We start from the raw sequence: 70330 nt of genomic DNA, 5'->3' as shown, positions 1-70330 counted from the left end.
CCACCATGGATGATTCACCATGACCAGGCAAAGGCAGATCCAGCTCTTCCTGGCCTGGCTGCTTGTGACGGGAATTCTGGGTTCAGGTTGGGACGTTTTGGGGATGGGCACTAGCTTTGGGTTGGGTTGGGGCAGCACGAGGTGCTTGGAAAGGGGAATGTGCAAAATCCCACTTTGCTACTGCTACAAGGTGGTAATCCTGGGATTAGGGAGGGATTGTGGGATCAGAGTGTTTTGGGTTGGAAGGGAATTTAAAGTTCAGCTTGTTCCAGTGGGACCTTCCACCATCCCAGGCTGCTCCAAAACCCATCCAGCCTGGCCTTGGGCACTGCCAGGGATCCAGGGGCAGCCACAGCTGCTCTGGGCACCCTGTGCCAGGGCCTGCCCACCCTCACAGGGAACAATTCCCAATTCCCAATATCCCATCCAGCCCTGCCCTCTGGCAGTGGGAGCCATTCCCTGTGTCCTGTCCCTCCATCCCTTTCCCCAGTCCCTCTCCAGCTCTCCTGGAGCCCCTTCAGGCCCTGGCAGGGGCTCTGAGCTCTCCCTGGAGCTTCTCCTCTCCAAGTGAGCACCCCCAGCTCTCCCAGCCTGGCTCCAGCCCTGAGCAGCTCTGGGGCCTCTCTGGACTCACCCCAGCAGCTCCACTTCTGATGTTGGACTCCCAAGCTCACACAGCACTCCAGGATGGATTTGCCATTGGCCCTGATGTACATTTCCTGCTCAAAATAAGGTTCAGTTGCAGAAACTCTCCCAAAACCTGTGTGAAAATCCCAGGTTTGTTGTCAGCACCTCAGCCTTGGCATCCAGATGGGGTCCCTGCAAGGAGCTGCTGTGTCCTGCTGCAAGGAATGATTTCTTTGAGCTCCAGAACAGGTTTGGGGGGTGAGGAGCAAAAACGAGCCCCAGACTCTAAATAAGCCACATCATTCCTGAGCAAACCCTTCCAGAGCTTAATGAACCTCACCAATTAACACCTTCCTCATTGCCACTCTCTGTCTGTTCCTCGTTGTGCTCTCTGCTTGTTCACTGATCAGGTTTTGCCTCCCAAACCATCATGGCCAAATTTCTTTTCTCCATGGACAAAGGGAGCCTGTGAGTTGGATAAATCCTTCCCAACACACAGGGAGAGAAGTGGAGCTCCCAGAGCCTCATTCCAATAATTTTCCTCATTCTCTCCTGAACTGCTGCCAATTTTGCAGCTCTTCCACTTGGGCTGTAAATATTGGTGCTGTTGGAGCCCAAAAGCTCTCCCAGCTCTGGGATGCTCCTGCTGCTCCCGGTTCACATCCCCTGATTTTCACCCCAAAATCACAATTGTATTGGCAGAGCTGTGAGACCAGGCACCATTTTTTTTGTTATTATTCCTGTTTTACTGGGGAGATAAGGATGTGTACACATTAAACCCCTGGAAGTGAGCAAGGCTGGGCTGGAGGGGGTTGGAGAACCTGGGATAATGGGATAAATAATTACATCATCATCATCATCATCACTATTATTATTATTATTATTATTATTATTATTATTATTATTATTTACATTTACATTTAAATATTAAAATTATGTCTATGTGATAAATCACATACTTTAATGTACACATTAAACCCCTGGAAGTGACAAAGGCCAGGCTGGAGGGGGTTGGAGAACCTGGGATAATGGGATAGATAATTGTATCATTAATATTAAATCAATAAATTAATAATAAAAATTATTATTATTATTTTTTTAATTTACATTTAAATAATTAAAATGTATTTATGTGATAAATTACATGATTTAATGACACATTAAACCCCTGGAAGTGACCTGGGCTGGGCTGGAGGGGGTTAGAGAACCTGGGATAATGGGATAAATAACAATAATGATAATGATAATGATAATGATAATAATAATAACTTAATTTTAATTTAAATATTTAAATTATACTTATGTAATAAATTACACAATTTTATGTACACGTTAAACCCCTGGAAGTTCCTGCCCATGGCAGGGGGACGAATGGGATGAGTTTTAAGGTCCCCTCCAACCCAGCCTCTCAAGGATTCCATGACAGATCTTCCCAAACCCAGCAAACCCCAGGGCAGCCCCAAACAGGGGCTCCCACCTCTCATCCAGCCCTCGGAAAGGCACCCCTGGGTTCCGGGGGTCCCAGGGGCCCTGGGGGAGCCTCTGGCACCCCACAGAACCCACAGCAGGCTGGGCGGGCACTGAGGGATCCACACCCTTTGGCACATCCCAGACCAACACTTGGCACAGCCCTTGAAGAGGTCAGCAGGGCAGAGATTTCCAACTGCAGCTGGGAAAGGAGCTGGATTCACTCTGAAGGGAATAAATCCATTGCTGCACACCAGCAAAGGGGTTTTCCCCTGTGTGGTGACACAAAAGGATGGTGACAAAATCTCTCCATTTGATCCCTTTTCCTGTGTTGATCCCACCCAGCCAGAAGTTTCTTGGATCCTCGAATCCTCCTGCAGCTCTGTGAGTGCCACTCTATCACGTTTATTCATTTATTTGGCATTTCTTCCCCTTTCTCCTCCTTCCCTTGCTGGCAGGAAGCCTCTGCCTTCTATTTTTATCATCACGAATTGGCTCTGCCATGAAAGTGGGACCTCACAGGAACAACCCCTGGATCCAGAAAAGGGGAAAGAGAAAAATAAACACCCATCTCACCCTGTGCCAGCACTGGGACAGGGCTGGGTTTCATGGGGAGGGAGAAGCCAAACCAGGGCTGTGCCAGCTGCGTGCTGAGAGTGAGATTTCCCCCATTTGCTATTTTTTGGGGGGATTTTGTGATGAAAATCCAGCATGGTGATGCAGATCCCTGTGATTTATGGGGAGTTCTCCTCCAAGAAGGAATTTCCACTTGGCCAGAGTGGGCAGTGCTGAAGGGAAGAGCTTGGAGGGGCTTGGAAAGAGGAGCTGTGAGGGAGCTGGGAGCAGGTGCTGCAAACACCTTCAGTCAGGCCCCAAAGGGTCACCTTATCCCAGGTTTGGGGCACAGGATGGGGACATGGGGCCTCCTTTACTGTCCCCAAGGTGCTGCCACTGTCACCAACCCCATTGCCAGAGTCCTGACCCAGAGGAGCAGGAGGGATCCAGCTGGATGGGGCTCTGCAGAGCTTTTGCACATCATTAAAGTCCAAAATGTCCCAGGTTCACTTTAGATCTTCTGTGCTGATGTTGTTCATGTTCCTAGGGAAGCTTTGGGAGGTGTTTGGGAGCACAGAACCCCCTGCAAGGGCTGCTCACAGCTCAAACCCTGAGCTCTCTGGGCAGGGCATCCCACCAGGCTTCCCACAGGATCCTGATGGTCCCAGCTCCCAGGTTTGGGGTGTGGTGTCTCCAGGGAAACCCCAAATAACATCCCCCAGTGTCCCCCATCCCAGTTTCCTGGGAAATGTCTGGGATAGAGGTGGGGAAAGGCGGCAGCAATGGGGCAATGGGTTTGTTCTGCTGTGCTGGGTTGGTCCTGGCTGAGGATTCAGGGGACTGGAAAATGAAACATCACAGTGGTGGTGGGGCTGGAAGGAGCAGCTATTCCATCCCGTCCCATCCCATCCCGTCCCATCCCATCCCACCCCATCCCATCCATCCCATCCCATCCCATCCCATCCCACCCCATCCCAAACAATGTTCACCCCAGTGTTTCAGGCAGGCTGGGAAGGTTTGGGATCTGGGATTGCACTTGGGGAAACTGAGGCAAAGATGGTGAAAGAGGCCAAACTTGCCAAGAGCTCCCCAGGTCACAGATCCTGAATCCCAGACCTGCACTGGGGGATCCCTGCCAGCTCCTCGTGCCCCTCAGACAGGGAGCAAAGCCTTTTCCTGCTGCCAGATCCCCTGTTTGGTTTCCTGGGTTCATTCAGCCAAGGATTCCTCCCCTGGAGCAGAGCCCCCAGCAAGAGGACAGAGATGGGAATTTTGCAGGAACAACCAGGACAGGGAAAGGGAAAAACATAAAAACCCCAAAGAAAAATCTCCATGTGGGGAAATTTAGTTTTATTTTTTTCTTGTAGAGGATGATTCCCTGCTCCAAAACAAACCCTCCTCTGGCAGGGCTGGGGCTGAGCAGGCTCTGCTCTCCCCTCCAGCCTTCCCAGCCTGTCCCACCAGCTCCCTCCCAGCCCTGGGGGCTCATGGAGGTCTGCGCTGGGCACCTCGGTGGTCTGCCCCAAGCCAAGCCAATGGCTCTGCCTTCTCCTCGAGCTTTCCAGCTGGGAAATGTCATAGTGGGGGCTGAAATCCACGGCACCGCTCCTGCCGGGCCTTTCCCACCGTGCCGGGGCTGGAGCGGCAGGAGGGGGCGGAGGATGCCGGGGAGGAGCCCAGGAGGAGGGAGGGGATGGAGGAGGGATGGAGGAGAGGGGATGTGGGGAGGCAGTCAAGGAATGAGCATGGAGGAGGAGGGAAAGGCTCTGCTGGGTTCATCAAGGGCGAGACAAGCTCAGGGAATGGGAAACTGGGAAATGTACCCCTTGGAAAGATAGCCCTGCCTGAAGGAAAAGATGAACTCAGTTCAGCAGGACCAGGCTGGGAGTGTCCTCCTGCCTTCCCAAAATGATGCTGAAGGCACGAGGCGGATGCAGCATCTGGGGAGCATCCTCACCTCAGGGATGCAGAATTCTGGGGAGTATTCTCACCCAGGGGTGCAACATCTCAGGAAGCAACCCTACCCCAGGGATGCAGAATTTTGGGGAGTACCCTCACTCCAGGGATGAAGTTTTTAGGGAGCATCCTTCTCTGATGGGTGCAGGATTTTGGGGAGTATCCCAACCCCAGAGATGCAGGATTTTGGGAGTGTCCTTGCCCAGGGATACATCAGCTGTGGGAATATCCTAACCCCAGGGACAAAGACCTTTGGGGAGCATTCTCACCCCAAGGATGCAGAATTTTAGGAAGCATCCATCGTTCTTTGATGGATGGGGAACTCTGGGGAACAGCCCTGTGCAGGGATCCTTGGTGAGCACTTTGGGGACCATCCTTTGTGCAGGGATGCAGCATCCTGGGGATCATCCCTACCCCAGGGGTGCAGAATTCTGGGGAGCATCCCATGAACTCGGGAACCATTCTCTTTCCAGGGATGCCACACTTTGGGGAGCACCCAGGGGTGCAGAATTCTGGGGACCATTCCACCAACTCTTGGATTCCCAGGGATGCCATACTTTGGGGAGCATCCCTTCCCCAGGGGTGCAAAATTCTGGGGAGCAGCCCAGGGACTCTTGGGAACAATCCTCTTTCCAAGGATGCCACACTTTGGGAATCATCCCTCCTCCAGGGATGCAGAATTCTGGGGAGCATCCCATGAACTCGGGAACCATTCTCTTTCCAGGGTTGCCACATCCTGGGGAGCATCCCATTGATTCTTGGGTTTCCAGGGATGCCACAGTTTGGGGAGCATCCCTTCCCCAGGGGTGCAAAATTCTGGGGAGCAGCCCAGGGACTCTTGGGAACAATCCTCTTTCCAGGGATGCCACATTTTGGGAATCATCCCTACTCCAAGGATGCAGAATTTTAGGAAGCAGTTTAGTAAAAATTTTACTAAAATTTTTGATGGATCCATCGTTCTTTGATGGATGGGGAACTCTGGGGAACAGCCCTGTGCAGGGATCCTTGGTGAGCACTTTGGGGACCATCCTTTGTGCAGGGATGCAGCATCCTGGGGAGCATCCCTACCCCAGGGGTGCAGAATTCTGGGGAGCAGCCCAGGGACTCGGGAACCATCCTCTTTCCAGGGATGCCACACTTTGGGGATCATCCCTACCCCAAAAATGCCACACTTTGGGAATCATCCCTACTCCAGGGATGCAGAATTCTAGGGAGCATCCCCGGGACTCTTGGGAACCATCCTCTTTCCAGGGATGCCACATTTTGGGGAGCATCCCTACCCCAGGGGTGCAGCATCCTGGGGAGCATCCCATGAACCCGGGAACCATTTTCTATCCAGGAATGCCACATTTTGGGGAGTATCCCTTCCCCCGGGATGCAGAATTCGGGGCAGCAGTCCTGGCCCGGGCTGCCCACGGTGCCCTCCGGCTCAGGCTGTTTGTCTGTGTCCCTCAGTCCCCAACTGCTGCCCTCGGGAGCAGCCTGGCACAAAGGCTCATTGTGCGAGCGCCTTTCAAGCCGGGCCAGGGGGCGGCCGCGCTGCCGGCAGCGGGGAAAGGCGCTGGAAGAGCCCGAAGTTGCTGTTGGACGAGGTTCAGAGGCCGGGGCTCGGCGGGAGGGAGCCGGGGGAGGAAAGCAAACAGCGGAAAGTGCTGACTGCGACAGGCAACCCTGGCATCCCACGGCAGCACGGCCAGCCCGGCAGGGGATGGGCACCAAAGGTGTCTCAGTGCCTCCCAGCAGCCCCAAATCTCAGTTCTGGACAGAGAATGGGCACCAAAGGTGTCCCAGTGCCTCCAAGCAGCCCCAAATCTCCATTTGAGAGGGGGAATGGGTACCTAAAGTGTCCCAGTGCCTCTCAGCAGCCCCAAATCTCAGTTCTAGAGGGGGAATAGGAACTAAAGGTGTCCCAGTGCCTCCCAGTGCCTCCTAGCAGCCCTAAATCTCCATTCAGCAGGGGGAATGGGCACTAGAGGTGTTCCAGTGCCTCCCAGCAGCCCAAATCTCTGTTTGGGAGGGGGAATGGGCTCCAAAGCTGTCCCAGTGCCTCCTGGCAGCCCAAATCTCATTGCCTGCTGTGATGTGCTCTCTGTGCCCAGATCCAGCAGCAGGATGTGTCCAAGGGTGTGCTCACCCCACAGGGAATCACAGGATGGTTTGGCTTGGGAGGGATCATGAACATCATCCAGAAACCCTCACCCAGGAGGAGCCAAGCTCATCCCCTGCTGCTCAGCACCCCATCCTTCTCCTTCCCCCTTCCCTCTGCATCCCTCTGCTTGGTCTCCCTAAATTCATCCTTCTCCTCTTCCACCACTTCCTTGCACCTCCCCAGGATCTCAGGGATTTCCAGAGCCCTTCCCTCACTTCAGCCTTCAGCAATTCCTGTTCCTGTTTCCATATCAGTGTCCTTCAAGCACCAGTTTCAATGTCTCATTTCAAGACACCAACCTGAAGATGTCCCTTTTCCTCACTGGTCTCCCCCTGGAGCAGCAGCTCAGGATTCCAGCCCAGAAATCCCCTCCATCCCACAGGGATCCCTCAGGAGACGCTGCCTCCTGCTCCCCTGCACTGCTGCATGTGTGCATCCCTGGATTATCACATGCTGGAGTCTGGGAAAACCCTTCTGCCTGCTCTGACTCTGTTCAATCCCACATCTGAGCAGCCTCACAGCAGCCAACAGACCTGAAAAATCCTCCTCCAGGTGCAGTTCCCCACATGTCTTTCCCAGTCTGTGTTGATGGCCTTGCCCTGCCCCAGCAAGGCCTGGTCAGGTTTTTTGAATCTCCTCTCCCTACCCAGACAGATGGATCCATCTCTCCCAGGCGTCTCCAAAGCCTTGGTATACATCACTGGCAATGCCCTGCACCACAAAACCTTGTCAGGTTGGCTGGGTCACCTCCCTCTTCCCAGAGAGATGAACCCATCATCCATCCATCATCCATCCCTCATCCATCCATCCATCCATCCATCATCCATCCATCCATCCATCCATCTATCCATCCATCCATCCATCCCTCATCCATCCATCCATCCATCCATCCATCCATCCCTCATCCATCCATCCATCCATCCACCCATCCATCCATCATCCATCCATCCATCCATCCATCCATCCATCCATCCATCCATCATCCATCCATCCATCCATCCCCACATCCATCCATCCATCCATCCATCCATCCATCCATCCATCCCTCCATCCATCCATCCATCCCTCATCCATCCATCCATCATCCATCCATCCATCCATCCATCCATCATCCATCCATCCATCCATCCATCCATCCATCCATCCATCATCCATCCATCCATCCATCCATCCATCCATCCATCCATCCATCATCCATGGATGTCTTTGCTGGGAAAGACATCACTCCCAGCAAACCCCTTCCTCCAGCTCAATTCTATCATGAAGCTCAATCATTGCATGATTCCACAAAATGATTGGACTCAAAGGTCTTGGAGCAGCCTGAATTGCAACCTGAATAATTCTATTCTACTCTATTCTATTCTATTCTATTCTATTCTATTCTATATTCTATATTCTATATTCTGTAATTATATTCTATTTATAATTATATCTTGAAGGTCTCTTCCAACCTTGTGATTCTGTGATATGCTGTAACATTATAGGATATAATATTATAAGATATCACAGAATCACATATCATCATTATATTCTATGATTCCAAATTCCCATGTTTTTTTATTATATAATTTATATAATATTTATCTATAATATTATTTTCTCTGATTTCAAATTCCCATCTTTTTGTTATATAATTTCTATAATATTTATCTATAATATTATTTTCTATGATTTCAAATTCCCGTGTTTTTATTATATAATATTTATCTATAATATTATATTCTATTATTCCAAATTCCCATTTTTATTATATAATTTATACAATGTTTATCTATAATATTATATTCTATGATTCCAAATACCCATTTTTTATTATATAACTTATATAATGTTTATCTATAATATTATATTCCCACTATCCCACATTCCCATGATTTTTATTATATTTTTGTTATATAATTTATATCATATTTATCTATAATATTATATTCCCATGATTTCAAATTCCCAGTATTAGAAGCCTGGTTGCAGGATGCTGCAAAGGAGAGGGATTTTGGGGGAGCAGAGCTGTGGCTGTGATGGTTTTTCCATGGGAAAATTACGGCTCCCTCCCCAAACTCCCCATCCCCATCCCAAATCTCACTGCAGCCGCTGGAGACCTTGGGAAAAGGAGAAGTGGGGACAGGGCAGGGACATCAGGGGGGGACATTTTGTCCGTGTGCCCCCCCGGGCTTCCTCTGGGGGAGCAGGGCACGGTTAATGGGGTTAATAATTAACGCGGGGCCGTTAATTGGCGCTTTTAATGCGTGTTTTTAGCAGGAGCGCTCCACAGGCTGCAATCCCTGCGGAATGCGGGATTCGGGCTGCGGGGAGAGGAACCTGCGGCATCCCCGGGTTCTGCGAGGAGGGAAAAACCCCGAGAGCTGCGGCACCTTCACCCCTCTGGGGCTTGGCTGCTCCCCCAGCAGAGCCTCCGGAAAGGAAAGGAGCGGAAAGGAGACGAAAGGAGCCGCTGGGTGTTGATTTTCCCGGCACAGCCGAGCAGGAGCCCCGGCGCTCCGGCTGCGATGCAGAAGCCGAGCCGGGACCAGCGAGTCCCGCCCGGAGCTCCGCACTGCGGGGATGGATGGATGATGGATGGATGGATGGATGGATGGATGGATGGATGGATGGATGATGGATGGATGGATGGATGGATGGATGGATGGATGGATGGATGGATGGATGGATGATGGATGGATGGATGGATGGATGGATGGATGGAGCGGGCTGGGCGCTGGCCCGGGGCTGTCTCTGCTTCGTTTCCATCCCCTCCGAGCTCAGGGATCGGCTCGGGAGTGCCCCGGCTGCCGTGAGGACCACCAGGATTCCCCATCCTTGCGTACCGCAGGGTGTCGTTCCCTGTTGTTATAAACGGAGAGAGTTCCTTATCCTGCATCCGCATCCCCCGTGCCATGTCCGCTGTTCCTCTGGTTGTGGTGACTGTTCCAGTGTCACATTCCTGAGCGATGCTCTGACCTGAGCCCTGCTGACTCAGCCAATCCAGCGTCACTGCTGTCCCTTGGGAACTTCCCTTCACGCAGAATTTTATGGATCAGCATCAGCTCCTGGCCCACAGATGTCCCCAGGTGCTGGATTCATTAATCACCACTTCCAGAGGCTCAGGCTCCAATCCAGCTGGGCACAGCACCGTTTTCCTCCTGCCTTGATGAGGACAAGGAAACACCAGAGCCAGCACAAAATTCCCTGGAAAATCATCCCAACTCCTGTGCAGACTTGGGAGTTGGAGTCTTTATGACTCCTTCCTGATGCCTTAGGGAGCTGGAACAGAGGCTGGATGGAGTTCAGAGGAATAAAGTGGATTTTTATTGAGGTGCCTTCAGAGACCATCCAGGCACCACCAGAGCCACAGTTCTGGCTCTGCCCAGATGGCTCCAAGATGGGAGCAAGAGAGTTCTTGGTCACAAGATCTCCCATTTTTATATATTTTAGTCCATTTGCATACAGGAATTTACTGCCCAATTAACAGCTTCAGATGATGAAGTTTCCTCTTCCTTGCTTGCTTGCCCACCTTCCTCTTCTCATGTTGTTTGTGTTTTGGGTCTGAAGTTTGAAGGGATTGTCCTCGAGTCTCCAGCTGGAATGGGATTGTTTTGTCTCCACCACCTTGTGAGAAGATCCCAGTAACACTGAATATAAAGCTAAAAGCTGCACACCAAAACAGAACAGGAAAACTCCAAACCCAAGATACCATTCCAACCCAGGATATTCCATAATGGATCCAAAGGTGCTTTTTTTACCAGGATCTGAAGCACAGTGGTGAAGGACATGGAGAGGACCAAGGTGGATTTCTCCTCCCCATGAGCCCCAGCCTGAGGTCTCCAGAAGGAAAGAGAATTCCCAGCACAAATTCCTGCTGGTGGCATGGGACCTTGTCTTGGTTTGGAAAGACAAGAGTCTGCTAAGGCAGGCAGGAGCCTCCCCTGAAATGCAGAATGCAAACCCTCCACACCCCTCTGAATTGCTATAAATTTGAAATTAAGGGGCTCTCAGGCAAAAAATATGGGAGCAGGAAATAACAGTTCTTTACTAGGGAAGAAAATAAAAGGATAAAATAAACAATGCAGTACACTAGAACAACACTGACAGAGTCAGAACCCAACCTGACACCCTGTGGGTCAGGGTGTTGGCAGCAGTGCCATTGGAATTGTGGCTCAGCCCTCCTGCAGTGTCAGGGCTGGTTCTGCTGGAGCAGGGATCCTGGAGAAAGGTGCAGTCTCTGCCTCTGAAGGTCCAGTGGAAGAGGCAGCTGCTGTTCCTCTGGGGAATCCCATGGAGAAGCCGTGCTGGTGTCTCAAAACCTCTGGATTGTATCTGGGTAGGAATGCTTGGCTCCTCCCTCTGGGCTCACATCTCCCAATGGGATGCTGTAGTTCTTATCAACCATGCAGTGACATTCAATGGCTGTTATCAGCAATGTCCCCTCCCCAGGGAGGTGTGATTGTGGTCACTCAAAGAGAGAGATAAGGCAACTGCCCACTTGACAAAGGTAATTTGCCATACAGATGGTAATTGAAAACATCTTGCATTGCAGTCTGGAACAGACCTGCAGAGGTGGCCATACCCATCACCCAAGATCCTGCTGAGGAAAATTCCCCTCTCAAAGCTCATTTGGACTGGTGAACCACAGATACCCCACAGTCCCAGTGAGGGCTTAGGATCAAAGAGGGTTTGGGAAGCCTGGGATGTGGATCCATGATCCCAAAGTGAGAGGGAGCGTGGGGAGCATCACCCCACCACGATGTCAGCCAGGCCCTTCTTTCCCATAAAACCCCAACTTCAATAATGGGGAAAACAGAGAAATTGCTGGATTTTCTACATTTTTTGTTTTCCCACTTTCTGCCCCAAATCTAAAGAGGAAAGGCAAGGAATAATCACACAGACACCTAGGGTTAGGAATTATTCTTCTTTTAATTTCACATGGTTTAAAATACGATATGAAATAAGGCTACAGTATATAAAAACCTCTCCAGCAAAATGATGTGCCAGCATCAGCAATTAAAACAAAACCAATCCCCTCCTTCTCTAGGAATTCAATGGAGGAGGGATTTTATTTTTTTTTTTTTTTGAATCCTTTAAAAAAACCAAACAGGACCAGACACAACACACAGACACACACACACATCGCTACATCTCTAAGCTACCTCAGCTCAGGTTTTTTAAAAAAGCACCTGCTTTTTCCTTGTTTTTTTTATTTTTTTTTTAATCTCGCTTTTAAACTTTTTTTTCCCACTTTTAAAAAATATAAATTATATGAAAATACACGTTGGAAAATAGTCAAACAGCACAATATAACAATCTCTTTTTTTTTTTTTAACTTCTTCCAAGTTTATCAGCTTAAAAAAATGTGTAAAACCAAAAGAAAACAAAAAAGACTTCCTTATTTTTGGATTTTTTTGTTGGTTTTTTTTTTTTTCACTGAGGCAGTTAATTCCTGGAGATATTCCATTATAACATATATGTATACATAGATTTATCCTTTATTTAAACCTCTTTGGAATGTAGACAACAGCTCCTGGGTGTTACACAGACCCTACCAGGGAGCAGAGCACACCAAGGCATCCCAGCTTTCACAAGGAACCAGCAATTGAATCCTAAAACCTTGGAGAAAACCCCTCCAAAAACTCAAAACTCAGAAAGTGGAGATGTTTCCTGCAGCACCTGGATTTACTGCTGCTTTCTGGGACCATTTTTTGGAGGAGGTGTTGCTTTGGGAAGACAGGAGAAAGTGAAATTTTACATTACTCTTTATTTGTTGCCCTGTTCTGTTAATTCTCCCCCTGAAGGATCCCATCTGGATGGGCATGGTGGGAGTGTGGGAATGGCATGGATCTCCACTTGGACACACCTCAGAGTCCAAGGGTTACCACATGGAGATGGAGAGGGACTGGCAGCAGGAAAGTGCTTGTGGGTTTTGTCATTATTGGGGTGGGATTATCATTATTGGGTGGTTTTATCATTATTGGGGTTTTTGCCATTATTTTTGAGTTCTCAAATATCAGCTGTCAAGGCCCCCAAAGTTGTTTGCAAGGCTCAGGCTCTGCCAGAGGGGCCAAGGCAATACCAACCCACATGGAAACAGCAGAGAATGAGCAGGACACAGAAAATATCCCAAAATCTCACCCAAAGCACCTGAGACATTCCAAACCAAGACAAAATGACCCCGTTTCCAACAGTGTCTGCAAGGGGGAAATCCACTCCTGTGTGGAGGAAAAGCACAGGGGGAGTCCCAGCCCTGGCAGATCTCCATCATCCCTCTCAGATCCATCCTTCTGGGCCAGCAGATGGGAATTAACCAAATTTTCACGGACTTGAAGGAGTTCAGAGGGTTTGGGTTGAGCTTGTCCTGCTCAGCACAGCCCTCACCAAAGGCCAGCAGTGAAAACCAGAAGGAAAAAGGAACCAAAGCAAAAGAAACAAAAGAGAAATCTGCACATTTCCAGTGTATAAACAGCACCCATCTCTGGGATGGCCTCTAGAACAGGAATAAAGCAAAGGAAAATAGGAAATGATGGAGCTGATGTGTCTGGGACTGTTCACAGGCTGTGAGCTGGGAGGGCAAAGGACTGGAGAAATGATGGGGAAACTCCAGCCAGAGGCTTCTTCCAAAAATCCAGAGGTGCTTCCCCTGGCTCACCCTTCCCTACCTTTGACCACCTCCCCAAAATCACTGGGAGCACCCAGGCCCAGCTTGGAAACCTCTGAATAAGCACAGTGGGGGAGGGATTTAGCCTGGCAGGGGTGTGGGGCTGTAGCCAAACCTGCAATTCCTCCTCTTGGAGGGAAATTTTATCCCATTCCTTTTCTTTTTCAGCTGGAGCATCCAAGCAAAGCAGGAGGGATGTCCTGGGGCATGGCCCATGCCAGGGGCAGGAGCTGGGATGTCTGGGAGTCCCTTTCTAAGGCTGCAAGGGGCGTTGAAGTGACCCATGATGGGTCAGCTCAGGGCACTTTGCAGCAGCCCTGAACATCCCAAGCCCCTCTGGTTGCTGCTGGGATGCTCTTTGCCAGCTCCTCCCTGTGCCCTCACAGCTCTCCTGCTCCCTGTCCAGCTGCCCAGCTGTGGCTCAGGCTGGACCTGTCCCACAGCCTCACCTCTGGGGTCTCATCCGTGATATTCCACTGTTCCTTTCCTCCCTCCAGCTTGGCCAGGCTGCCTCCATCCTCCTCCTCCTCCTCCCTGCCTGCCCAAGGAGATGAGCCCGAGTTCCATTCTCAGTGGGCAGAGTCCCTTTCCTCCTTCGGGGCTCCCTTCACCTTCCTCCATCCCCTCTTCCCTCCTTTCCCTCCATCCCATCAGTCCTTCAGACAACCCACAGCACCTGAGTGTGACACCCTCCCTTCCTGGGCCCCCTCTGCTTCCACCCCCTGGCAGGAGCTCCCTCCTGGCCTCCCCATTTCCCTCCAACTCCACCTTTTGTGAGGACACAGCAATTCTGGGGCTGATTTTCCCTAAAATGCTCAGTTTTAGGATACAGAGGTGCTGGGTCCCCCCTGCTCCAGAGGCCAAGGAGAGCCCAGCACCTCTGGGCATCACTTTGGGGTTGGGCTCCCCTCCAGCTCTGCCCCTGTGAGGGGGAGGTTGTGCTTGTGCCTGAATATTCTGGGTATTTTACACAGATTCCTGTCCTGCCACCCTATCCTTTAGGATCAGGCAGGAATCCCTCCTCAGCCCCTATGGAAAGGCTCTGACCCCGACTCCCAGAGCTGTCCCAGTGCCTCTGGAATGAGCTCTGTGCCCCAAGACACTCAGAGAAGGGATTTTGGTAAAGTCCAAAATGCTGCCTTTAAATGCAAACACCAGGGGGATGAAAGATTCCCTTGGGAGGCCAAATCTGGGAGGGATCTGGCTTTGGGATTGTACTGGGATATGGAAACAGCCTCTGACCCTCCAGGTCCCACCATTGCCCCCAGGGTGGTGGGACCTTGTCCTCAGCCTGCCCAGAGCATCCCAGGGAGCACAGGGAGCAGCAGGAGTGACCCCTCCAGAGAGAACCAGCTGCAGGAAGGGTCTGGGAGCCAGAGGGAGCAGCTGCCCTGGCCTGGTCCCACAGCCACCCCTGGTGACACCAGTGCCACTGAGCCAGTGCTCCGTGCCACCCTCACCCTGACAGCCCAGGAGCCACAACGAGCCCATTTGCAGGGACAATTTCCTTTCTGCTGTGCCCACACATGGCCATAAAGACAGAGCTGCTTGAAACAGGAAGGAAAAAGCATTTCCCCTTGGGTTTTGAACTTTTTCCTGATTTTTCCCCTCAATTAACTTGCATATTTTCCATTTACCACATTGAAAACATGGGAATTTCTCTCCTTTCCCCCTCCCAAAAAAAAAAATGTCTGTAAGCACCAAAGTGTTCATTTAGCAAAAGAAGTGATTTGGAAAATGCCAAAAGACATTTTCCATGGAAATTCTGAGAGGATTTGTGCAGCCAGACATTAAAAAAAGCAAGGATTTCAACCAGCATTATCAGCACAGCGTGTGGGGCTGGAAACAGGAGTGGCACCCCCAGCCAGCATCAACAGGAGCCACTCTGGAGTTCATTTTCCTTCCCATCCCAGTCCCAGCATTTCAATTTCTCCAGTGGGGTCTACATAAACTAATTCCTCTTTTTCTCTTTTTCATCCCTGGGATAAAACTCTCTGCTGGCAGAACAGAAACAAACACACACAATATTGCAATACTGAGACCATCTTAGAGCTTAAGACTATTTAGAAAAAAAAAAAAATACTGGCACAAAATTTAATAAAATAAAACTTTAAAAAAAAATAAAAAAGTCTTGATCCCTCCTAGGAAAAATTCTCTCTTGTAGAAAAGAGGACAATGGACAGAAAGGTGATGGAACAAGAACAACAGTTCTTGGTCTTTTCCTATATTGCCCGTCCCCAAAGCAAGAATATTCACCCATTTTGGTTTTCCAAAAGAAAAAAAGTTTAAAATTCCTCAAATCCTCAGGAATATTGTCATTCCTGACCTGTCAGTTTGTGTATGAGCAACCAAAGGGATCCATTCCATTGCAATTTTTTTCTAAACAGCCAAGGGTGGGGAGGATTGTTGGTTTTTTTAAGTGAGCTACATTTTCCTGGCTTTCTCAAAACTCAGAATTTTCCCCCAGAAAAGCCTGTCTTGAAACTTTCAGGAAATCAACAAAAAGCCCATCCTTCCCTAAAGTTTTCCTCTTCCTCCCCCCTCTCCCCCGACATCCTCAAAGCCTCGAATCTGAGCGGCCCTCGGAAAAAAACGAGCAGAAGAACAGCGAAAATCAATAAAAAACAGAACCGCCAAACAAGTCCCACGGGCCGTCCCTGTGGGGACAGCGCCGTCCCCGTGTCCCTGTCACTCATCAGCGTCGGGTTTGACGTCGAGCATGGCGTGCAGCTCCTCGGGGGTGTAGCCCAGCAGGCTCTGCAGGTCGCACACGAAGCGGTACACGTAGCGCTTCCCCGCCGTCTTGTGGATGATGTTCTTGTCGTAGTAATAGCGCAGCCCGCGGCTCAGCTTCTCGTAGTTCATCTTGGGCTTGTTTTTCCTCTTGCCCCATCGCCGGGCCACCTGCAGGCAGCAGGGATGGGGAGGAAAGGTCAGCCTGGCTGTGGGGATGTTCCCTTCCCAGCAGGAAGGGGGAGGATTTTCACAGAATTCACAGGATTCCTCATCGTTAAGAATTGATGCTTGGGAAAACCAACCTCTGTGCAGTGGCAGAACATGGCAGAGCACCCCACGAGGATTTATCTGGGTAATTTCGTGTGCTACCTCAGATAGATCCTCGTATCCACCTCAGATATCCCAAGTCCTTCACCCCTTTCCCTAGGTTCCTCCTTTGCCTTCTTATAGGGGATAGAACATAAGTAAATAAAGGTAGTATAGAAAGTAATCTTACCCCCTAAAGAGTTGCAGCTGGGTTAATTATTAAGGATTAGGAGCAGGCCTGATGTTAACAGGCCACAGCTGTAGCCAATAAGAAGAGTGTTATAAAAGAATGGATTGGTTGGTTGAGGGGAACTGGAGTCAGTTGGGAACTGTGAGGACAAGGAAGAGTCAGTGCCTAGAGGAGTTGCCTCCAAGAAACATCAAGGAGGTACAAAACTCTGGCAATATGGAACCCTTGCAATGTAAAGACAATATAAACTCTTGCACTGTAATGACAACACCTTCTGCCAGTTCTAAACCAGATGACACCAACACCCAATGGCCCAGTGCCAGTCACTTCTGCACTTAGGCAGGCTCCAGTCACTCATGGAATTATTTAGGTTGGAAAAGGCCTCTAAGATCATGGAGTCCAACTTTTGCCCAGCACTGATCCACCTACCCAAGTGCCACATCCACAGAGCTTTTAAATCCCTCCAGGGTGGGGACCCCATGGGCAGCTATGCAAGGGCTGGACAGCCCTTTCCATGAAGAAATGTTCCCTAATATCCAACCTGAACCCCCCCCCAGTGCAACTTGAGGCCACTTCCTCTTGTTCTGTCACTGGTACTTGGCAGGAGAAACCAACCCCCAGCTTCCAGTCATGGCAAAGGACGAAGGTCCCACCTGCTCCCCAAAGCAGGGGACAGTCACCCTCACCTGTACCCAGCCTATCTGAAGAGCTTTGCCACTGCTCCTCTTCCTAAGGTGTTCCATTTACTTCCCACCAACTTTGGGCACAAACCCCTGCTTCCAAAGGGTGACTGCATCCTAATTTTCAACAAACTTTCAGTTGGACTCTGATTCCTTGGTTCTCCATGACATACCCAAGACCAGAACAAAGTGGCTGCCCAAAGGGAGGAGGAGAGGCTTATCCGCCCCAATATTTCTGAGGAATTGGGTTGTGCACTTAATTCCAGGGCACTTTACCTCATCTGGGTCTGAAAGTTTGAATTCCCAGCCATCGCCCGTCCAGCTGATGAAGGATTGACAGGACTTGTCAGTGAGCAGCTCCAGCAGGAATTGCCACAGCTGGATGGGTCCACTGCCTAGAAAGACAAAGGAAACATGGGATATTAATGTCAGGAAAAGCACAGTTTGTTCTATCACAGAGGGGAAAAATTCCCATACAAAAGGTGCTCACTGAGTAAAATAAAGCCTTCTCCTGTCAAAAAGAGCCACCAGCAGCCACAGGGCAGGAGCTGAGCTGAGAGTTAAACCCTGCAGGTAACAGAGCTTCCTATTTGCAGGAAGAGCTGAATATTCATGCCCTGGAATGCTTCACATGGAGTTACATAAATAGGATTATTTTTCTGGCACACAAACAGGAGGAGTCACTGCCCTGGCACGGCAGCAGCGCCAATCCCTGTGCCAAGGAGCTGCCGGGCACGGCTGAACTCTGGCAGACTCCGCTTCCCGGCCGTGACTCTGTGCTCTCTGCTGCTGATCCAGATAAAGGGACCCAGGTACAGAATTCCTTGGCCTCTTTCCAGGGCGTGTTGCTGCAGGAATGGGCTCTGCAGGCTCGTGGGGAGGGCGGGGGCACACAGAGCTCCCCAGCCCAGGATGTCCTCATTGGCACAGAGAACCCACACGGAACCTCCCTGCGGCTGCTGCTCCCCTGGCCCTGCTGGAGAGGCACGAGGTGATGCAGAGCATCCCATGCATGGGCATTCCACCTCTCCTTCCACACCTGGTCTCCACCTCCCCTCCAATCTCCCCCTTGGGCCATCACCAATTTGTCCCAGCGCCCCCAGTGAGAGCTTGTGGTGAGGTTTCACTGGAGTCAGGGAGAAGTTTTGAAATATTTACCACTCCCTTGGGCTTGTGTCCCAATCCAGGGTAGAGGAGAAGCCCTGGAGCTAAAGTCTCTGTGATGAGCAACCTCCATATGTGGCCACACCCCAAGAATTGCACTTTGCTGTGGGTAAGGTGTTTTGGGGAGACCCTGCCATGTTTTAAACCCAGCTTGGAATAGATAATTAATTATGACAATAATTATAACAAGACAGCCAGAGGAGAGAGGAAATTATTTATCCCACAGGGAGTTGCACAGGCTGGATTAGCTGGGGTAATCCCAGTGCTGACAGCACTGAGCAAAGCTTCAAGCAGGGAAAAAATGAGTTATGGGCTCAGAAAAAGGGATGGAGCCCAGCCTGTTTCCAGGAATGACAATGGATGCTGTCTGAGCTGTGGCTGTGGGATAACCCATGGAGGGAAGGGAGGGCTCCCCTTCCCCACAAAGTTTGAAATTACTCCAAAGCTGCTGGGGAGGAGGAAATGAGGGAGCTGGCTCCAGGACATGGGAATGGCCGTGCCCCATCCAGCCCTTCCCAAATTGTTTCCCTCCTGTTATCCCTGTGGAACCTCTCCAGGGCATTGTCAGCGCCAGCCCTGGGGTTATCACAGCCCGAGGCAGGGCAGGGCAGGGCAGGGCAGGGCAGGGCAGGGAGCTCATCCTGCTGGAAAGGAGAAGGGACTCGGTGGGGAAAGGCTCCAGCCTGCTGCTCCCTGGAGCTTGCCAAGGTGTTGACTCCACAGCCACGCTCCCCAGCAGGGATGGAGCTGGATTAACCATGCCAAAATGAGGGAGGAAATGCAGATGACACCTTTGCCTCTCATTGAAAGGGAGGAGTGAAAAGCCTAGCCTGAAGTGCCACCACATCTCCAGGCCTAGTCCTATTTATAGCAGTGAGCTCCAAATGCAGAGAAAACACTGGGAAAAGGCTTTAGTGACTGCCTGAGGTCCTCCACAGGTGAACTCCCAAGGGGATGAGTTCTCTTGGCCCATCTGGCCTCACACCAACTCCCCACACACAGCCAGGAAGCGTCCAACACCCAAACTGAGTTAACAGAGACACAGCCCAAGTGTCCAAGGCCAGGTCCATCCCCTCCCATTGATTTCTCTCCTGCCCAGCTGAACAATAAGGATTTTTAGTTGATTCCTTCCCCAGAATAAGAGGGATGGAAATTTATCACCTGGGTGCCAGGTTCTTGGGTGAGGAACTGCCCTCAAAACACCCCTGGCCCATCCTGGCCCTGCAGGATCTTTGGAGGCTCCAGCCAATGGCCAGTGCCATTCCTGTTTGGCTGCCAGCTGGCAGAAGAGGTGCTGGGAAACCCAGGAATTCCTGCCCTCTCTGCAGCAAGCAAGGTAGGGCTCCTGCCACCGCCCCCAGTGCCACCCTGCTGGGTATTTTGGGATTTCCAAGGAAGTGCTGTCATCCCTGGAACAGGGATTCCCAAGGTCTATTCTGAGCTGCCTGCAGGACACGCGTAAAGCCCCAGATTCCTCTCCTGGACAGGCAATTATGTGAGGAATGTGTTTGTGCCGGGCTCCAGGCATGTCCCAGGCCTGCAAACACCCCCTCCCTGCCCGAGGGGGAGGCAGTGGAGCCTGGCAGATGTGGCACTGCTCGAGATGGCAGCGAGGTGGCAGGAGCCAAACCCAGCACATGCCCAGGCCTGTGCCCCAGTCAGCCCTGGCAGGGAGGAGACAGAGCAGGGAGCAGAGCTGGAGGTCAGGGCATCGCCTGCTGCAGCTGTAATTAGTGCTGGGAGGGGGGCTCCACAAATGAGCCACTCTGCAGCCAGCAGGAGCAGGGAATATCTTCCCATAGGGTCTCAAGGTGGCTCATGCAGCAATGGCACTCCCCTCAATGTCACAGGGCAAGCTCCAGGCTTGTCCCTGCACCCAAACCTCCTCATCCACAGGAGCTGGGAGCAGTGCCCATTTTCCATCCCTTGTGCTCCAACCCTTCCCCTCACCCCAGCCAGGGCTGGAAATCCCCATCAGGATGCCAGGTTGGGATCACTCCATGGGATCCCATGGGCTGGGATCACTCCACACAACCAGGCTGTCCCAAGGCCAGTGGGTGCCTGTCACCCCAGGATCTGCTGCCTTGGTTATCCCAAAACAACGCCCTGCTCCCACAGTCTGGATTGGGGTGCAGCTCCAAGCATGAGTGGATGGGCACAAGGCAGCTTTTATGGCACTGCTCCCTCCACACACGTCCAGGGGCTTCCCAGAGCAGACCCAGCTCTGGCTGGGGGCTGGGGGCAGCCCCTGCTCCACAAAAGACAAGGGGAGGACTCAGAGGGGTGGGGGTGTCCTCCCACCCCACCACGACCTCCTGCACCCTCGAGGCTGCTAAAAATAGCACCCACAATGGGGGCCCTGTCTGGCCTTGGTGGCACTGAACAGCAGCACTGTCACACCACAGGAATTCTGCGGCATCAGGGGGAAAATATTCCCTGGGCTGGGTGTCAGTGGGACTGTGGGAACTGGGAAACGCTGCCCGAGTGGGGCTTCCTCAGCACCAGGCCCTGGGGGTGTCCCAGAGCCAAGGCTTTGGTGCCACACCATCCCTGAGCCACCCTCCATGGCAAGACAGGTCCCCACCTCCTTCCCAGCCACGGGGACACCAGACTGTCCCAGGTGGGGCCGTTCCAGTGGCACACTGATGGTGGCACCGCCCGGCTGGGGCAGACAGGGAGGGCACAACCCCAGCCCTGCCATCTCTCTCGGCACGGTTTTACACACCCACCCCTCCCAACGGCCTCTGTTTTGTTTCCCTTGGTTCAAACAAGACAAGAAGACAAAAAAAACCCACCTACCAACCCCCAGCGAGGCACCTTTGCCTGGCGCTCTGCGGTTTGTGGTTCCAGCCCCACAAAACAAGCAGCCCTGGCAACGGCTCCAAAACAGCCCCTGCCCCATCACCTGCCAGCCTGCCCACCCCCTGGATGGCACCATGGTCCCCAAATACCCCAGAAAGCTGGTCCCTATCACTCCCTTGTCAGAGCAGCTCCCACAGCTCCTGCCCAGGCTGGTGCAGGCAGCAGTCACTGCACTGGAGGAGCTTGGATGGAGCATCTCCAAAGAACAGCTGTGAAAAAGCAGGAGAGGACCCAGGAAGCCCTTCCTCCTTCCTTAGGGAGCAGCATGGCCATGACTGCAGGCAGGAGAGCAGCCAGGGCTGTCCAGGCCAGAGCTGCTCCCCTGGGCAGCCCCTCTGCTCTCAGAATGGGGCGTTGAGAGGACTGATCTCATAGAATGTCACGAGTGGGAAGAGACCACACAGATCAACCCCAGCTCCTGGCCCTGCATGGGACAGCCCCAAGAGTCCCACCCTGTCCCTGAACTCAAGGCTGACTCCAGGGGCACCTGGCAGAGCTCCAGGGGCTTTGTGAGCTCCACATGCCCCTGACAGTGTCCTGGGCACTGGGTGTCTGCAGGAGACCCAGGCAGAGCTGCTGCCCCCAGCACCCCTGAGCTGTGCCACGCTTGGGCAGCAGCGCGTGGGGCTGGGTCTGCTCTCATTTGCATGGCTGGCAGCTGGGGCAGGAGCCACTGAACCGCCCTGGTGCCACCCTGCAGTCCCCACCCTGGGGAGGCCACAAGGGCACAGAGCCCATCGGGCCCTGCCTGAGGCAGGAGGGGACAGGAGTGCTGGGTGGTCACCCTGAAGGCACCTGTGAGGGCAGGACATGAAGGACATGAACCAAGAGGAGCAGGACATGAAGGACAAGAGCCAGGAGGAGCAGGACATGAAGGACAGGAGGCAGGAGGAGCAGGACATGAAGGACAGGAGGCAGGAGGGGCAGGACATGAAGGACAGGAGCCAGGAGAAGCAGGACATGAAGGACAGGAGCCAGGAGGAGCAGGACATGAAGGACAGGAGGCAGGAGGAGCAGGACATGAAGGACAGGAGCCAGGAGGAGCAGGGTGACCCCATCCCCTGCACCCCAGCAGGGCCAGAGGAGCTGTTGTGCTGCTGGGCACAGGAGGGGGTGCCTGCATTCCCGAGCCCCTGTGCCCTGCTGTGCCCACATGGACTCTGTGCCCCAGCAGGGCGGGCAGGGAAGGAGCTGGAGCCCAGGAGTGCTGCAGCACAGGCTGCGGAAGGGGAGGCAGGGACAGGCAGGGCACTGGAGTGAGGCAGGAGAGGGGACAGGGAGGCAGCTGCTGGCAGAGCATTGGGTGCTGTGGTCACAGCACAGGGGGGATCTCGCCTGTGGAGGCTGCAGAGCAGCAGCACAGCACAGGGGAGGGGCAGCAGCACCTGAGCTGGCCTGGAAGGGACCCACTTTCCTGGCACCACCTCGGCTTTCTTGCAAAACAGCAGCTGTGCTCTCAGTGCTGGCACAGATAACATCGCTCACCAACAAGCCGGGGAGGCTCAGGCCCTGCTCACAGCAGCTCACACTCTGCAGGGCTGGGGCACAGCTGGGCACAGCCCTGTGGGTGCTGCCAGCCAGGCTCAGCAAGGCCTGGCCTGGGCAGGTCCAGCTGTCCAGCTCAGCAGAGAGCTGGGCTGGGACAACATCTGCGAGGGAGGCAGCTCCTGCAGGGCTCCTCAATTCCCACTGCCCAGCAGGACCACAGGGATGCTCTGAGAGGGACACTCAGGGCATGGGTGACAGCAGCTGGAGGGGCATTAACTCTTGGAGTGCTGGGACTGGCTTTAAAGGATCAGCCCCTCCCTGACCAGCCCAGAGCAGAGGACAGGAGCAGCAGCCATACAACCCCAGCCTGCATCTGTGGGTTCAGGGCTTGCTGTGCACTCAGCTCAGCTCGCCCATCCCTCTCCCCTCCCCTCTGGAACACGAGGGATGGCCCTGCTGGGTGCTCAGTGATGTGGAGCAGCAGTTCTGGGCCGCGGCCGCACTGACACCGTGCATGGAAAGCCCCGGGTGTCAGTCCTGCCCACCACAGAGCAAACAAACCCCTCAGCTTGGCTGCCAAACCACACAGCTGCTCGAGGGAACCCAAACCCAGCTCAGTGCTGAATGGCCACAGTGAAGCAGCAAGGTCTGAGCCTCCTGTGGCCCTGCAGGGAGCAGCAGCACGGGCTGCAAACACCAGCCCAGGGCACAAAGACGCAGCTGAGCTTATCCACCTGGTGCAGGGCTCCTGCAGGATGCTGGTGGCCATGGGAATCACCAGAGGCTGCAGGATCCAGCTGTGGCACAGCCCCAGGCATGTGGAGGCAGAGCTGAGCTCACTTTTGCCCAGCTGGGCTCAGACACTGATCTCTGCCCACTCACACCAAACTTGGCTCTGCTGCTGAACCACAGAACTCAGACTGAGCTCAGCTGAGCCAGAGTGAGGTTTAGCAGTGAACACATCCCAGGCCACCCCTTGCCTGGATTTCATTGTTGCACTCTGTGTCATGGCAAAGAAAATAAAATCTGGCTTAATGTAGAATCTCAGGATCAGAGAACCTCCTGAGCTGGGAGAGACCACCAGCACCATCCAGTCCACCCCTGTCCCTGCCCAGACCCCAAACAATCCCACCCTGTCCATCCCTGGCAGCGCTGCCCAAACCCTCCTGGAGCTCTGGCAGCCTCGGGGCCGTGCCCATCCCTGGGCAGCCTGGGCAGTGCCAGCACCCTCTGGGGGCAGAACCTTTCCCTGATCTCAGCCTGCCCTGCCCTGGTCCAGCCCCAGCTGTGCCCTCAGGTAAAATCCAAGCTGTCCAAGCTCCAAACCCAGGTGTCCAGGGCTGGCCCTCCCTGCAGCAATGGAAACTGAAGTTCACCAACTCCTGAGCAATTACATTTCTCCTCCGAAAAAAAGATAAGAAAATTGCATCAACCTCTCCATGAGCAACCATGGCAACTTGTTAAAATAGGTCAAGATGTGGGGGCAGATAAGGCAGCTCTGAAAGGCCGCTCAGAGCTGGGTGAAGAACACATCAAACGCAACAGAGCTTCCGTCAAAATGCACCTTCTCACCCCACAGGCGCCTCTGGGGCAGATAGCATCAGAGATCTGCTGGGGCCACCTCCCTGGGCACACAGAAACAGCCTGCCAACACAGCCTGAACAAGTGTTGGGTCCTTAAAGCCAGGACAGAGAGCTCTGGGGATGAGGGATGTGATGTGCTCCTCATCCTGCAGGGCCAGCACGAGCAGGGGGCTGGGGCTGTAGCTGGGGCAGGGGCTGGGTGTGTCCCCAGGGGGAAATGGAACCCCAGGGTCTCAGTGTTGGGGCTCCTGGGCTGGCAGAGCCCTGCTCTGCTCTTTGGGAGGTTCCACCTCCTCAGCAGACTCTGAGTTCCTCTGCTCTGGCTGCCAGACAGCACTTCCTCCCCTGAGTAAAGTAAGAGTAAAGCATAGCAATGCACAAAGAGACCTGAGCCCTGCCTCAGTCACCACCCTGAGCTCTGCCCAAGTCCCCACTCAGCTCCTCCTAAATCCCCACTCTGAGCCCTGCCTGAGTCCCCACTCTGAGCCCTGCTCAAATCCCCACCCTGAGCTCTGCCTCAGTCCCAACTATGAGCTCTCCCTGAGTCCCCACTCTGGGCTCAGCTGGCCCAGGCCAGACCTCCAGCCCCTCTCAGGGCAGCCTGAGCAGGGTTTTCCTCACTGACAGACCCAGAGAGTGGGGAGTGCCCATTTCTCCTTCAGTTTGAAACCCAGCATGTTGTACCCGCTCTCCCCAGGCTCTGCTCTCACAGTGACCCAGCTGTGGCTCCCTTTGCTTGGAAAACCCAGAGCTGAAGGTCTGGGAGCTTTAAAATGGCTCAGAGGGCATCTCTGGAGTCACTGCCTGCCAGGATCACCCATCCAGGGCCCTTTCCCAATGGCAAAAGCTGGCTCTGCTGGCCTGAGCCCTGCCTGAATATTGCTCAGCAGCCTTTGGAGCAGGCAAACAGCTCCAGCTCGAGCATTTCCCAGTGATTCCAGATTTTCCTCCCCACATTTAAAGCCTGTCAAGTGAAGCAATGCAAAAATAAATAAAGAAATCAGGCCTTCCCACTTATTGATTCTACCAAAGTGCCTGGGCCAAGGGATTCTCTTCCCAGCTCCAAGAGGGGTTGGAAATGAGGTGAGGGAAAATGCTACACAGAGGAAAGTGTTTGGAATTGTGCTCTGGCATTGCATGAACCCAAGTCTCCCCTTCCTGAAGGCACAGCTCCAAGGACAGCCTTTGGGGTGCTAAAATTCCTTGGAAAAACACAGGGCCCAGCCACTGACTTCAGCTCCTCGCCTCTCTCCAGGGGTGGCTCTTCTGCACTCTGTTCCATGAGCAACAGCAAACGTGGAGGGAAATATCCAGCTTGGAAAAGAATGTTCCTGATTTTGCCAGCACCTCAGTGCCTCAGTTTCCCCAGCTGTTCAAACTCATCCCCAAAGCACCTCCAGGTGCCACAGGGAAAGGCATTGCCAGGAGAAAATAGGAGTAAAAATAGGAATGAAAAGAGCAATTTGTGCTCAGTGGTCTCTTTTCTCAGGATCATGGATTTCCATGGCACAGCAGAGAATGAGCCCCAGGGCACAGTTCCTGCTCTCCCTCCCCATCCCATTCAGGAATGCAGAACACTCATATTTGGTAGAGTCTCATTCAGCAGGCAGGGCTGAGCTCTCTTTCTAACTAAAGCTATAGCAACAAACCACTTCCTTTTTTACACTCCTAAAATGATCTGCCCACCTTTCCTCCCCTGCAGCTCTCCCACCCCCAGGCTCGGTGTCAACCCCGCGCGTGGGAGGCACGCGGGGACAGCCGCACCCAGGAGCTGCTCTGAACCTGGCCACGATCTTTATCACCACCAACTCTTTCCACCAGCTGCTCCCAGCTGGGCCAGGACACATCTGAAGGTGCAGAGCCAGGGGAACTGGCAGGAGGCTGCCCCAGAGCTTTCCTCAGAGCACAGGGAAAAGCCATGGGACACAAGGGCTGGAAAGGATGAGCTCAGCTTTAGCTGGAAGTCCCATCCCACCAAGTTCCTCTCCTTGGAGATGCCAGATTGCTGAAGGGCTGTCATAAAGAGCCAGAGTTTCCATGGCCTATCACCTTCTCATCTCTCCCAGCCCAGGGAATGGAAAATGTTTGGGATGGCTCTGGCAGTGCCCCATCCCTGCCTCACACCAAGGTACAGCAGAGCCTCTGTGCCAGAGGGAGAGGAACCATCCCCACACACAGAGCAGTGCTGGAGCTGCAGCTGAGCCTGCTCCTGCCCCAGGGGGAAAGCACACCCAAGAGCCCACCAGTCACCAGCACAGGGCTGCAGGCTCTGTTCAGGGACCAAACCAGCCCCAGCTCCTCCACAGCCAGCCAGGGGCAAAGGGAGAACAGGGCATTGAGTGCCCTGTGCCCAGCCAGGTGCCACATCCCCCATGAGCTGTGGGATGGATGGGAAAGAGATGCAGACACCCCAAAACCCTCCCTGCACCAGCCACCCCGAGCTGGGGCAGCCCAGAGTGCCCCAAGACCGTGCCCCTGGGCACAGGGAGGTGCTGCCCCAGGGGCTGGGGGCACACGGGGGTCCCTGCCCTACCTGTGTAGCCAGCCAGGGCAGCAGCAGGGATGACAGGCTTGTCCTTGTTCATGTCGGCCCGGTCCCGCACATAGTCCTTGAAGGTGCCCTTGGGCTTGTGGCTGGGCAGGGTGGCAGGGTAGTCCTCAGAGTCGAAGCTGTCGTAGGAGGGGACGCGCTGCAGGCTCTGGAAGGAGGACTGGCTGCTCCAGGACTGCGTCAGGCGGTCACAGCTGTCGTAGCTCTCTATGCTCTCGAAGGAGTCCTGGCCCCCCAGCTTACCTGGGGGAGGCACAGCAGGTGAGACAGGCCTGGCCAGTATAGGGTACCTCACCTGGCAGCACAGAGTGCTTCACCTTGCCAGTATAGGGTACCTCACCTGGCAGCACAGAGTGCTTCACCTGGCCAGTATAGGGTACCTCACCTGGCAGCACAGAGTGCTTCACCTTGCCAGTATAGGGTACCTCACCTGGCCAGCACAGAGTGCTTCACCTGGCCAGTATAGGGTGCTTCACCTGGCCAGTATAGGGTACCTCACCTGGCCAGCACAGAGTGCTTCACCTGGCCAGTATAGGGCCAGTATAGGGTACCTCACCTGGCCAGCACAGAGTGCTTCATCTGTGCACTATGCAGGCACAGAGCAACTGATGCTGTTCCTTTCCATCCCATCTCCAAAGTGAGCACAGCCCAGAGCTGCAATATTTTCACCTTTGCCATCCAGAGCAGGGCTGAGCCCTGGAAAACTTCAGGCAGAGAGAGACAGGGGAAAACCCAAATCTGGCCTCTCTACCCAAGACTGGGTCCTGGGGCTGGCTGGAAATGGTCCCTCACTTCCAAAATTTCCCTCACTCCAATTTCAGAGATAAAATTCACTTTAGATACTCAAGGCTGAGCTCAGGAGCCTAAACATGGGCACTCCAGGGCCTCTTCATTCAGAGGGTGCTGAGGCCCTGGCACAGGGTGCTCAGAGCAGCTGTGGCTGCCCCTGGATCCCTGGCAGTGCCCAAGGCCAGGGACAGGGCTGGGAGCAGTCTGGGACAGTGGAAGGTGTCCCTGCCATGGCAGGGGTAGAACCAACTTTAAGGTCCCTCCCAAGTCAAACCTTTCCATGATTCTCTGATTTCTGTGATTCTCTTGCTGCTGAGGGATATTGGAGGTCTCCAATAAATCCCCACTACATCTGCCAGCCCAATTCAAACACTGCTCAGGCACACCCAGCTTCTGGAATTTGGATGTTTCTCCCCAGATTACACAGCAGCCTTTTGCTGCCATCTGTTCCAGCCAGCCCCAAATCCCCAGCCAGCAGCAGGTTTGCTGCAGGAGCAGAGCCAATGGCTGAGAGCTCCAACAGCTTTTTCCAGTTCTAGTAAGGTGAGCACAGCTGGTTTGTGTCAAAGTCGCTCTCTGGGGTATTTTTAGTCAAAGCCAGAACATGAGAGGCCAGATCCTCAGCAGTGCTGATTTACACCCCCCAGAGCCAGCCCTGTACTGAAACAGAGCTGAAAAAGGCCCCAAAGAACAAACTAAAATTGCAGCCTCTGATCTCCCCACTCTACTGATTGCTCAACATCTTCCCTGACAAGCTAACAGGATCATTCAAGTTCACTAATTTCCCAAACCCAGCTAAAAACAGCTGCTGGGATTGTGCAAGAGCTCCTGGAGAAATTTCCATTGGCAGAGCTACCCACAGCCTGGGCCCAGAGAGCAAATCCCAGCGGACAGGGAACGTGGAAGGGCGCTGGCACATGCCCCCAAATATTTGTTGTGTTGTAGTTTGAAGAGCACTTGCTGTGAAAAGACTCAACTACTGCAGGGCCTGCCCTGATTGCTGGCCTGGAGTCACTGGGAGCTGGGATCCATTGGCTTCACTCTGCTGGGACAGCCCTGTTCCAAACTCTTTTCTATTTGCTTTTTGTTTTTTGAGGATTTTCACGCTTCAATCCTTCTCTGAATCCTGCTAAGGAGAACACAACGCTGCTCTGTGTGTGTACATTAATTGCCATAACCAATTCCCTGAGCAGTCCTGCAGCACAGGCTCATTTAGAAAAGGAACTAAAACCTGACAGAGATGTGATTTGTGTCAATCCATTGAAAATTCACCTAAATTCCACCTAGCTGGAACAATCACGCCCTGCACTTACTCAGGACCAGCTTAAATGAGTTTGGCAGCTCCACTTCTCAACCAGCTGCCCTCACTGACAGAGCAGAGAGAAACAACCCCCATGGGACCCCAAAACTTCCTCCTAAAGGCCCCACAGAAGGCCTGGAAAAGGCCCCACAGTGTCTGGAAAACCTTCACCCTGAGGTGATGCTGAAGGGCTTGACTTTGTGTCAGACTAACCTTGTAAGACAGTGCAGGGTAAAGAGGGACATAAATATAAATTAACTGGGCTCTGCTTTATATTAAGGCTTTCCCCCAGCCCTGGGAGTATTTGTGTCCCCCAAAGGCCCTTCCATGGCTGAAATGCAGCACTGGTGTGAGCACAGCCTCTTGCAACCACTGTTCAAGTCTTTGCTAACAGCAGCAGCCAGGGCTCTCTGTTCCCTCCCCCAAAACCATTTTTAGGTTTGAGAACAGCTCGAGGTTCAGTTGCAAAAGCCTTCCTGAACCATTGCACTGTGAGAATGATGAAATCACCTGTGTGAAAGAAAAGGTCAAGAAAAGGCAAAGACATTGCTGAAATTCAGGCAGAAAAACAACTCCGAAAAGAGAAGTTTCCCCAAAATTAAAACCCTGCTGCCCTTCTGGCTCGAGTCACCTCTCTCAGAAGGAGAGGCACAAATAACAAGTTCCCTGTAATTGGCTCTTCCAGCCTGGAAAAGAGTGAGGAACTTCAAATGAGCTGCACGTGCCTGGAAAGCAGCTCTGGCCTTGCTGGGAGGGCAGCTCATCCTCAGCTGTCTGGATAAAGGGGTTTAACTGCTGCACATCAAACCTGGCTCACAGCACCACGTCCCTCTAATGAGTTCTGGGGCTGAGGACACCTGGATTCCATTTTAGGGGATGGCAGGCAGGTCACAGCTCTTCCCTGTGCCCCAGGTTCCCTACCTGGAATCTGGAGATAATGATCCCACTTGTGAGGGGCTTTGAGCTCCATGGATTCAGCTTTTTGCTTTGAAGGAGGCAGAGCCCCATCCCCAGCCTGGCATCACTGATGTGATCACAAAGCAATCAGACACGTGGGCCCCACATGTTCCCAGCCTCACAGCATTAACTGGGAGGGAGTTTGGGCTCAGATCCTCCAAAGCGTTCAGGTGTTCAAATCCCACCACCTCAAACAGCAATCACGTCCCTGTAACTCTTTGGGGGGCAGCATTTGGGGGTCCTTGGCTCTGCTGCTGCCCCAGCCCCTGACACCTGCACCTCCTAACCAAGCTCAGGAATTGGCTGCAGCAGAGTATTTCAAACAAGCAGCCATCAAATCCTGGACATAATGCTCAAAGAGTTTGGATCATAGAGTGCAAAACCTTCAGAGCCTTCAACAGCAATCCCCACTTGTGAAGAATTTGTGGGGCTTTGCCTGGGCTCCTAAAAATGGGATTTCTACCAGCACCCAGCAGTTTGTCCTCCCTGATAACATGAAAGCTCAGTTCTATTTCTCTCAGGTTGGACATCCAAAGCAGAGCACCAGAAACGTGCCCTTTCTGCAGAGGATGTAAAACAGGCAGCAGAGGAGAGGAAAGAAAGACCTTCCTCGAGGTTTCCCTGGGGAGGGAGAAGGGCAGGGAGGGCTCAGAGCCACCAGGGAAGCCAGCAGTGCTGGAGAGGGCTGTGTCAGCACTGCTCAGCTCCCTCGGTGCTCCCAGGGCCATTCCCTGGGGAGGGAGGTGAGAACAGCAGGAACCCAAGCCAGCCCCTGTCACACAATCCCCTTTTCTAGAACTTTCATTGTTCTATTGCTCCAAAGTATCTAGTCTTATTTACAATCTATCCTTTAAAACTCTTTTTCTAGCTCCATTTTATAGGAGTGTGCCCTTTGTTGACAGAGTGACAAAACCATCCTTTGTCCCCTCCAAAAGGAAAGAAGCCCAGAAGTTTCTCTCCTGGATTAGGTGAGGCCATGGGGACTTCACCTCAAACTCAAGGATGGCCAATTGGACAGGAGCCAAAAAGTTCTTCCTGGGCAATTAACTAGAAAAAGGAGTGAACAAAGAAACTAATGGCTTTTGGGAGGTGTTTTACCAGGAGCAAGAACATCTAGCACCTGACTTGGTTTTCCTCTGTTTGTTATTTTGCCTTTTATTAAACCTTTTTGTTTCCAACACCACAACAGAAGCCATCCTGCTGATTTTTATGCCTCCAAAGGTAGCTGAGCTATCTTGGGTGTGATATAGACCTCTAAGAACTTATTAGACCTGGCTCAAAGAAGTTACTACATCACAGTTTCTCTCTCAACAATATCGGTCCTGTTCCACAGCATTTTTAACTCAGCATTTCTCATCTCCCGGTTTCCCTACAAACACATCCTGTGTAAACCTTCTGTAAAGCCCTGAAAACCCTCTCCAAGTTGATTTCCCAGTTTGATCCCAGCCTTACCTCGGCTGGCACGGCCCATGCACATGTTGTCTGGGGTCACCACCTCCTGCTTGATGGAGAAGAAGTCGTTGTGCAGCGGGTCCTGGGCGGGCTCGCGCAGCAGCACCGAGGGGTACTCGCTCTCGTACTTGAGGGACAGCAGCTCCTCCGAGCTGATGGGGTGCAGGGTCTGGTAGGACTCGGTGATGAAGCTGGGCTCCGAGAACTCGGAGGGGGGCACGCACTGCGCGTGCTCGATGCCATAACCTGGGGACACAGCAGGGTCAGAGCCCGCCCAAAGCAGCCCTGAGGGCACAGAGCATCCCACAGCCCTCCCTTGGGCACTGCTTTGGGCCCCAGAGCAGCCCACAGCCCCTCCCTGCTTGGGATGAGGGCTCAGAGCATCCCAAACCCCCTCAGTGCTTTGGGTGAGGGCTCCAGACATCCCACACCCCCTCCCTTGGGCACTGCTTTGGGCTCCAGACAACCCACAGCATCTCGATTGGTCACTGCTTGGGGTGAGGGCCCCAGACAACCCACACCCCTCCCCTGGGCACTGCTTTGTGCCCCAGAGCATCCCACACCCCCTCTCATAATGCTTTGGGTAAGGGCTCCAGAAGCTACAGACATGGGGTCTGAAAATGTGGCAATTTGGCAAAATTAGACACTCCAGACCATCCTTAATGTGCTTTGCACCAAACTCCTGCCAGGACAGCTGCCAGAAGGAAAAAGCTGGAAAATTCTGGGGAGTGGATTTTAATCCCTTGTGCAGACACTCCTCCCCATGCCAGAGCCTGGAATCCCAATCCACAGAATCCCCAGACTGTCCTCAATGTGCTTTGCACCAAACTCCTGCCAACGCAGGTGCCACAAGGAAAAAGCTGGAAAATCCTGGGGAGTGGAGTCTCAGCAAAGGAGTAACAGGGTAAAAATGTTTCATTGCTGATTGGGAAAGGTGAGTCCTTGCACAGGAAGGACTCATGCCAGAGCCTGGAATCCCAATCCACAGAATCATTGAATCCCAGAATCCCAGAAGGTTTTGGATTAGAAGGGAGCTTAAAGCTTATCCCATTCCACCCCTGCCATGGCAGGGACACCTCCCACTGTCCCAGGTTGCTCCAAGCCTTGTCCAGCCTGGCCTGGGACAATTCCAGGGATGGAGAGTCCACAACATCTCTGGGCACCCTGTACCAGGGCCTCCCCACCCTCACAGTGAAGGATTTCTCCCTCACACCTCATCCAAATCTCTCCTCCTCAGGTCAGTTGGGCTTTTTGCTGGCTCATGAAATATCTCCCAGATTTCCAATGCCCTTGAAGAACATCTCCAAAGCAATGGCAATGGGAAGTGCAGGAGTGCAGGTGGAGACTCATCCCTTTCCTTGCTAGGCTCCTCCCTGGCAATCCAGAGTTCAGCCTTTCCCCCATTCTCTCCCTTTTTTAACAGACTTTTTACAATTCCCAATACTCAGGTGTGCTGAGGCTGCTTTTAAAATCTGCTGAGTTACAGCTTCAAACAAACAGTGCTTGAAGAAATCAGATGCTGGCACACAAGGCAGCCACCAAAAAGTCCAGGAGGCTTCCAAACCACCCCTAAACCCTTGGAAACACAAGATCCCCTTTGCAGGGTGCAGTCCTGTTGTGGTGAGGACAAACCTCTGCTCAAAGGTGCCTCCAGGCATGGTGCTGGTGATAATTGACACTGCTAATTGAGACTTACTAATGAAGTAGTCTGAGGTGTAGCGGGACTCGGGGTACGTGGTGTTCACTCCGTTGGCTGGGTACGGTTTCGCCTCCTCTGCAAAGAGGAAAGGAAGGAAATGTCACCAGTGGAAGGCACACGGAGCTGTGCAACACTTGCTGTGACACACAGAGCCCTGAACTTCCCAAAATCTCCCCCCCAGGTCAAACTGGGACGTTCTGAGCAACAGAAATGGATCCAGAGCTGAAATCCCACAGGAACCTGGGGCACGTGGGGCCCTTTGGGAATTCCTGCTGAGCTTAAACAAAACCAGCCCAACCCAAACAGCAACAACGCCCTCAGCCAGGGCCCCAGGAGGCTCTGAGCTCCCAGCTGCAGCATTTCCTTGCTTGCCTCAGGCTTTGTCACCTCTCCTTCTCCTGGGGGTTGCTGAGCACACTTCCATGTGTGAGCTCCTGGAAAAACTCCCCACACAAGGACAGTTGTTTTCCTGGAAGAGCCTTATTTTTAGACCAGCAGTAGGTGTGTATGAGGGAGTGAGTGACCCATCCCAAAGCCAGCTCCTCCAACCCCAAATCCATGTGCATTCCCAGCCTGTGCAGCACCTGATGCTGGCAGAACATTCCATGTCCCAAACGGCTTTGTCCCACTCCTGACACAGACTCCTCCATGTATATATGGTCAAAATGCCAAATTTCAGCTTTCCATAGGCATAACTCACTGGGACAGAGCATGGAGCATGTCAAAGCATGGATTCCCTGCTTCCTGTGGCTTTTTCCAAGCACTTCGCTCCTCCTGGGCTGTGCTGGATTTGCTTTCCCATGTAAAAGCCACCCTGCCACTACTCTGGGCAGTTTTTCCATGAACACCTGACTCATTCCAGCGTGGCATGCTGAGCAGGGACATTGGGATGGGAATTTTCTTTCCTTTAACCAAAGCAAGGGCAGCTCTGGGCTGGATTTGTTCTGCCCCGGCTCTGGAGAGGCGAGCACAGATAACGCACGTTCCCTGTGAGGAGCCTAAATTTGGCCCTCTCCCCTGGGGACTGCAGGCTGGAAAATATTCCCTAACAAAAGGAGGGGTTGTGCAAACACAGAGGGCTAATGAGAAATGCTCTGTTCCTCTCTCCACAGTGTCTGCCAAGGGGCAGGGGGTGACCACAGAGCAGGGGAGAACCTTCGGCTGAGCTCAGAGTCAAGTGCAGGGCACTGCTGACTGCTGGTAACTGAGGAGGTTATTTTAGGAAGAATTATGGAAAAGTGAGCCTGAAAATACCCAAATCCATGCAGGGAAAAGGCACCCATGTGCTGTTTTTAAAGCCTGAGCAGGCTGTGGTAGGTGAGTCAGGCAGTGCTCACAGGGGACAGCGGGGTCACAGCCTGTCCCAGCACAACCCCGGGCCAGCAGAACAGGTAAAGCCAGGCATTTCGGGGTTAACAACCACTCCCAGCACCAACACCCCCAGTGATGATGGTGGGGAGGATGGAGAGACAAGCTGGAGCCCTGGCTGAGCCTGGAGACTCCTGGATCTCTTCCCATGCCACATCCAGGTGCAGAGGGAGAGCCCCAGCTCCTCCTGTGTGGGCAGAGACATGGACAGGGACAGGGACAGGGACAGGGACAGGGACAGGGACAGGGACAGGGACAGGGACAGGGACAGGGACAGGGACAGCTCTGTTCTGTCTGTACAGCTCTAGCCCAGCTCTGGTCAGGGCTGGAATGAGCCCCAGCACCTACAGGGAACAGAAACCAGTCCTGGGGGGAGTCTGGTTATTTTTGGGAGCTCTTTGTCACCCACAAATACCTCACTGGAAATGTGCTCAGAGCCCACCAGAGGAGCAAGGGCCCTGCTTGTGCCAGAGTGACAAAGTCACCAGTGAAACCCAACAGGCAATGGAGATTTCTGGGTTCCTGGGGCAATACCAACAGTGTGAAGACACAGAAATTCAGCTTTATTCACTTTCAGCCTTTCAGAAGAAGAGTTGCAGCAGGCACAAAGATTTTTTAGCTTCTTTAAAAAAACTCCTCTCTGTCCCAGGCCTTTGTACCACCAGTATCTGAATAGCCACGTGTGTCAGTGCTGTCTGAAACTATGGTTCCCCTGCCAATTCAATGTCTGAATACCCATGTGTGTCAGTGCTGTCTGAAGTTATGATTCCCCTCTGCCATAAATGTACAGCATCAAGTCCATCTCTGTGTGAGGAATCTGCAGGAAGGAGGTGCAAACCCAGCCCTGGTGCCTCAATCAGCACCTCCAGCACATCCCACCCTCTCCAGTGGGCACAGTCCAAAAAATCACAGAATTACAGAATCCTAGGAGGGTTGGGTTGGAAAGGACCTTGAAGACCTCCCAAACATGGGCAGGGACAGCAGAGAAGAAGGGCTGTGGGAAGGTGCAAGCAATGGCTCAATGCAAGGAGAAATTGGGCTGACACAAGGTTTGGCTTTGTTTGGTTAAACTGCTCAGTGTTGATCCAAGCACTCCATGAAAAATATGCAAAACAAAAGGGACAGAGCAGATTTAGAGCCCAAGAGCAGGAAAACAGCCAGGCCTGCCCAGAGCCCAGGAAGGGCCATGTTTACCTTCTGCAAACCACAGGTAGCAGTAAAATTAGTAATGGGCAATTAACATCCATTTGTCAATGGTTTCCTGGAAGGAATAACTGTGCTCCCCCTCCCCTTCCTGCCACCAGGGTCAGTGGGACAGCACAGGGGACGTTCCAGGAAAGCAGAGCTCTGCAGAGAAGAGAGCTGGAAAAAGAGCCCAGGTGTGCTGCAGCTCCTGCTTGTGGCTCAGGTTGAGGTGCTCAGCTCCTCACCTGCTCCTCAGAAACCATCCCAGTGCTCCTGGGCATCCAGACATGGAAAATCAACACCCTAAATCAAAGTGTGTGTCCCCAGTCACTGAAAGTTAATGCCCTTGGATGCTGTCATGCAGGGAATGGCACAAATGGCTTCTCCTCCCAGAAATGCTGGTTTTAGGGACATGGAACACCCTTTTTTGGGACAGGGAACAAAGCAAAGCAGCTTCCAATCGCCACTGGGAAATTGGGCAGGATTTTGGCTGTATTCCTGTACCCAGTTCCAGTGGAGGAAATAGTAAAATTCACAACAGGAGCTGAACAGGCTGAGGAAAAATGCTTTGGAAAATCCCACCATGGATTCCAGGCAGGCACAGTGTCCCTGCCCACTGAGGATCCCTGCCAAGCAGCTGGCACAAACACTCTGCCTCTTTGAGGCACTGCCAGGATTCGCCTTGCCCGCTGCCGTTGGGATGCCCATTTGGAATCCTGCTGAAAAGCTGGGCTTTGGAAGATGTTTTTCCTGGGATTAAAGCTCAAGGTGAACATCTCCTGGTCTGTGGAAAGCCCCAGAACCAGGCTGGCAGGGATGCTGTGAATTGTTCACCCCAGGACTGACCTTTCTGCAGGATCTCCAGATGTTCCCAAAGGATGTCTCCCACAAAGTCAGGCGCCAGCTCCAGGAAGCACTCCTTGCCCAGGGCACAGAGGGCAGCTCCATTCATGCAGAACTTCTGGAAATCCACCTCCTTCAGGCTGAACTCGTTCACTGCCCACATCACCCAGTCCCGCACGTGCGTCTCCGTCCACTGCTGCGGGTCTGCAGAGGGATCCAGCCGTGAGCACCCTCAGGCAGTGCTCCCAGGACAGCAGGACACAGACAGTGCTGTGGCTGCCCTGCACTGCCACAGCCTCACCCCTGGCAGCCCACTGGCACCAGGGTGTGAGGAACACCATGCCCAGTCTGGATCAGCCTTAATGTGGACACGTTTCATCCAAGGAACAAGCTTTGGATTTGTTTGGGACTTCTAAAAGTCCCATCACTTCTTTGACCCCCTCCTCCCACCCATTTCTCCAATTTTCTTGGTTTCTCCCACCAGCCTCTGTCAAAGAGTTCATCTGCTTCTCTATTTAGTGGAGAAGACTTGTCCACATTTTTCCAAGAAGCTTCAGGTGGTATTTGAAAGGCAACACCACCTGAGGAAAACCAGCAGGGGAGATGGCAGACAGGGAATTCTGGGCAGCCTGGAAGGAGGACACAACCCCTGTGGGTACTGTGGTTGTTCATGGGAAGCCAAGTCTTACCTTTGGGAATTCCCAGCCGTTGCTGCTCCTTGGCAAAGCCGCTGAACGTGGCTTTCAGTGCCTGGGACATCATTTCTTTGCTACTGGGCGTTAATAAAGGCACATCTGCACATTCCATGTCTGAAAGAGGCAGGAGAAAAACACAGCCATGAGGACATGGGGCTGGGAAAGACGTCAAGGAATGCCAGCCAGGTGTACATGGTGTACCTACACTTCTGGAATGTGCTATTGGATGATGACATCAAGGCCTTTCCAGATATCAGCCTGCTGGGCTTCAGCATTCCAGGTGTGTCTGGAGCTTGGGAAATGGTTCAGCAGCTCCAGGCACCAAGGAAGGCAGAGTCCCACACCAGGGTGAGCAAGAAAGAGGGAGAAAAGCATCCCTGAATTACCAGTCTGTCATCCCAGTGCAAAGAAAAGCAAAGAGAAAATTAAAGAATCTTATAAAATTCTTTATTCTAGGAAATTCTTCCCTGTGGGGGTGGGAAGGCCCTGGAACAGAGAAGCTGTGGCTGTCCCTTCCCTGGAAGGGTCCAAGGCCAGGTTGGAACAACCTGGGATAGTGGAAGGTGTCTCTGCCCAAGGCAGGAGGTGGGATGGGATGGGCTTTAAGGTCCCTTCCATCCCAAACCATTCCATGATTCTAGGAGTCCATGAAAAAGCGAGCTGACAGCAGGCTGAGACAGGATGGAGGAGTGGCAGAATACCCATTTGAGGGGGGAAGGGAAACAAAGAGCTGGAAAATCCCACATTAGCCCAGAGTTACGTCAGGCACATCCATAGCAGGAGTCAGGGTGAGTCATGGCCAACGCTGCCATCCCATGGGACAGCGGGGCCAAGCCGAGAGCCAGGCCTGGAGTCAGTCCTGACAAGGACCAAACCTCTTCCTTTCCTTTTTTAAATCCCTTTTTCTAATTTATTTGGAAGGAGATGAAGCTTTGTAGCCAAAGAGTCTCACAATAAAAGCAACCATTTGAGGCAAAATATCTGAATAGAGGTTTGGCTCTTTTCCCTGTACTTTCAGTGTTCCTGAAAAACATCTTTGATGGAGAAGGAAAGTCTTGAACAACCACCACCCCAAAAACTGCCCTTGGTCAGCAGAAATGAAAATCTTCCACCTGAGGTTGGTTTAGCTCTGCAGCCTAGTGGAAATTTTCCATGAAAACTCAGTGGAAAAATGACACCATGGGCAAAGAAAGTCTTTGGTGTTCTCATGAATATCTGGACGCCAACATTGAAAATCAAAAATTCTGAGTCTTGTGGAAACTCAACCACCAGTTTTCCATCGCTCCAAGTTTGTTAAATTCCTGATTTAATAAACTTTTAGACCTGCTGAGGGCCTGTTGCAGGCAGTGTTGGTGTTTTCCTGATAAAACACAGAGTCAGGGATGGAAGCAGTGCTGCAGCCACTGGGAAGAGCCAGCCCAGCTGCCCAGTCTGGAACTCCTGCTCCACTCAAGTCCTCTCCAGCCAAACTCATGGGCATCATTTGAAGGCCAAACAACCCAACACTGGGTTTTGTTCCAAGTGGGAATCTGGGGGTTGGGTCAACAGAATTCCAGGGCAGTGGTGCAGTCATCACCCCTGGAAATGTTTAAAAAGCCTGTGGATGTGGCTCTTGGGGACATGGGTTGGTGATCACCTGGCAGTGCTGGGGAATGGTTGGACCTCATGATCTTGGAAGGCTTTTCCAACCTAAACAATCCTGGTTTTTCCATGGATAAACCTGCACATGCACCTCTGTAGCACAGGGTGAGGGTAACAATGCTGAAAGTAATCCCAGATCATCTGCTGGATGCTCCCAACACAATTCCACTGCCAAGCCACACAGAGCAACTTCTCTGTCCCCACTTCTGCACCTTCCACCTCTCAGCCCCAACACAAAAATTCCCCCTTCCCTTTGCACATCCTCCAGCCAAGTCCCCAAGGCTCTCAAGAAATGATTGCAGACTCTTGGCTCAGGTGGGAGCAGTGAAATTCCTGGCATGGAGTCTCTCAGGACACAATTCCTGCCCTCAGCCCAACACACAATGCAGGATTGCCTCCACAGTGGCAGGATCAGGACCTTTGAAAGCAAATCCCACATCCAAAGGCTATTTGGCAAATTACACTTCATTATTTACTGGATTTGGCTGGAGAGGGCACGGAAAATGAGCGGCCACCATCGCTATCTCTGTTCCCCATCTGCTGCCTGAGATAACACTGGGAGAAAGTGGCTCGGTGCCCCTTTCCCTTCATCCTCAAGTTACACTTGAATGCTCTGCTCTCCCTGCTCCGTGGCCACAGGGACCACCCAGGAATCTGCTCCCTCTGCTGCCTCAACAGCAGCTCCTGCCTGCCCTGGGAAAATGACTCAGAGCCAGGCTGAGAAAACGGTTCTAACCCCAATTTAACACTGAATCACCATGAAAACCTGTGTGGAGGTGAGCTCCTCAGGCCAGGCACCGAGAGCAGGGTGAAAAATGGTATTTTTGTCTCTGCAACAGCAAGGGCCCATCCCTGATCCTGCTGTTTGGTCGTGCAGGATCCACAGGCTGGCTTTGCACAAACCCAGCAAATCAATTTTTCAGTAGCGGGAGGATAAGATTTTGGTTTAGGAAGGTGAATGCTGAGCTCTGCACAAACAACCTGTCAAAACAGGGGAGACTTAAAAGTGATTCCCAGGGAGAGGTCACAGGGAAGCAAACAATCTGTTCCCAAATAAAAAAAAACCAAGCCAGAGGATGGTTGCTATTTAAACACCCAAATCAACCCAAATGTGCATTTCAAGGCTTCTGCAAAATCTGTTTTTCTCAGCAGATTTAGGACTAAAACATCATCTGCTTTTTCCTGCAAGGTCGCAGCCACTTGTTTGAATTTCTTCTGAGGACAGAGCAGCCCCAAAGCCCTGAGCCTGCAGAAGCCTTGGTTGGCTCAGCAGTGTCCCAGAGCTGGGGAAAACTCACCCAGGGAAACCAAACGTGTGTGTGAAACTCTGCAGATGTGTTTGAGGACAAGGCTTGGCTGGTGGCTTGAGAAAGATGGGGTGGATGGACAGTTTCTACCCTAAATTCTGCTTCTGCTGCTCTGAGGGTACTGAATTGATTTAAATAATTCAGTATTTATTTTAGAACTGGGTGGTTTATGTGCAGGAAGCATGGTGGGCTTCACCCAGCTCTGTGCAGGGCCAGGACTCGGACTCAGTGATCCCTGTGAATCCCTGCCAACCTGGAATGTCCTATAATAATCCTATAACTCCAGGAACATTGCTGCTGCCTGTGGAGGCAAACCCAGCCCTGGCAATGTCCTCCAGCCCTTCGCCTCCAGTCTGGGCTGCCTAAAGGTCAGAGTTGAGCAGAATTTCAGGAACAAAAGCAACAAGCCCCGCTTTGCTGCCCCGGTATCAGCTTTCAGTGCCATCTGAAACCTGTTTGCAAGATTTTAATCAAACCTTCACCAATAAAACCTCTCCTTTCGCGCTGCCCACAGAGCTCAGGGCTGTGTGCAGGGGCTGGGGCGGGAGCCAGCACCAGGCCCAGCTGTTCCACCTAAACCCAGTTTAGGAATGCCAGGGCTTTAATCCCAAAAGCAAGCTCAGCAGCAGGGGCCAGACTGGGATTTCTGGAGGTTTTTATGAGCCCATCAAAGCCCCTGACACGGCTGCCACGTGCACCCAGCTGTGGGGATGCCGTGTCCTCGTCCTGTGCTGACAGAGCCGCCTTTGATTTCCCTCCTGGGACAGCGGGCAGGGAGCTCTGGGTTGATTTTTAAACTGTGCCAGGAGTTGCAGTCGCCCTGTTGAGTTATGTCAGCAGCATCTGCAGAGCAGAGATGCAGGATTTGCCTCTCATGGGGACAGCTTTTATCTGGCTGCAGCTTTCCAAGGCAAAGAGGGATCTGGAGGCTCCGTGGCTTCTCCAAACCAGGCCCCTTCAGCTCCCTGACATCCCTGGGGATGGGACTGAGAGAGACAGGAGGATAAAACACTCTGACATTGCCCTGGATGGGTTCTGTGCCAAGGGGGACCTGCCCAGACCCCCCAACCAGGGGCATGTGAGCCTGAGAGAAAACCAGGAGCAAAGAGGCCAAGATCACCAAGTTCATCTCCCAGCCAAATTCCCGCTCTGCTCCCACCAGGCCCAGCATGTATAAACTATTTCCACACATCTGATCTTTTTAAAGGACTCGGATTTACAAACTTCAGGGATTTTGACCTTCAAATGCACAGAACTCCTCTGCACGCCAAAGCCATTTGCAGCTGATTGCAGAGGGAAAATAAATGGCAGAGAGGGCAAAAATAGGATGGGCTGAGCAGGGGGATGGGAGCAAAGCCATTTTTCAGCCCAGTTTCCACTCAGGGTCAGTGACTCCTCCAAGCTCCCCTCGGCCACTCACTTTTTGTTCCATCAGAGTCCCAGTGAGTCCCTGTGTGGGGTTTCACCCAGTAACTGCTGGAAATGGATGTGGGGAGTGTCAGAGCAGAGCCACCTGACCCCACCTGTCAGCAGCACCTCCTGTCCTGGAGGGATGGATGGATGGATGGATGGATGGATGGATGGATGGATGGATGGATGATGGATAGATGGACACCAAGGGCAGGAACCCAAGGTCTCCTCAGCCTCCCCTGCCCAGGTCTGGAGCACAGGATGCCATGGAGATGCCAGGCCTTGGGTGGCTTGGCAGAGGCACGGGGACAAGGGGGAAAGGCTTGAAAATGAAACAGGGTAGATTTAGATTTAGGTTTAGATTTAGATTAGATTAGATTAGATTAGATTAGATTTCAGGAGGAAATTCTTCCCTGTGAGGGTGGGCAGGCCCTGGCACAGGTGCCCAGTGAAGCTGTGGCTGCCCCTGGATCCCTGGCAGTGCCCAAGGCCAGGATGGACAGGGCTTAGAGCAGCCTGGGACAGTGGAAGGTGTCCCTGCCCATGGCAGGGGATGGTGTGAGATGGCCTTTAAGGTTCCTTCCAACCCAAACCATTCCAGGATTCCATGATTAAATTAGGGGAGAAAATTCAGGTTAGTTTTAAACAAGATGCTTTGCATCCTAGGGCTCCATGAATTCATGCCTGTGTCCCTCAGAAACCTCAATCCTTGAGCCCTGAGGCAGCTGAGGTCCCCCTGGAGCCCCCATCCCATCCTGGAGCTGCCCACGCTCCAGGATGTCCCCCCACTGCTGGGTGAGGATGGAGCAGGAGTTTCCCAGAGGGTGCCAGGAGTTCACTCTCCCCCATGCCCACAGTGAGTCTGTGCCCACCAAGGCCATGGTTCCCCCCCAGCCCATCCCAGCTCATCTCCCTGAGCCCCTCTGTCCCAGCTTTCCCCGGGATCCAGAGCAGGGCAGAGCTGGAGCTGGGGGAAGCCGCAGCACACATTTCCCAACGTGCCCCAGCTGGGAGGGTTCAGCAGCACAGAACCTTTCTCAGAATCAGAGCAGGCTGGGGAGAGGGGGGCTGGGAGCTGAGACCCTTCCCACGCTCCCCAGCAGGGCTGCCAGGCACCGTGGAGCCACCACGTCCCCACCACGTCCCCACCACGTCCCCACCACGTCCCCACCATGTCCCCACCACGTCCCCATGTCCCCAGCTCGGGTTTCCAGCACCCCCAGGCTCCTCCAGCCCCTGGGGCAGCTCTGCCTTTCCCAGGTGCCCCCAGCCCTGGAGCTGGGACACCAACCCTGGCTGAGCCCCCTGTTATTTAGGCAGGATTAGGCAAAAATTTGTGTGCACTTTTGAACTGTTTTCACAAGCGTTGCCTCTCACTCCCACGCAGGAAGCAGGAGAGGAGCCGGCCTGTTCCAATTAGGGCTCCTCGGACCCAAAGGGCAGCGAGATTCCAGGGGGGGAAAGGGAAAGTGGGACAGAAAGCTGGAAAAAAAGGGACCAGAAGGAAATCTGGATGGGGAGAAGGGATAAGCACAGCAAGGGGTTTTTGCTGGGGATGGGATGGGAGCAGATGGGGGAGATTTGGGTCCCCTTCCTGCAGCAACATGCCAGAGACCGGCCCTGCTTCCCTCTGCAAGGATGGCACAAAAGGTGCAGACATTTGCTATTTTAATTTAAAATAAATATATTTCTTCAACAAAAAAATAAAAAAGAGAAGAAAAATAAGTCTTTTTTTCCCCTCCTTCAAGCAGTGAAAAATAAATACTGTGAGATGAAAGCTGGACTTCAAGAGAAAAACAAGAGAGGAAACCGAAAGCCCACAGTGCTTAGCACTGCAGAAAGCCCAACAAAGCCGGCTTTTTTCAGCAGTTTTCTTAGGGAGATGTGGTGTGCCATGGGGGCCAGCTCTTCCCCTCAAAACGGGCCTGAGCACTGTCCTCCCTAAATGCAAATAAAAGCATTTTGTCCCAGGTTTGGGCTCTCAGCACTGGGAGCACCAGGGGGGGAGGTTTGGCTGTGGGTGAGGTGTTGGGATGCTCTGCTCAGCCTCGGGTTTGGGGTTCAGCCCTGCGAGCCATGAGGAAAACTGGCCACAGAGCAGCACCAGGTGAGGGAGGGCTGGTTTGGCTCTGGGTTTGGCAGCTGTGAGGAACCAAGCCCAGGGAAAGGATTCTGCAGCCACCATCAGTCACAGCCTGCCCTGCTCAGGCTGCAGCTCCTTCTCCTCCCTCGCTCTCCCTGCTGTGTAACGTGGGTGTTGGATGGCAATCCTGGGAAAGCAGCATCCTTGAGAGTCCCAGGAGCTCGCAGGGGAGCAGCCTGGTGGGCAGCTCGCTCTGTGCTTGGCTTTTGTGGGGAGAATGAAGTGCTAGAGAAAGGCCAGGGCTGAAGCTGAGCTTAACCACAGCCCCTGAGTCAACACTCACTGTGACTATGGGAAAGCTCCCCCAGCTCAGCGGGGCCAGGGCCCACAGCTCCTCTTCCTTCAGCAGCTCAGGGGCTTCCCTCAGCTGAGGATTCATCCCATCCTCCCTATTTCAGCTGCTGGAAGGAGCACAGATGGATAAAGCAAACCCTGGGGAGATTCAGGCACCTCTGAGGTTGGGGAACATGGCCATGGCTTAACAGCACTTGTTGGAGCCATGAAAGAAATCAGAAACAAGATTGGTCATCAATCAAGTTCCACCAGCATTGCCCAGAGCAGCTCTGGCTGCCCCTGGATCCCTGGAAGTGTCCAAGGCCAGGCTGGACAGGGATAGGGAAGGTGCCTGTGAGATGGGATGGGCTGATCTGGGATGGGATGGGATGGGATGGGATGGGATGGGATGGGATGGGATGGGATGGGATGGGATGGGCTTTAAGGTCCCTCCCCACCCAATCCACCCGAGAGCTCCAGGATAAGATGCTACAAGGCTGGAGTGGCTCAGCTCCAGCAGCAGCTCAGCACCAGACCCTGCCACTCTTGAATCAGCTCTCAATGGCCTCTGCAGCCCCTTCAGATTTAACAGCATCACAACCTACAACTTCCACCAGGCTCTTCCGAGCCCGCTGGCCTGAGGGCACAGTCCAGGCCCTTTAAACCCCTGTGGAGGCTCCAGGCTGCAGCCAGCCAGGAGGAACCTCCACCTGCCCAAACCCCTCCTGCTCAGGAGGCAAAGCCATCGCTTCCCTGCCTCTTTCCCAATGGAATATCCCAGCAGCAGCGTCCCTCTGCAGGCAGGATTAGCGCCTCACCTCCAGGCTGGGATCGCCTGTGAGCCAGGCTTCCCCTAATCACCCTAATCCCTGCTAACCGCGCCTCTAAACGCTCTAATCCCCGGGCAGGGCAGGGCACACGCGCTGCTGAGCCTGGAAAAGCCTGTCAGGAACACCCAGCCCTGGACAAGCCTGTCAGGAACACCCAGCCCTGGACAAGCCTGTCAGGGATACCCAGCCTGTCAGGGACACCCAGCCCTGGACAAGCCTCTCAGGGATACCCAGCCCTGGCAAAGCCTGCCAGGGACACCCAGCCTGCCATGGACACCCAGCCCTGGAAAAGCCTGCCAGGGACACCCAGCCCTGGCAAAGCCTGCCAGGGACACCCAGCCTGCCATGGACACCCAGCCCTGGAAAAGCCTGTCAGGGACACCCAGCACACTGGAGGCAGCTCAGGTGGAACCAGCCAGCCCAGGTCATGCCCCACCTCCGGGAGATGCTCCTTTCAACCCAGCCCTGCTGCTCACACCCCACAGAGCTCGGGTTGCTCAACAGCAATGGGGAAAAAGGGAAAAACCCCTGCCAAGCCCCAGCACTCAGCACTGAGCACAGATGAGCACAGATGAGCACAGACAGTGCCCTGCTGCTGGCACAGAGCCCAGCTGCTCACAGGCTCACAACCAGAAGCTGCTTGAAGCTACTCACTGTCCCCAGGCTGAGGAGCCCTCAGTGCCAGCCGTGCCCCCAGAGCCTTGCAGGGCTGCAGGAGCCCAGCCTGAGCCCACCAGAGCAATCCCACCTGGGCTCCAGCACTCAGGGCATGGTGCTCAGGGTCACACACATCCACCTGAGAGCTCCCATTCCCTTACAGCCTGGTCACACCCAGGAGTTCTGCTGCTCTCTCCTCAACTCTTTGGCTGATGTTGCCATTTCTGGCATCTTTGCTGAGGGAGGGATGGGACTGGAGGGTTTATCCCAAGAGAAGAATGAGCCCATCCCAGAACCCTGCCATGGGTTTTCCCTGGGTTGCAGAGACACCCTTGGGATGCTCCCAAGGTACTCCCCAGGCAGTTCAGATGGAACATTTCTCCATCCATCCAAACAAACCCTCAGACTCTTCTGCAGATATTCATCTCCCTGTCCTTCATCATCACCCAGGAATAGGAACAGACACAAAGGCGATTCAGCTCCAGCACCTCCAGCTGCTGCTGCAGGCTGGGGCTGCCAAGCCATGCACCAGAGTCTCCCAGCAAGGGAGAGCAGGGATGTAGCAAGGCCAGGTTGAGGATAATTGGCAGAACATCGTGTGGGGAAGATGCTGTCAGGATGGGAAGTGTGAAAAGGGAAGGCTGAGATCTCTTGGCAGGGCTGTCCCCTCGCAGCAGGAGGAAGGCCAAGGAACCTTCACTCAAGCTGAGCTCTTTCATCACTCACAAAGGATCCCAACCCTCCTAGCCGGCTCAGACACTCCTGAAGAACAAACTGTGCCAGCACACTTTGTGAGCAGCCACGCATGACCTCACAGCTCGGGATGTTTTCATCCCACAATCCCGGTGATCCGTGTGCAATGACTCCATGCCCTGGATAAAACCCCATCATTTGTGCTGTCCATCAGCAGGACACGAGACATTTCTGAGGCTGATGGACTCCAGAGCTGTCCCTGCTGCTGGGGGATCCTAACAGAAGCCTCAATTCCCTTGCCTTGGGAAGGGATTAGACAGGGAGATGCTCAGCCAAGCACCTCCAATGTCTGTCCCGAGGAATTCCCAACCTTGCCCTGATTTCCCTGCTCAGACTGATCCCTCTGTGTCCAGGCCCAGCCCCTGCCCCCGGGCCGAGTCACGCCAGACACGAGGCAGCACATGGCAGGGCAGTGGCAGTGCCCGGGGCTGGGGGGATGTTCAACCCCCGATCCGTCCGACCACATCAAAGCCTCTGCTGCGCTCACCAGCTCCATTCATCCCCCGGGAATGCGTGTGAGAGCCGGACCTGCCGCGGCACCAATGGGGAAGGTCCCTGGGGATGTTCCTGACGGCCAGACCGTCCCCCAGGACGCTGGCAGCACGGAGGAAGGCGGCGATGCGGGAGGATCAGAGGATGACGAGGAGGAGCGAGGGAGCTCCGGGTCACCTCCGCTCGCTGCCGCGGGCGACGGGCGCTGGGCGAGCCCTGCACGGCTCGGCAGCTGCAGATTCCCGCCTGTCCCAGCCCTCCTCCGCAGCCTCGCCGGGCACCCCTTCCCCGCAGGGCAGCACCAGCAGACAGCCGGCATTGCTCAATGCAGCACCAGTCACATCCCCGGCGTCCCTGGCTGCTGCGGGGACCCCGGCCAGCCCCACTGCGACAGCTGCGACAGCTCCTCATCCTGCACATCGGGACTGCTGCGCCCACAGAATCACAGAATTTCTAGGCTGGAAGAGACCTTTAAGATCATCGAGTCCAACCCATGTTCTAACACCTCAACTAGATCATGGCACCAAGTGCCACATCCAGTCTTTTTTTAAACTCTTCGAGAGATGGTGACTCCACCACCTCACTGGATAGATGATTCCAGTATTTGACCACTCTTTCTGTGAAAAACTTCCTCCTTAATTCTAGCCTGTATCTCCCTTGGTGCAGCTTGAGACTGTGTCCTCTTGTTCTGTCTGTTGTTGCCCGGAGAAAGAGACCGACCCCCAGCTCACCACAGCCACCCTTCAGGAAGCTGAAGAGAGTGATAAGGTCACCCCTGAGTCTCCTTTTCTCCAGGCTGAACAACCCCAGCTCCCTCAGTCGTTCTTCATATGGCTTGTGCTCCAAGCCCCTCACCAGCCTCGTTGCTCTCCTTTGGACTCGCACAAGCATCTCAATGTCCCTCCAAACTGAGGGGCCCAGAACTGGATGCAATACTCCAGGTGAGGCCTCACCAGTGCCGAGCGTGTGCAGGGCACAGGGAGGAGGAAGAGGAGGAGGAGCAGCCCGAGAGCTCCTTCACAGGAGCCCTGTCCTCCCCATGTCCCCCTCACCCCTCTGTGCCCATGTCCCCCTCACCCCTCTGCACACCAGGACTCCAGGGCTGCCCTCCCTTATCAGCCCAGTTGCAGCTTCCAAAGGCGGAGAGGGAAGATTAGGATATTTAGCTTTGAAATCAAACAAATAATTGCACAGGCTTTCTGCAAACACATCAGGGTTGGGAGGTCAGAGAGCAGCTGGTAAATCTCAGCACTGTTTGCTCTGCCTAAATAATATTAGACCAAGAATAATCAATCATTTTTAATCAACAAAATTATTTATAACTCTTTAGAGCAAACAGTCAACTCCAAAAGATGGCAGGTAATGATCCACACGTCTCCAATTCCCCTCTGTGCTTATGGATTGGCTCCTTTGCATCCCTGCATTTACCGCCCTGGAGATTTGCCCTCACAAGTACCATGACCCCCTCTGAGGGTGCCCTGGCCAGGCTCACAAGCACACACTCAAACACACACAAATACACCCAGCAGCCCCCTGCAGCTGAAACCCCTCCAGGGCAGCTCACAGCAGCCCCTGCATGCTCCAGCACCTTCCCAAGCTGCATCTCCCAGGGAGGGAGGGAGGGAGGGAGGGAGAACCTGCTGGACAGCAGAGGAGAAGATGCTCCTTCTGCCCTGCCACCTGAGCCAGTGACACCTCCTGGGGTTGTGGCTGTGCTGATGGCACCACTGACCCCTCCATGGGGAACAATTCATGTCCCACACCCTGCACATCCCCCCAGCCCCAGGCAGGCCCTGCACAGCAGCAGATGATCCCAGCAGCCACAACGACAGGAGCCTTTTCCTGGCTGGGCTGGAAGCCATGAAAGCCAAGGGATTGCTGAGAGGAGAACGAGAGCCAGCTTCCCATTTGGGACCAGGAGGGAACCAGGACAAGGCCAACCCTGGGTGCTCCTGCCAGCCCTGCACCATTTCACCTCCCTGTCCCCTGCCCAAGCTCAGCTCCCCCAGTGGTGGAGGCCAGGAAGGGCCTGGGAAAAACCTGGGAACCAAAGCTCTGCAGCCCACGCCAGCCTCAGGAGCAGCGGTGCCAAAGTCATTTCATTTCACAACTTCCCAAGAACAATTCTCCTGGGTTTATTAATTTTTAAGCAGACAAGAAAACCAACAAAGGGATTTTCCAGGAGAGCTCCTGGATTAATCATCTCCATCCCAGGCTGAGCACAGGGCTCCTGGGCTTTGCCCAGGTGTGTCACACCACGCAGCATCCGGGTTTCCAGTATCCTCAGGCACAGGAGTGAGGGTTTTCCCAATCCTCAAGTTCTTCTTTTCCAGCTCCTACTTCTAGGAAACTTCCCACCAGGGAAGGGACCAGTGCAGGGATTGGGCCAGAGCAAGCCCTGGGAAGATGAAGGTGGGAGTGAGCTGGGAGAAGCTGCCAAAGAGGAGCTGGGCTGCCCCATCAGGCTCAGCCCTCCCATCCCAGAGCCAAGCGCTGTCCAGGATGGATTATGTCAGCTCCTGGCCTCACTGGGAAGAGAGAAGGGCAGGCAGGGATAAATGTGAGGTGCTGGGATCTGCCCAGAGGAAGCCTGAGCTTGGAAACCTCGCTGAGGGCTGGGGGAGAGGCTGAGACGCTCCCAGGCCTCGCATCCACCCCGCGGAGCATCCGGAAGCCATTAAGGAATTACAGCCTCGCTGGCCCCGAGCCCTCCCCGGCAGAAGTGCCTGGAGCAGATGGTGAAAGGGCTGATTGAATTCGGCTGCTCACGCCAAGAGGCTCTTTAGGAGACACTCAATGGAGGAGGGGGTGGAGGGGGCGGCATTTGGGACTCGGGAGCTGGGAGCCCTTGCCAGGAACTCCAGGAATCCTCTGTCAACCCTAAGGAGGCTGGAGGAGCTCTGGCAGTGATGTGGATGTGTGGTTTGAGGGGTGTGAGATTCCCTTGGGAGCTTGGCCCCGAGCTCCTGGTGCTCCAGGAGTGACTTCTCAGTGATCCAAGGCTGGTTCCTCTCCCTTCATCTCCAATGGCACCGTGCATTGGACCAGCTCCCTTCCAGGGACCTGGCATGGCCCCAGGAGCTGAGTGATCCCAAGCCTTGGTCCCAGCTGAGGAGGAGGCACAGGAGCTGTCAGCCCAACAGCCCTGCCCACCCCCGGGGCTTTCCTTCCAGAAAAAATGCCAGAAAATGTTTGTAAAGATCCTTATTTCCCAATTTGGTGTAATCCCACACTGGGTATGGGACCAGACCTCCCAAAGAGCCCTCAGAGTGGGATGGAAATCCAGTTACTCTGGATGAAGAGGAGGTGGGAAAAAAGACCAGGATGAGAGAAATGTAGGATGAAAAAGAACCAACAGGAGGGGGAAAAAAGCCTAAGGAAAAATGTGCTTGGAAAGTCATCCTCAGTGCCAGCCCTCCCGGGGGTGATGCAAGTGCCTGGGCAAAAACACAGATGGAGGAACCCAAATTGCCTGGGGATGAAGGAAGGGCTTAAACCCTCCCAGGAAAGTGGAGGGGAAGAAAAGGAGGAATGCCCCAAAAACCAACACAGCCCCAAGCTCTGGGCCCCCTGCCCTGGCCAGCCAGCCCCAGCTCCCCATTCCCTGTGTCCCGGGGGGACAGACATCAGCTCCAAGGCCCCTGTGCCATCCCCTATGTCTGAGTCCATCCCTGTTTTTCCAAGGGAGAAAGCTGCAGTGAGTCCCCCGGGATCCCTGGCCGGCCGCCCGAGGTTGGGAAATCGGGAGCCTGGTCAGGCTCTGCCGGAGGGGCCGGCACGGAGCGCTCCGTGACCGTCAGGGGATCTTTGCGGAGCAATCTTTTCCGAGACAAATCATGAGATTATTTCTTGCCTGGAATTTGCTCCCGCAGCTCCCATCGGCCCCGGACTGCTGAGTCAAGAGACCGCCGGGGCTGTGCCCTCCAGATGAGTAAACAAATTGCCATGGGGAGCGCGGGGGGCCGGGGGGGCTGGCGCCCGGCGGGGCGCGGGATGGGGCAGGGAGGGACCCGATGACTCCCGAGCCTTGGGCTGGGGATGGATCCCGGCTTGGCAGCCGCGCACGGAGTTAGTCACCAGATTAGCCAGCACTTACACACGCGGCTTAAAGGCACACCATCCTCCCTCCCCTTCCCTCTCCTCCTTTTCCTCCGGGGTCTTATCCCCCTTTTCCCTTTTATTTTTGAGATTTCTTTCAGCCGTACTTTGGCTCTTAGTGAGTGCCAGGGACGAGCAGCCCGACAGCCACGCAAGGCAGAAGCTCTTGAAGACACCGAAGGGGGGAAAGGGTCCGGCACGGGGGTGACAGAGCACGGACAGCCCCTCCTGATCCCTCCGCTCCCATCCCCGTCCCGCTGTGCCGCTCGCCGGGCGCTCGGGTCACTCTATAGGATCCATATGGCCCCGGCTGCTCCGCGCTCGGCTGCTTGGAAGCAGGAATGGTGCGAGTCATCCCGCTCGAAGGCAAACAGGCTCACGGCCGGGGCCTTTCATGTTCCGGCCTTTGGAGCCAAATTCAAATCTGGAGCCGCTTAAAGGGATGGAAAGAGCCCGAGAGAGGAGCGGCCTCGCCGGGCCACGGCTACCGGGACAGCTCCGCATCCCAAAACCCGCGGCTGCCGCTGGAAAGGAAAACTGCCCCAACCTTCCCAAATCCTGCTGCTGCCATGGGAAACTGCCCCAACCTTCCCAAATCCTGCTGCTGCCCCTGGAAACTGCCCCAACCTTCCCAAATCCTGCTGCTGCCCCTGGAAACTGCCCCAGCCTTCCCAAATCCTGCTGCTGCCATGGGAAACTGCCCCAGCCTTCCCAAATCCTGCTGCTGCCCCTGGAAACTGCCCCAGCCTTCCCAAATCCTGCTGCTGCCCCTGGAAACTGCCCCAGCCTTCCCAAATCCTGCTGCTGCCCCTGGAAACTGCCCCAGCCTTCCCAAATCCTGCTGCTGCCCCTGGAAACTGTCCCAACCTTCCCAAATTCTGCTGCTGCCATGGGAAACTGCCCCAACCTTCCCAAATCCTGCTGCTGCCATGGGAAACTGCCCCAGCCTTCCCAAATCCTGCTGCTGCCCCTGGAAACTGCCCCAGCCTTCCCAAATCCTGCTGCTGCCCCTGGAAACTGCCCCAACCTTCCCAAATTCTGCTGCTGCCATGGGAAACTGCCCCAGCCTTCCCAAATCCTGCTGCTGCCATGGGAAACTGCCCCAACCTTCCCAAATCCTGCTGCTGCCATGGGAAACTGCCCCAGCCTTCCCAAATCCTGCTGCTGCCCCTGGAAACTGCCCCAGCCTTCCCAAATCCTGCTGCTGCCCCTGGAAACTGCCCCAGCCTTCCCAAATCCTGCTGCTGCCATGGGAAACTGCCCCAGCCTTCCCAAATCCTGCTGCTGCCCCTGGAAACTGCCCCAGCCTTCCCAAACCCCACAGATACCACTGGAAACTGCCCCAGCCTTCCCAAACCCTGCTGCTGGAAAGGGAAACTGTCCCAGCCTTCCCAAACCCCACTGGAAAGGTAAACTGCCCCAACTTTCCCAAACCCCACTGCTGCCCCTGGAAACTGCCCCAGCCTTCCCAAACCCCGCTGGAAAGCGAAACTGTCCCAGCTTTCCCAGACCCCACTGCTGCTGCTGGAAACTGTTCCAGCTTTCCCAGACCCCATCACAGCCCCAGACCCCAAGCCCGAAGTTCCTGGCAGCCCTTGACAAGGATGGGCTTGGGAAATGCCACCGGTGCTGCTCCCAAGCTCCTCTGCAGCCTGGAGCTGATGGCAGGGCTTGAGCAGAGGAGCTTTTCCTCACCTCCAGCTGCAGAGCAGGAGGAATTGCGTTTGCTGACCTCATGGAGCAGTCTGAGGCACGGAGCAGTTGGGTAACGTGCCTCGAGCACTTGAAAAGAGAAAGCTCTTGGCATTGCATTTTCAAACCGCTTCTAACAATAATGGGTAAAAAAAGAAGGGAAAAAAAAAGGCCCAAATTTCACGTGTCCCACTCCATCTTTTTTTAATTTTCCAGTGGAAAAAGCCAGGACTACTCAGCTTTTGCAAGTTGTTTCTTCAGAGGGTTCAGGTTTCGGTAAACAATTGCTCAAAACTAAAAGGTAAGAAAGCAAAAATCCCCTTTTCTGCTCCCAGAGCAGTGACCAAAATTCAGTGGCTTTGCACAAACACATGCAGGCACCTCTGAAAAAAACTTTCATGTGGGTCAAAAAGCCACAGTTTGATTATTGTGATAAAAACTGCTGACAACGGGGGGTAAACAACACAAAACAACCCCAAAGCACTGCCCAGTGTCCAGCTTCAGCTTTTGGGGTCTGCTGCTGGCAGGGGCAGATTCCCTGAGTGAGCAGGGTTACCCTGCAAGGCCGTGCCAGGAGAGGCAGCATCCCAGGGGATGGCAGCCAGCCCCATCCTGCCGTGCCTGACTTGGTTCCCGAGGGATGCTGAGCCTGCCCCAGTATCCCAGCACCCCCAAACTGGGAATTCTGGGGGGTGGATGGCTCCAGGCCTGCCTGCTGCTGGGGAGGAGCCGGGCAGTGGAACACAGAGCGTGGAGAGCAGGAATCCTGCAAGCAGAGGGGGACCTGGAGCACCCAGCTGAGGATGCTCCCTCCTCCCTGAAAGCGTGGAATGGGAGTGCTGTGCCTCAGTTTCCCTAAAAACAAGCTCTCATCAAACCTTTTCTCAACATCTTTTGGGGTGCAAGGCCCCAAAGCTTTAGAAAGAAACTTCTAAAGAAAAGCTCAGTCCCTGGGCTGGCTTCTCCTGCACTCCCCACCAGCCATGAGAAGAATGCCTTGGAATCACGTCAAATATTTGAGATGAGATGGGGGGAGAGAGAGGGGGCAGGCGAGGGGAGAGGGGGAGCTTTTGACTCAGTGTCTGGCTTCTTTCATCAATCCCACATTCCTGCTCATGCCATCACCCTCCGGGAAAGTGCCACAACCTACAGAACCCATGTGGAGCCAATTTAGAATCCACTCCGTGTAAGAAAATGCATTTTGTTCATTAGCAAGCTCTGGATGCTCAGCTGGGGTGAGGAGGCAGCCTCACAGCCATCCCAGAAGGGGATTCAGTGGGAAGATATCCTACACACAGCCACAGCCCAGAGCACGGCAGTGCTCCCTGCACTCTCCCAGGATGTTGTTCCAGCCCAAATATCCCCGGGGTTCCTGCCCCAGCCACCTGAGCTGGAGGTCTCTGCTCTTCTGGCTGTATAGGAAAGGTTTAAACACAAGGAAAAAAGGTGGAGAGCAGGGAATTGCTGGAGCAGGTATTGCTGTTGTGCCCAGCAGCAACTGGGAGCTGAATGAATGGGAATTCCAGCCTCAGAGCCCAGTTCAGAGCCAGACAGAGCCCTGGGACTTTGCACATCCCAATCCACAACCAGGGCTGTCACAATGACTCCAATCCTCATTCCCAGAGCAGAGGGAGCCACAGAAAGGAGGGGATTTTCCTCTCTGGGCAAGCAAGCTGCTGTTTCTCGGTGTGTTTGTGATATTTCTCTGGCAGGTTATATTTATCCACGAGCTCCAGGAACCAGATGTGGGATGGAGGGGCTGTGCTGCAGCAGCTTCCTGCCTCCCTGCAAACACCAGCCCCACCTGCCCTGCCCAGAGCAGGACACAGCCTGCAGGGCCAGGAAACTCTGCAAGGTCAGGGGAGGGGACAGGGACAAACGTGTCACCTGCCTGGTCCTGCACAGGGGGCATTGCTGCCATGAGCTGCTGATGTTCATGGGACAGAGCAGCAAATCTGGGAGTTTTGGCAGTTGACTGAAAAAAAAAAAAAAAAAAAAACAAACCAAAACCTCAACATAAAAATGCAGAGTTTCAGTTCAGAAAGAGATGGTAGTGAGAGAGCAGTGACCCATCCAGGGCTACTCTGAGCCAGCCACCTCAGGAGGAGGATGGAACACCTCAGAGCAGCTCTGCCTCCCCCTCAGCCCTGCAGGGCTCAGGCAGCCTTTGAAAGGTTCCAGAGCCAGGGTGAGACACTGAGACACCACAGCTGAGCCCCCACACCAAACTGCAAACTGAAACCACCCTGGCAGTGCCCAAGGCCAGCCTGGCCAGGGCCCTGAGCCACCTGGTGCAGTGTGAGCTGTCCCTGCCATGGCAGGGGTGGAACTGGATGAGCTTTAAGGTCCCTTCCAGCCCAAACCATTCTGGGATTGAAGGATTTATTTCTTTTTTTGCCAACTCTGTGCACTTGGCCTCCAGCTCAGTGTTCATCCCAGACTATCCCTCCCTGTTCCAGGCGATATTCAGGCACATGAAGCCACTTTAGATTTCCACATTTTCCCATCACTGCCAGGGAAGCCTGCAGGCACAAATCCCCAAAGCTGGGGAAGCTGGGCTGGGGAGATGAGAGCAGCTCTGCAGGGCTTGTACAGCACCCAGCCCAGCTTTCCAAAGTCACCTCTGAAGGAGCAGATCCCACTCCAGGCCCATTATCTGCAGAGCCATCTCCCAGCTCTGCCATGGGCAGCACTCAAGTGCTGCCCCCCCTCAAATTCCACTGCACCTGGGAAAAATGTAGGAGCTCGTAGGAGAATCAATAAATATTTATTGTTTAACCAGCAGTATTTTGACTGGAGATGTAAGCATGGCCCTGTGCCAGGGAAACAAGAGCCTTCTTGGCCAGCGCTGCAAACAAATTTTTGTCTGTATCTCGTTGGAAGATTATAAACTACACAAAGAAAGGAAAAAAAAAAGAAACACAGGCAGCGAGCAGCTTAGTCACGGAAGAGGAACAAAAGAGCTGAGATGGATAACTGTGGCATGGGGTTACAAGGAAAGGGCTGCAGGCCTGAATTTTGGCTGTGAGACAGCTGTGCTGCTCAGATCAGCTGCAGATTGTGCCACTGGCTCCTGCTGGGATGGGGCTTGGAGCTGCACCAGGAGGCTCTGCAGAGATCCAGCAGGAGCTCCCAGCCAAAAGCAAACTGGGGAGTCAGGGCTGAGCCTGCAGAGGCACAGCCTCGCCCCTATGGAACACCCCAATTCCCACAGGGATCCCGGGATCAATGAACAGCCAGGCCCTGGCTCCAGGGCAGTTTTAGTGCTCCAATACAGCAGATCATCCCTCCTTGTGCACCTCCTCAGCGCCCTGGCACGCTCCTACCCAGCACGGGTGCTCCACCAAGCCAGCCTTGCCAGCCTGGAGGGTGCCAGAGCTGCATCCTTTGGATCAGGGACAGCAGTGACACTTGCTGTCCTACATCCTGCCATTCCCTCACCGTGTGCCATGCAAGGACCAGCTGACAGTGCAAAATGGAAAAGACTCTCCTGCCTTATCTGGGACAGATTTACTTGGATTCATTCCCCAAAATCCCAGCAGATCCTGGTGCCACAACTGACAGGAGCCATTTAGGGTGGCAGCTCTGCCAGTTCACATCCCTGATGTGTTTCACACAGTCTGGTCCTACTCACACCCACCTGAGGCTTTAATCTCTGGGACAACCTGTGCACCCTCAGCCTGATGCAGCTGCCCCAGCTCCTCACACAGCAGGATCCATTCCAGAGGAACGTGACTGTGGATTTCCACTTTTTCCCATCATTGCCACGGCAGCCTGCAGCTCCACAGCAGCAAATCCAGAGCTGGCTCCCAGAAAAGATGGGGCTGGCCCATTCCTAGATGTGCCCAAGGCCAGGTTGGATGGAACTTGGGGTAATGGGAGATCTCCCAGGTGAGATCTTTAAGGATTTCAACCCAAACCATTCTACCATTCTGGGATTCTGTGATAATCCCGTGGCAAAACTCAGCGTGCCCCAGTCCTGCTGGAGTCCCAGCCCCTCGCTGCCTGCCTGCAATCTGCTCAGGATTTGGGAGTGCAGGAAGCCCTAGGATGTCTCAGCAGCTCCTTTGGAGAGCAGGAGCACAGCATTCCAGCATGAGCCTGTGTTATCCCTGCGTTCTGTAAGGCCCATCAAAGCATGGCACGCTGTAATTACATGGCAAATTAGGGGCCACTTCATGGAACCACACTGTAATTACACACTTGGTGCGTGCTTTGGGGAGCTCGGGATGGAAACGTGAAAGGAACGGGGTTTGCTCCTGTTCCCTGGAAATCTCCCTCCCTGTACCAGGTTAAAAACCAGGGATGTGTGCTCTGTGGATGTGTCCCTGAAGGACATCTCCGTGAGCTGCCCTCTTTCCACCCCTTTTCAGAGCTTCGATGGGAAGCCGACACTAAAAAACTTGAAGCTGGTGGCAGCCAAGTGCAGCCAGTCCCCCCTCCTGGGCACCTCTCATGGCCGCATCCCGGCTGGATACCACAGTAATGGGCATTTTGGCAGCGCATACAGAGGTAATTGCTCTTCTTCAGCCGAGTTCTCACCTCCTCCGCAGGCAATCAGCACCGAAAACGCGAGAGCGGCCCCAAGCCCTGCACTGCTGAGCCTCAGCCCCGCTGCTGATCATTGCTGCCCACACAGAGCATCCCCAGACGAGCCCAGCGCTCACCTCTGCTCACTGCAGAGCAAAGCGTTCCAAAAGATGCAGATGCCATTCCCTGCATCCCTGGAAACACCAATCCCTGCCTTCCTTCCCCAGGCTCTGGCATCCCGGGTGTCCCTGGCAGGACAGGTGAGCTCTCCCAGCGCCACTGAGGCAGAGGGGGACACAGAAGGTGCCGGAGCAGGGAGGGAAATGCTGGGACTCAGAGGGAAATGCTGGGGCTCGGAGGGAAATGCTGGGGCTCAGAGGGAAATGCTGGGGCTCGGAGGGAAATGCTGGGGCTCAGAGGGAAATGCTGGGGCTCTCCGCTGTGTTTTATCCTGCATGGAAACAAAACGTGGCCATGCAGGAGCCAGCGCCGGTCAGCAGCAGGGAAACTGAGTCACACAGCAGCTGACACAGCTGGAGGGCTCAGCCCTGCGAGGATAAGGCAGGATCAAACCTGTCTTTTTGAGAATAATGTCCCAAGTCCCGGGGCACTTTCACCCCGAGCAGCTCAGCAAACTGCCCCCGTTGGTCGGGCTGCTCCAGCTGTGACCCCATTCCGTGCACACCTGGAGCCAGGGATGGCTGCAAACTTGCCCTCCCTAGACAAGGCAGAGACCAGAATGAAGGATTCCCTCCTAAACGCAAAGAAAAGGGATTTTCTCTGCCCCTTGCCCGCGGCCAGGCTCTGTGGAGGAGCTCTGCGTTTGCCAGGCTCGCTGTAAATGCGAACTCCCTTATTTGTCTGCGCTGAAAGTGAAAGCAAAGCCTGACCTGGCTGTGGGAAGGGGGACAAGCACGGTTCAGGCAGGTCCTGCATCCCTGAGCAGCATGGGAGCTGTGTAGGAGCTCCCCCGTACCCAGAACCAGAACCTTACAGAGCTTTGGGCTGCAAGGGAAAATCTTGCTTCAGCCCTAAGTGACGTTGTCCCAAATCCTTAACAGAGGGAAAAGCTGTTGCCAGATAAAAGCACACCCCTGGGATGCCACCCACGCACAGGCCAATGGAAACAACGTGTCCATGTCCCAGCTGTCCTCGGGGTAGGCATGGGAAGGGCCAAAGAGCCCGGATTGCTGTGCTGTGTGTGCACAGAGCAAACCCTTTTCCAGGAACCAATCCCCCCCTCCTGCTCCCATAATCCCATAACTCACCTCAGGGAAAGGAGGCAGGAGCAGGGCTGGATGCAGGATGGGGAGTTTGGCATCCCTGCCCCACTTGGGATGGTCAGCAATGACAGCTGGGATTACAGCCCTGCTCTGGTACCTCGGGGAGGCAAAGCTGCAGCTTCCTGAGCAAGAAATGAGCACTGGGAGCCCCAGCTACAGCCCAGAGCTCCCAGCAGGGCTGGAGCTGCTGCCCACAGCCAGCAAATGCAGCTTGGCCGAGCTGCAGGAAACAAAGTGATTTGTGGAGGGCAGCCTTCATCAGCCCCCAGGTGAAGTTCCCTTGGGGTTGAATTTTGTGTGGTTTGGGGTTTTACTGTCTCAGAAAAGCCCCACCAAGCCTTTGGTGGATCAGCCATGTATGCACAACCACAAGTGATGTTACCACCCTTCCATCACATCCTGCTAAGAATATCCACGCATAGAATTGTGTCCTGAAGAAGAACCCACCCCATGGGGCTCTGGCTCTGACCTGCTCATCTCACTCACACATTCCTGCTGCTAATAGTGGGGGTGGAGGGGGAGGATTTGGCTTTGGAAGCTTTCTGGAGCTTTACATCTCCACGTCCCTTCCAGGTTATTTTTAAACCCTTTGGACAGCACAAATCTCCCCAGAGTTTTGCAGGCAGAGGTGTGGGGTGGAGCAGGGTTTGTTTTGGGGGGTGAGGGGGGACAGAGTTCCACGGGACATCACCTGGCACATCAAACATCCTGCACAGCTGAAACCCTCAGGCTGCAGGGCCCTCCCTGCCCAGGGTTAACCCCACGGATCACATCAGCACGGCTGCTGTGAGAAGGGATGAGGGGCTGCAGTCCTTCTCGGCCCATTTTGGAATTAAGGACGATGGGAACATTTGGTGGTGGATTCAGGGCTGCAGGAGCCATCAGGGAGCAGATGAGCCCCCCAGGAGCAGAGAGAAGTGATGTTCCCTCTTCCCCTGGCCGGATCCCAGGAACACGACCCAGCAGCATCCACACTCCTTCCCTCGCCATCAATCCCACCAAACCAGAGAGCTGCAGCTTTTTTCTCTCAGAGTTGGAGGGGAAATGAGGTTAAGCCAGCTAATTGACAGCGCTGACCTTTGTGGCTCCCAGCGAGCGCAGCCACCAGCACAGGAGCGGCTGCAGCTGAGCCGATGGGAGGCAGAGCATTTCTACCTCTGGGTTTGTGTTTTTCAGAGCTCTTCCTGCCCAAGTTTCAACTTTGGGTCAGCTCTGAGAGCAGTTTGCTGACATCAGCTGCAGAAGAGCTTTCAGGACAGAAGAAAACGAACTCAAGGCAGGGCGAAACTCCGAGTCCTCCCTTCAGGCACCAGGGAATTCCACTGCTCCCGACACCCCGAGCCTGTGTGAGAGCGCTCACCCACACCAGGAGAGTGCAAATTTTAACAGATACTTTACTCTGGAGTGAAAAGCAAACTTCACCCCACCCTGACTGCCCAGATGTTTATTCCTATCCCGTTTTCCTCCCCTCCGAACAAACAGGCTGAAGGACAGCAATGAGTCTTCACCAGAGTTTTAGGAAAGAGGCATAAACGGGTCCTCAGCTCCCCTCCAGCCTCTCACTTCAGCTTTGTAGGCGCATTTTTAGCATCCCTCAGGCATTTGGAAGCCTGGTGCTCCCCAGCCCACCCCGGGGCCAGGCTCAGCCCTGCTGCCCGGGCAGGGAGCGCTGGCACCTCTGCCCAGCACAGGGAGCTCCCTGCGGCCGGGGAGGGATCCCAGGGGGGACATTCCTGTGCTGGGCACTCCGGAGCCCACGGACGGCTGAAGCCAAGGTGATGCTGCCTTTGGAGCTCTCTGCAGCCCCGCTGATGCTGCACCAGCATCTGTTGAAGTGGAAGCACCAACCCCTGTGCGGCTCCAGCACTCAGCTGTCATTTCATTTCCACACGCAGCCCAAAATCCCAATGCCTGCGGGAGCTGTGGCTCCCTTCTGGCTTTCCTAGAAACTTTCTAGCCGGCAGAGAAACAACTCAATCTTTAATTTGATTTTCTTTGCCGCACCGGTGCTGCACAAAACCCAGCAAACTTCCAGTTTGTCGCAGTGGGAATTGCAGCAGGGAGAGATGAAGCAACAGGACTGGTTTAATGCAGAAAAAAGGGTTGTTTTTTGTTTTTCCTGCGGGTCCTCCAAGCTCCATCCTCCAGCTCGCCTGGGCAGGGCAGAGAGGAGTTGGGCGCCCGGGCTCAGCGAGCAGCCAGACGCCAGCAGTGTGTGAACAGCAGCCCTTATTCTGGTCAGCCTCGGCTCGGAGCAGCAACCACAGCCAGCAGCAGCTGAACTCACCCCGCTACAACACACAAAAAACCCTTCTCGCCTCCCTCCAGTAACGTGTTGCTCTCTGCACCCTCTCCCCACCCATTTCTTCAGCTCCAGAAGGGCGAAAAAAAAATCAAAGCGGCGGGTTTTCCTGGATTAAACGTGCTAAATCCAGAGTATTTAGCACTGGAGTTGTGTTTCCCAAATACCACGAGTGCCTGGACCCCACAAGGCATTTCCAGCCAGGGATGGGGAAACGCACATCCATCCAGGCTAGCGATGGGAACGGGCGGGAGCTCCGGGAGCGCATCTCTCCTGCCTGCCCGCCGGACGGGCTTCCCAAATCCCGGCAAGGATGCCAGGAGCCTGAGGGAAGGAGGCTGGAGGGGCGGCGGGGTGGATTTTAAGAGAAGGAGGGGGATGGAAAGTCATAAAAGCGCTCGGAAAGTCAACTCGCCTTCGGCAGCGGGCACAGCCCGGGCGGCGCCGCTGCGCTGCGACTTGGGGCGCGCTCCGTGTTCCCTTCCAAAGGACACCCCCAAAAAACCCCACACCGACCTTTCTGCCCACCCCTCCCCAGCGGTCCGGCCTCTCCCCCCGCCAAAGCTCCCCCGCCGCCGGGCACGGGGCTGCGCGGAGCGGGGCGCGGAGGGGACGCGGCGCTCACCGGGGGACGGGAAGAGCTCGATGTCCACCTTCTCCGTCTTGATGATGGTGAGATCCACGGCCGCCTTCATGGCTGGGGCAGCGCCGCGGGGGCGTCGCGCCGGGAGCGGGGGGCGGCGGCTGAGCCCCGCCGAGCGCGGAGCGGGGCGCCCAGGGCAGCGCGGCCGGCGCTGCCTCCCTCCTCCCGCTGCTCTTCCTCCTTCTCCTCCTCCTCCTGCTTCTTCTCCTCCTCCTCCTTCCTTCCTTCCTTCCTTCCTTCCTCCCGCGCTCCTCGCTCCGCTCCCGCCTGCGCTGCGCTCCCCGCTCCGCTCCGCTTCGCCCGTCCCCGCCGCCGCCGCCCCGGCCGGGCTGAGCCGAGGGGAGGGCGCTGGGCCGGCCCCGAGCGGTGACAGCGGCCGAGGAACCGCCCCGCCCCGCCCCGGAGGCGGCACTGCCCGGCCCGGCGCTCCGGGGAGCGGAGCCGGCGCTGCCCGGCCGGGGGAACGGGGGAACAGGGACAGCGCACCCATGGGGGAACGGGGGAACAGGGACAGCGCACCCATGGGGGAACGGGGGAAAGGGGGCAGCGCATCCAGGGGGGAACGAGGGAAAGGGGGCAGCGCATCCAGGGGGCCTTCGCCCCGACCTCTGCTCGCACCCCGGCCCCAAACACCACGGGATAAGAGTTTGAGCACGCTGGCTGCAGGCAGCCCTGGCTGGAGCCGCTGTCTGAAACCGATGGTTCTTGAAACCGGGCCAGTTGTGTTCACCGTGCCTGTCTCGACATGAACCGCTGCCTTTCACACTCACCCCTTCGGCTCCCATCACCCCTTCATGCTCACATAATCTCCTCACATTTCCATCTCCCCTTCACACTCCCATCATCCCGCCTGGAGCAGCCTGGTCCTCTCCCACCCACGAGCACATCCAAAGTCAGGGGCACAGCCAGGGCAGAGCAGTGCACACCGTGCTGAAGTGGGTGACAGCCAGGGGGGCTGTTCCTGGCCTGCTTGGCAGAGGTGGAAGGCCAAAGAGAGTTGGGAACTGACTGGATAAAAAGCATCTTGAAGGTGCAAGATGAGTGTCATGCCAGCACAGCATGCAGTTAACAGAAGAATATCGGTTTTCACATGAAGTCTGCTTGATTGTGTTTAGGTAGCACAAACTTGAGACCACAAACGGCACAGCAGAAGGAGAGTATGACTCACAGATGTCAGCTTACCGGTACGGAGAAAAAAAGTCATTAGCAACCAACTCTTGTGGTTCTGTCACTCCGAAAGTCTTTAACAGCTTCCGACCCGACACAAATCAGGCTGCTCTCATCAAAGATGGGCTCTCACCAAGTGAACACAGGCCTGCAGGAGCAGCTGCCCGGGGTCACAGTCACTGCCCAGCCCTTTGGATGGAGCAGGGTCCCGCTTGCAAACACCCCGAAACCTCCCGAGGCCCCAAAAGATGAGCTGCAGATGCAAACGCTGCAGCTCCCATCATTTCATTTCTGCAGCAGGGCCTTGCTCAGCAGCACGGGCGTATTTATAGCAGGAGTTTGTGCAACTGAAAGAGCTGCGAGGCTGCCGGGGCCAGACAAGGAGAGGCGGCTCTGGCTGCACACACGGCTTTGCCAAGGCAGGCAGATCGAGCAGCAGGAGGGCTGAAAGCTGGCAAAGCTGGGCTGGGAGCTCCAGCCCCAAGTTCCTCTTCCTCACCCAGTGACAGCCTCTCACATTCCCAGTTTTTAAAGCAACGTTGTTTCCAATTTACTGGCAAGCTCAGTTCTGGACAACCCATTCCTGCAGCAGTGGAGTGGGACCAGAGATTTGCTGTGATGAAAACCTTCCCTCCACTGATTCCCAAGGGCTCGGGAGAACCTGAGCTCAGGCAGAGCACAGGGCTGGAAACCTCAGCTGGTGGTTTGAAACCTACCACAGGAATGAACCTGGAAATCCGAAGGTGGAAAGAGGATTGCTGCAAGGATAGAATGTGGTCCCTCCCTGGGACAGGATCATGTGCTTGCACCTGCCCTGGGTTTGGGTTTCTTTCTTCCCCATACAGCAACGATTGAAGGAAGAAACTACAGAGAGGCGATTTAGCAGAACGTTTCTAGTTGAAAATCAGAAGGGGATTCAGGAGAAACAGCTGCCTTTCTATCTGACCTGTGATCCCTCAAGAGCAGGCTTGGGCAGAGAAACCTGATGCAGTTATCAGAGCCCCCAGCCCTTCCCTTTGCTCCCCTTCCCTTCCTGCGCTCCCGGGCTGGGATCCGGGCAGGGAGGAGAGGGGAGGGGGCTGCCTGGGGGTGCAGCTGCCTGCCGGAGCCATGAGAAAGCACCTGCGGTCCTGTGTATGGAAATGACCCCGGCGGATCGCCCGCCCGCTCAGCGCGGCTGCAGCAAACCGCAAGCCCCGGAGCGAAACGGAGCAGGAGGCGCGCCGGGGTCACCGGGACCTGCCCAAACACGGCCCGGGACAGGCTGCTGGTGGCACACGGCACACGCCTCTCCTGGCAGAGAGGCCCTGCAGGGAGCTGCCGCAGACTGCGATGCAGCAAGAGGAGGCAGCGGGTGCCCTGAGGTGTCTCTGCTTTAGCTTGGCCCCTGGGCTCCCCTTTTGGGTCAGCCGCTCCTGCAGTGTTACAGTCTGGAGGACTGGCTGAACTCCAGGGCACCTGTACTGGAGACCCTTCTCTTCTGGACCAGGACAGAGGCTCTAATAAAGACCTTTCTCACAGCTTGTGGGGTTTTTATTAGGAGAGATCCACACCCTCCTGGCATCCCGGTTGAGCCCTGATCCTACAAAGACGATGACACTGAGCCCAGCTTGGTGCAGGATGGCTGCAGAGGAGCTCTGAGCGGTGTCTTACCCTTTGTGCCTCCCCAAACCTGTGCTCCATTTTGCTGGTGCAATGCATGGCAACTCCTACACGCAGGGAAACTGGAAATGCTTCCAAAAGTAACACCAGGGCAAAAATCCCCAAAGGGGAGGAAGAGAAGAGAGTGGCTGTGGACAGGGCAGCTGAATCTCTCCTTCGAACTCCATCCCAGCAGCCGCCTTAATTTGTGTTCACTTCAGAGCTGCAACATGAAAGCCCTGGCTCTGAGCTCCAGCTGAGCCGCTCAATGGCTCAGTGTTCGCAGAAGGCATGGAAGGAATCCATTGATTAGTTTCTTCAGCTGGGATGTGACCATTCCGAGTCCAAGACCTGCCAAACATGACTTCTCCTCAGCAACTGGTTCCTATTTGCTGCTCACAGGCTTTAGGAAAATCTTTCCTCTTGCCCATCCAAGTCTCACCCTCGTTTTCCACTGTGTCGTTAGGAACGTGAATATCCATTCAGGCTCCGTCGGGGAGGGAGGGAGGATGCCGGGCTGGAGAACGGCCCCGCAGCCCAAGGATGGGCGATAACCATCTGCCCTCCCACTGTTTGCAGCCGCTGCGAACAAAGAGAGGATGGGCAGTAATGCCCCATTGTTCCCAGGGCCGCTGACTAACCTTGGGGTAACAGAACAAGAATAATGATTATTCATTCAGCTCTGAGGAAAGGTGTTAGGAGAGCGGAGCCTTTGCTGTGATTTCCGAAGGAGAGGACGGCTCTTCCATGACCTCTCTCCTGGCTGGGATGGCTCTTTCACTTCTCCACGGCCAAATTCACTCCTGTCCCAGCCCAGGGCAGCTGCTGGCTCTCCTTCAGAGAGAGCTGGGCCAGCTTCTCCTTTCCCTCACATTTCCCCATTCTCATTGCAGCAGGAATTAGGTGTAACTTCTGGTCTGGAGAGGGAGCTTTTCCAAGCACTGCTGCTACCAAAACATGGGGTGAAATACAAGGGCCACGTAATAACGTGGAGCATCCACCCAGCTGTAATGGCCAGGAAATGAAGAACACCATATCCAATTAAAACTGCAGGGGGATATTTATGGCAGAACGTAATTAGCCAAATTGGAGCCTTCCCAAAACCTGCCATGGGATTTTTAATGACCGCGAGCGCTCAGGGATTGGGTTTGATGTTTTGTCAAGTAAACAATACCCAGAGGGCATGAGACAAAAATCAGGAGCAAAGGGGAAAGGAAAAAAAAAAAAAGAAAAACAAAAGAAAAAAAAAAAAAAACTGTCCTGCAATTCCAGGGAGAAACGGAGACATGAAAGGATTTATCGTAACGGGGACATTGTTGGAAGGAGCAGCAGCCACCAGTCCAAGAAAGGAAAGAGCAGGGAGGTGGCCCTGGGTGTGGAGGTGGCCCTGTGCAATGAGAGGAAAGAGCAGGCAGCTGCCGCGGCCGTTCCCCTGGGAGATACCTTTCCTGGAATTTAAAATGATACGAGAATTTCTTTCAAGCGCCGTAATAGCTGGGAAGTATTGGAGTATTTTGGTAAGAGGAGGATGGGTTAGCCCCGCTGACTCCATCCAGCTCCCGTTTTAGGCTCGGGCATGAAGCAGAGCTCGTTGGTGGCACGGACTGTGGGACCCGCTCCAGAGCCAGCTCAGGGGCCCGGGGGGGTGACCGGACCCCAGTGCGGCCCCTGGGGTCCCGAGGCACGGGCAGTGCCCCAGGCTGGGCGCTGGGGGCAGGAGAGCAGGGCAGCGCTCCCGCTGGGATGCCCAGCCTGGCCCATCAATGCCCTCCTGTCAGCGCCTGTCCCCGGGCTGCGAGCCTCCGCGGCTCCTGCTCTCATTAACTCCCGCCGGGGAGGGCTCACAAAAGCCGCTTTGTGGCCAGCGGGGGTCAGGGCCCGGCACACAGAGCCCCGTGGCTGCCACAGCCCTGTCATACACCCGGGACCCGAGAGCCTCTCAGGCATCTCCAACGCCTCCTGCTCCTGCCTTCCCAGAGTGCTGATCCCGCACCTGAGGAGCTGCTCCGGGCTCTGGCAGTGCCATCCTGGCAGGGCTGCTGGCACTCCCTCGTGTCCCTGCCAGGAGCAGGGGCTGCATGGAAAATCCTCCTAAGCTGCTCTGCAGCCCTGTTTGCTCTCAGGACATCTTCCCCCTCCCCTCAAGTCACAGCTCCGGGCTCTGGGCAAACACATCCTGAAGGGTTTTGCTGCTGAACTCCCGATATTCCCAATTAAAACAGACACGTGCAGCCAATACCCATCAAATCCCACCTGCAGGACACCTCTCTGCCTTTGCTCACATCTCCTGGCTCGGATGTCTCTCCTTCAGAGCACAAAAAAATCAGCCAGCTCAGGTTTAAGCAGCACAGCTCTGCTTGTGGCTGTGCTCTTGGCATTCACCAGTCTCTCCTTACTGAACTGATCCCTTGAAATTCCCTCCCCTGGGATACATGGGGGGATTACAAAGGAGAGCCAAAGGAATCATTGCTCATAAATGGTCTCCTGACAGCCAGACTGGGATCACTGACGCTTATCTGCCCGTTCCATCTTTCAAAAACCCATCACCACCAAAACACTGCCCACTGCTTCACCAAACACCGAGGGACAGCCATGTTTCATTTTACTGGAGGTCAGTCCAGCTCCAAGCTCTGGTGTAGAACCCACAGCCTGAGAAGTGGCAGCCACCAGGATAATGTCATGCTGGCAGCCAGTTGGAAGTGATCAGCCCAGGAAGATAAACCACAGGCCTGCAGTGACCCCCGGGTTAACACCGGGGCCAGGACAGAGGGGTTCAAGTGATGGAAGTTTAATTCCTGGCCAATACTTCCACCTTTGTGCCTCCATCCCTTTTTTTAATGACGTCTTCTCCCTTCCCAAGGAGCTGGGGGTTCAGCAGCCACAAAGGAAAAGCTCAGGGGCTGGGGACGGTGATGGGATCTCTCTGGAGAGAGATTTAGGAGAGAAAACTGGGATTTCCATCCCCTGTTCCACAGGACCCTGGAAGGCACAACCAACCAAGATCCAGCAGCCAAGGAAGGTCCCTCCATCCCCAAGCACTGTCCTGCCAAGACCACGAGGTGACAGGTGCACACCAGAGAGATAATTCAGGGGTGGGCACCATTATCCCACGTACATCGTGCCCAGAGCACGGAAATTCCAGAAGGAGATGGAGCTGCCATTCCCAGACAGGCTCTGCCAGCAGAGGCACCCCCAGCACCGCTCCTGGCTGAGGATCCTCAAAGAGGAAAAACCCTCTCCCGGCGCTGGAAACCTCCTCTCCCGCAATTGTCCGCGCTTGGCAACCTGGCCTGGCAGTGAATAAGCGCCGGGGAAATATTCCTCCCTACACGTGTTTGGGTTTTTCGGGGTGGTTTTCTTGGCCACAGCTCCTGGCTCTACAACAATGCCCGGCTTGTTCGGGCCCGCGCTGCAGGGCAGCCTTGAATAGATCTGTCTAAAATTATAAGCGGGCAGCCCCTGGGCTCTGCGAGATCACAGAGCCCACGCTGGGGCTGAACAAAGCCCCCGCTATTTCCCAACAATTAGGCCGGCTAAAAGGACATCTATCTCCTGCCATCAGAGCCACCACGTGCCTCCCAGCCAGCCCATTGTGCCGCTAATTAAATAACACGCCTCTCTCCCCGGGAGCGTCTCCTGATTAGCCCGCCGAGGTCCTAAATCCTTGCGGGTGTGAATGGGAGCAGACAGCTGCTGGCCTGGCAGGGAACTGCGGCTCCCGAGGGGACACGGTCACCCCGGGACAGCCACGGCAGCGGCACCGAGGATTTCTGGGGTTTTAGGGACCTTAGAGCTCATCCAGTGCCAGCCCTGCCATGGGTTCTGTGAGATGCAAAGCTGTGTTTCGTGTCAGGTACAAACAGGTGACGTGTGTACTTGTGAATGCAAATGTGTGGACACTAACAATGGGATAGTTGCAAATTCTAATAATAACTGAAGAAAGTAAAGCATGGAAAAAGGCCTTTGAGCCTATCTTTTGTTTGCAATTAACCCTGGTTGATTTAGAAGCATTGGAATTAAGGTGTTAAAGGTGTTGCTTTTTGCTTGCATTTAATCCATAAAAAGCTCTTCAATAATAACCTTTTGAAGTATAATTTTAGAATATTACTTGTATCCTTGAAACTATAGCTTTGGAATATATATAAAGGAAATATGCTTATCTCATGTCGTATTGAAGCAGAGAAAAACAGTTTGAAAAAGAAAGATGAACATCACCTCAAGGGTTTATGGTTTCCACCAAAGGGAAGCTGGACATCACTGTTATGAGATTTAGATTCTCTGCAATTAACAGGTGGACACACATCTGGGGAGCGGGACCCCACCAGATGGGATTCGTCTTCTTCTTTCGGAAACTGGACCGTCACCATCTGGGGATACTCCTTTGAGATACATCCTGAGAAACTAAAATCACAACAGTGTATAGAATTGTGATGTAATAATTTGGAATAAAAATTGCTGATGAGTAAAAGATTGGAATAGAAACTGCTGAAAAAGCTGATGAGTAGCCCTATGAATACCTGTAACCATCAACTATTGGTGTGCAGTTGGAGGGAAAACTTCCCCCACTGCACCCAGCGCTGTATTGCTCATACTTTACCATATTAAATAATAAATTGATTGCTGCTTGAATATTGGCCTAGTCAAGCTTCTTATTCATAACAGTTCCACTGTCCCAGGCTGCTCCAAGCCTGGCCTTGGACATTGCCAGGGAACCAGGGGCAGCCACAGCTTCTTTGTGCCAGGGTCTGCCCACCCTCCCAGGGGTGAACTCCTTCCCCACATCCCATCTAACCCAGCCTGCTCCAGGCTGAAGCCTCATCCCATCCTCAGGAAGCTGCTGGGATCCAGGAGGGCTCAGCTCACTCTGCTTCCCCATCCACCTCCCAGCTGCCGTGAAAACGGATGATTTATTTATTATTTTTCATGCTTTGCTGGTGGCTGGAAGAAAATATCAGATGCAAATATTTTTTCTAAATATGTTCCTGGCTGATACAGAGCAGTTTGTTGTAGGGTTTGTTTTTTTTTTTCTTTTCCCACACTTCTCATTGGGTTAAAGCAGTGGAAAGAGAATAAACAAGGAAAATGTTGTGTCATTCAACCAGAGCTAAAGCTTTCTATTTTTGCACTTTTAATATGGGAAGGAATTGCAAAATGGAAAAAAAAAAAGGCCTATTAAAAGTAATTTGTTAACAAGCTCTTTTCACCCAGTTAGTTCACCTCCTCAAGGAGGATTCTGTGGGAGGGGAAGGTCTTGGATAAGGATGAGGCCAAAGGGAAGCTGGGAAGCTGATTTGTGTTCTGTGAGATGAAACAGAATAACCTCTGGGGCTTGGAGTTTCCTTCCAATCCCAAAAGGAGTTCTGGGAAGTGAAAAAAAATCCACTCAGATGATGCATCAAACACCCCAGGGCTGCCTCAAATGTCCTGGGCCACCACAGCCATCCCTGGGGAGGTGGACATGGACCTGAACACCCAACCTGCAGCAGCTGGAGCCAAAAGCCACAGCAGGATTTTCTCCCCATCCCAGCCCTGCTCCTCAGGCTGAGCTCCAGCACAACAGCCCAGAGCTCCTAAATCACTCCAGATGTTCAGCACCTTTCCTCACACGCTCCCGAGACCCGGAAGAAATTCAGTTCCCTTCTGTCAAGGCCCCAGTCAGCAATAGTTGCAAATATCCCTTTTACCCCCTTTAAATCATCATTTCCCCCCTCTGGCTATTTCAATCATCATTTTCACACTGGGAGAGCCTGGCTGGAGGACTGGGATTAATGAGCTGATTTCCTGTGGACCTGCAGCTCCAGGCTGGAAGCAGCTAGACCTGCTGCTCCATCCACTCAAGGAAAACACAAAATCCCCATTCCTCATCCCTTGTGGAGAGGAGGCAGCAGGAGGAAGGACACAGAGGAGGCAGAGCTTGGTTTTGTTCTAATGGCAACCAAAGCTGGCTCCTGTTTTCCAAACCCAACCTGGGGAGAGGTTCCTGGTGGAGCTTGGGTGGGCAAAAGCTCCTGGTAAGCTTTAGGAATGCATCAGGGAATTATTAATCAGTGTATGTGCACACCCACAGGGGTTCACTGCAAAAGCACAGGGATCAACTTGATGCACGCTGCTGTTGAAATCATATTTGCCCTGCACTCAGGAAATGCAAAGGTTTTACACCAAATAAGCAAATTTTACAGGGATGCATCCACAGGGCCAGGAAAAACATCATTAAAAGAGA

The 70330-nt window shown here is 54.1% G+C and overlaps 1 protein-coding gene across 1 annotated transcript; it reads right to left on the bottom strand.

Annotated features, from left to right (window-relative positions):
• Positions 1-12134: 12134 nt before the first annotated feature.
• On the bottom strand, positions 12135-61514 carry ETS1 (ETS proto-oncogene 1, transcription factor). Its single transcript, XM_058818972.1, has 8 exons — positions 61285-61514; positions 37243-37362; positions 36557-36757; positions 33155-33232; positions 31459-31704; positions 26943-27203; positions 17589-17707; positions 12135-16304 (listed from the first exon to the last, which is right to left on the bottom strand). Exons 1-8 carry the CDS (start codon positions 61352-61354, stop codon positions 16089-16091), a joined length of 1311 nt encoding a protein of 436 aa, XP_058674955.1. The 5' UTR covers positions 61355-61514; the 3' UTR covers positions 12135-16088.
• Between the last annotated feature and the right edge of the window lie 8816 nt (positions 61515-70330).

Source organism: Ammospiza caudacuta, chromosome 23, assembly GCF_027887145.1.
Source record: "Ammospiza caudacuta isolate bAmmCau1 chromosome 23, bAmmCau1.pri, whole genome shotgun sequence".
In the NCBI taxonomy this organism is placed as follows: Eukaryota; Metazoa; Chordata; class Aves; order Passeriformes; family Passerellidae; genus Ammospiza; species Ammospiza caudacuta.
Note: the sequence above shows the minus strand (reverse complement) of the source record. Positions and strands in the feature narration are given on the sequence as shown.

Bases quoted from the DNA above. Each gene is read 5' to 3' on its own strand.
- ETS1 (XM_058818972.1), bottom strand. From the start codon at position 61,354: ATGAAGGCGGCCGTGGATCTCACCATCATCAAGACGGAGAAGGTGGAC. The intron at 36,758-37,242 runs GTAAGACTTGGC...ATCCCTCTGCAG, and splicing joins ACGGCTGGGAATTCCCAAAG to ACCCGCAGCAGTGGACGGAG. The intron at 33,233-36,556 runs GTCAGTCCTGGG...TCCTCTTTGCAG, and splicing joins TCTGGAGATCCTGCAGAAAG to AGGAGGCGAAACCGTACCCA.